General features: G+C 37.6%; 1 long non-coding RNA gene and 2 pseudogenes across 1 annotated transcript; all 3 read left to right on the plus strand.

Annotated features, from left to right (window-relative positions):
- The first annotated feature begins 11990 nt into the window (after nt 1-11990).
- LOC148210360 (uncharacterized) lies at nt 11991-14066 on the plus strand. Its single transcript, XR_015792361.1, has 3 exons — nt 11991-12547; nt 12633-12670; nt 13802-14066. It is a non-coding gene; the product is annotated as an uncharacterized LOC148210360 (long non-coding RNA).
- Nucleotides 14067-36364: 22298 nt separating this feature from the next.
- LOC148210361 (uncharacterized) lies at nt 36365-38237 on the plus strand (annotated as a pseudogene).
- A 25-nt stretch (nt 38238-38262) lies between these two features.
- On the plus strand, nt 38263-41176 carry LOC148210362 (uncharacterized; annotated as a pseudogene).
- Nucleotides 41177-68643: the final 27467 nt, after the last annotated feature.

The following is a 68643-nucleotide window of genomic DNA, read 5'->3' on the forward strand; positions in this document are numbered from 1 at the left end:
GGACAGCTCGTTCCACTCGGCGAGAGCTGGAGGACCTCACCTGTGTCGCGACCTTATGGATGTTGAGGCGGGAAAAGGCAAGCTTGAAGAGGAGTGGGAGCTCGTCGCGGTGCTACCGACCATGTTGAGACCTCTCCTCCGAATCAACCATTATGGATGTGGAGACTTGGAGTTGACTTCCTCGGAGGGAAGCGTCTCCCTCACCTGTTCTTCCGATGCAGAGGGGTAACTGACTTCTCACCCCCGACGACGGTCTACAGAGGCTGAGCCTGAAGAGGCTGAAGTTTGGCCAAGTTCGCCATCCAGGGGGCCGGGATGTCGGCACTGCTCGTACGATGGGGAGCCTGAGGAGTCGCTGGAGGAGCAGACGAGGCCGAAGCTCGCAGTCGCTTCGTGCTGCTGAGAGCGAGGAATTTAAAGGCCATCCCTACAAAGAAGACGAGGTTAGTTGAGAGATTTCCGATCAGTGAGCTAAGGTGCCGAGAAGAAGTTACCTTCAAGAGCTTTCCTCTTTTGCGAGCTGCGCTGACGAGGTTTGGGAAGTTTCTTGAGCTCGTCTGGTTGGTCGTGAGGACTGAGACCGCAAGAGAAGAGGTGGGAGTTCGAGACGAGAGCTTCACCCCACAGCGCGTACTTTAGACTTCTGCTCTGGGCACGCCTGATGATCTCCCAAGACTTGTTGTTGATCCTCGGGACGGGGGATCGCAAAGCTGCAAAACAGGGCTACGTCAGAAACGAAGACATGTAAGTTAAAACCAAAGAAAAAAAACCCTGACTCGCACCTAAGACACTCACCTATGTCTCCGAACTTGGGCCTGCCACGTGTCATGATCAAAGAGGTAAGCCGAATTGACGTGTGGATGAAATTAGAATTTTTCCTAAGGTTGTTTAGGTTGGCGGTCACGGACCGAGCTAAAAGAACGAGCTGACCTTAAACGGAGTCCGTAAACGTGTTTCTTCCGAACCCGACAACACGCCGTATTTTTAGGGTGTGTCAAAGTTTCTGTCGGCCCCAGTTTCTATAAATAGAACCAATTGCCTTAAATGCAAGGTACGCAATCCTAGATAGACTTGGCAAGTTAGCTCGGACTAGAACTGACTTGCTTGTCGGAGTGCTAACTTTGTTTTGCAGGTCTCAAGACGGTTCTGGGAAGGTGTTGGACCCTTGGCCATAGTTCATCCTGAACAGTCTGATCTAAGACTTATCCGAGCTTAGCGATTTCGAGCTCCAACAGGTTGCTTGTAAATACCAAAGATTTCAAGGATTTAACATCCATTTTGTCTCTGATGTTGCAGCACCTTGCCAACTACCACCTCCACTGCTTTCTCCGGCATCAGACAGTGGGAGCTTGAGCACCAATCAAAGTTTTCTATACATAAAATGATTGGTAACGAACAATTTTTTGTCTCTTTTGATCTCTACTCCTTTTGAAGCTGTTTATCCGAGTCATACGTCTTAATCTGCTACCTAAATAATAATATTTTATTAAGATAAAATAATATAAAAATTTTTCATATGTGATATTAAAAAGATTCTACCTCAAGCTCCTATAAATAGGATCTTTGGGGTAAACCAAAGGAACATACATTCTCACGAATTCTCTTAAAATTCTCTCTCGTTTTCTTTCAAGGAGGTTCCCACCAACTTTGGTCCATTTTTCGAGTCATAACGATGAAGATTTAGTGGAGTACCAAATTCAGGATTCTACCGGGGTAATTTTCTCAATTTGTGATTTATAATTTTATAATTAGTTCTAAATAAAAATTCAATGCTGATCCAAGATTTTTAAATTGTCTAGAAAATCAAAATTCCGTTGTAGAATGAATTGTTCTGGGGTCAATGAGAGTATTTATAGTCGTGGTCTACACTGATATTACAATTCCCATCTATGTGAGGTTTAATATGAGTATCTATAGTCGTGGTCGTCAATGATGTCATACTTCCATCTATGGTGTCAATATGAGTATGTATCGTCGTATGCACTGGTATCACACTTCCATTTGTCAATATGAGAATCTATAGTGAGCTGCACTTGTATTGCACTTCCATTTCTAGGGTTAATGTCAGTATTTATACAGGTCTGCACTGGTGTAGAACTCCTATCCCTACGAACAATGTTTGTATCTATAAAAGTAGTATCGACAATGATGCAACAATCGCTCCCTAACTCATTCAAGAGAACTGTTAGAACTCATGTCAGATCTCTATCTTCAGATAGCTTAATAATAACAAACTTGTTCACACAATTCCTGAACAATGATAGACGTGAAACTTTCTTTTCGTCAGTTAAAGAATGAGAGATAGACCACCTCGAGCAATATTGTCAATCAATTCAAATGATAATTTTAAAGGGGAAAGTTTGGAAGAATTGCATATGGATGACCTTGAGGGGAGGGGAGAGCTTGAGAGATGTTATACATATATATATATATATATATATATATATATAACGATTATATAAAATAATCTATAAAAGAGTCAAATATTTTAATGGGTGGAAATATATTTATAAATCTACCTTAAATGTTGGGAGAAAGAGCTAGTTCAAATCCCTTAAATATTTTATTTGGATCCAAATGAGATAAAAGACAAAAAAATATGGTTAAAGACAGTTGGAAACTCATCTATTTTTTAAGACTCCCAAAAATTAGTTTGATCATTTGTGCAATATGTTATACTGATATTTATTAAAATGGGTGTACAAATTCAACCACCTCTCTAAATTGTCGTTAGTTTCTTTATACCTTTGGTTAGAAATTTTCTTTTGGGCCTTGGGCCTAAATTGCAATAAATTGATTGGGAAATATAGGTGAGTGGCTAAATTTGGCCACAAACTTAACAAAATGTCCATTAGTTTATAATTTTGCAAAAATGGTTAAAGGGTATATTTGAATTTTTACATTTTAAAACTTTTTCCCCACAATGCCCTTCCTATATTTTACATGGAATTTAACAACTCTAACAAACTTACTGTTCAATTCAAAGTTTGGTTTCCTACCTTCAAGGGATTTTTTCTTAATTATTTTAATTATTTTATTAGTAATTTCATTTAATGTAAACGTTATCAGTGTTCCACTGTCTCCATCTCATCCTCTGCCATTCTACTGTCCCCATCTCATCTTGTCATTCTACTGTATCTTCTTCTTTTAGCTCATTCTTTCCTTCCAACAATGGTGAATGTAGTAATCACAATTCTATATGGTGGCACGTGGAATGAAAAAAATGGGTACAACAATTTCAACATCTCTCAGATGTTAATTCAGAAGGATTGTATGTTGTCGCAACTTATCAAAGGCATTATGAAGAATATTCATTTAACAGACGGGCAAAAAGTTTCATGTATATCGTTGTTAAAAAATAATAGTTACAAGTCTCTTATTATAAGACTAGCTGAGGATAGGGATGTCACATGGTTTTTAACTGTGTTGTTGAATGAGCTGGGAACAGAGTACTGCATTGTTGTTGATACTGTGGATACCCGTATTGACTCCATGGATGGAAGTGAGAAGCTATTTCGGACGAATGTAAATGTCAACATCTACCCTAGCTATAAGAGTTCTACACAAGTGCAGTCTACACTAGATAGCATTATTGTAAATACTCCCATTGACCCCACGAATGGAGGTGAGACATCAGTACAGACATCCCACCATAAATGCAAGGAACTCATACTAATGAATCCGATTCAAATTCATGGTTTCCCGTCCAACTTTGTTCTGAAAAAAGATTGTGCTTTTCTAAGCAAGGAAGAATTGAAGAAGGTAGTTTACTCTGTAGCCTTAGAGGGTAGTTTTCAGTTCAAAACAGTAAAATCCAACAAAAAACAGTTGGTATTAAAGTGCCTAGATGAATCATGCAATTGGTACCTCCGTTCTTCTCGTTACTTAGATGGCAAAATATGGGTTATTAGAAAATATATGGAGGAACATAGTTGTTCTATTGATGTTGTAAAGAATGATCATAGGCAAGGCAATCTCAATGATAGTTAGTCAGTGTGCGAAAACAATCATGGAAATTAAAAGTAGCTGTAGTCCTCGCGACATTATTAATTACACTCGAAAGAACCATGGTGTTAATATTAGTTATTACAAAACTTGGAGAGGAAAAGAAAAGGCATTGGAATCAATTATGGGGTTAGCCGAAGAGTCGTATGCGCTCATTCCGTCGTTTGCATCAAAGTTGATTGAGAAAAATCCAGGTAATGTATATATATTTATTGATATTGTAGATCTGTTGTGTAACGCCCCAGGATTTTCAACATTTCAAACGGGGACCGTTACTAAAAACCACCTAAAAAGTACCATTCGTCTAGAGAATTTGACCACGACAAATTCTCACCACGCTTCCGCTGCGCTACTCTGTTTAATAAGGCTTACAAGTTTTTAAACAAATAACCCACAACACTCAAGATTTAACAAAACTCAAATCCTTTAAGATAATCCATCTACTAATAACTTCACCTTATCCCAACTTCTCAAAGAAACCTTTACAACCATAAAACTATTCACTAAACGAATTCTAAGATCTCGAATGGCAACAAAGCGAAAGCAAATCGAATATCAACGCAACATGACCAAATGTATTAATAATTATTTTTAGTAGATCACAACCTCACAGTTCAGAAAGCTACACAAAACTAAGAGTCCCAAAGAGTACTGAACTGACAACTTAAAACATCCTCCAATCCATAAAACTAAACAGAACCAACCACTAACAACTAAACTACAAGATGATATAACTGCAACTATCCTAACTAAAATATATTAAATTCACGCAACACAGCTAATGGTCTTTCTGGTCAAGCCTCCTCCTCATCATCACCATTCGAGTCGTATCGACCACTGACATTTGTACCAAGGGCCTCGAGCCTTTTCAAACTTAAGTCGTGACAAATTCTCCAAGAAGATAGTTTGAAAGCTAAATACTTGTGTATCCGTTAGAGAGTTTGAAAGACTTGTAGAGTGATTCGTGAGCATTTTTTGTGTGAGTGAAAACTGTGAGAAATCATTGTAAAAGGCTGGTAAAATATTGGGACATTCTTATTGGCATTTTAGTAGAATCTGCAACAGTGGCAGAGAACTGGACGTGAACCACATTGGGTGAACCAGTATAAATCCGACGTTTAATTTTATTCTCCCTAATCTTTATTTATCGTTATTGTAACTTCGAAGTTTTAGATTATTTTATCTAATCTTTTAAGTTGTAAGTTCCAATTTGAAATTTGAATTGCCATTAGACAAGAAGTCGGATCACATGGAAGAAGCCAAATGGAAAAAGTTGAACAACAAAGGTGTTGGTTACAATTCGCCTAACATTAACAAAAAATGTGCAGAACAGTGTAGCTAAGGAAACTACCACAATAGGGCTAATCACTATACTGGCCAACATGTATGAGAAGCCTTCGATAAATAATAAGGTGTATCTCGCAACTAAACTTTTTAATTTGAAGAGGGCTGAAATACATCTGTGGCTACCCATATAAATGAGTTTGATGTGTTGGTTAACAAACTAGTTGCTGTTTATTTAAAATTCACTGATGAACTAAATGCTATCTTGTTGTTGAGATCCTTACATGACAGTTGGGAGCCTGTGAAGGCAACAATTTTAAATTTTTATGGAAAAGAGTAATTGAAATTCGAAGATGTTAGAGATGCAACTCTAGGAGAGGAGATTTGTAGAAAGGATTCTGGTATAGCGTCTACTTCTGGTACAACAATTAATGAAGACAGAGAAAGACATAATAAGAGAGACCATGGAAAACGTGGAAAGCCAATAATCAACAAAAGCAAGTCTAGAAACAACATATTAGAATGTTGGAATTGTGGCAAGACAATGCATCTGAGAAGTAATTGCAAATCCCCAAAGAAATCCGAAGGGAAAGAAGCTAGTGCAAATGTTGTTGTTGAGGAAATACACGATGCTCTAGTTCTTATAGTTGAGAGCACTCATAAACATGGGTGGTGGATCTAGGTGCGTCTTTTCAACAACGTGACATTCTAGAGAATTATGTTGTTGGAAATCATGAAAAGATGTATCTTGCTGATGGAGAGCTTTCGTACATCATTTGGATTGGTGACGTTAATTTAAAAATGGCTAACGTCTCAGTCTGGAAGACTCGTAAGATACGTCAAGTTCAGAATACGATGAAGAACTTGATTTTTGCGGGGCAGCTAGATAATGAATGATGTGAAATATCCTTCGGTAAAGGAAATTGGAAAGTTACAAAGGGTTCCATGGTGATGACTCATGGAAGAAAATTAAAGACTTTGTATGTCAGACAATGACAAAGACATGGTAGCTGTTGTAGACTATTCTAGTCAGTCCAAGTTATAACATAGGAGGCTATGACATATGGGTGAAAAGAGGTGTGTAAATTCTTTACTCTACAAGGAAGCTACATGGACTTAAGGCAGTTGAACACAAGTTATGTGAAGGGTGCATATTTGGGAAGCAGAGTAATGTCAGATTCTAAAAAATAGGATCAACGCCAAAGTCTACAAAATTGGAGTTGGTTCTCATCGATGTGTGGGGGCCTTCTGAAGTTTATTTTACTGGAGGATCTAGATACTACATAACTTTCATAGACGACTCAAGCCGAAATGTATGAACTTATTTTATCAAACATAAGTCTGATGTGTTTTTTGTTTGCAAAACATGGATGGTTATGGTACAAAATGAGACAGGCGTGAAAATCAAAAGCCGGAGGCCATAATGGTGGTGGGTACGCTGATAGGTAATTCAAGAAATTTTGTGCAGATAGTGGAACTATGATCGTAAAGACTATTTCAAGGACACCACAGCAGAATGGTGTTGTGGAGAGAATGAATAGGACACTGAATGAGCGTGTTAGGAGCATGAGAATACATGCAAAATTGCCTAAGATGTTATGGGCAGAGGCAATTAATTGTGTAACCTATCTGATCAATAGTAGTCCGACCCCATCACTAGACTTTCAAATTACCTGAAAAAGTCTAGACTGGTAAATAGGTAAACTTTTCCCAAGTTTTTGGCTGTGTATCTTACATTCACAAATTAGATGCCCAATCCAATAAATGTTTCTTTCTTGAGTATGGTGGAGCTAAGATAAGTTACAGATTTTGGGATAAACAAAACAAAAAGATTACCAGAAGTAAAAATGTGATATTCAATGAGGAAGGTTTGTACAAAGACAAAACTAAAGTTGATTCAAGAAAGACATAGTCAGATAAGAGTATATAATAGAGGACTCAGTATATAAGTCCTCTTGAGGTTGATACCAAAACAACTGAGATTGAAGATTAGAATACAATTACTCCTGAAGAAGCAGTTGTGGGATCTGATGAACAGGTTGTGGAATCTAAAGAACAAGTTGTGGAATCTGAAGAACAAGTTTTGGAAATTGATGAGGTTCAGAGAACCCCACAAACAGTAGTTAGAAGATATAGCAGAATGATTAGACCACAACAGAGATATTCCCCTACTTTGAACTATATTTCACCGACTGACAGTGGTGAACTTGAATGTTATGAAAATGCGGTTCAGTTGGAAGACTTTATTAAGTGGGAGTTAGTCATGAAAGATGAAATGAATTCTCTAATGACTAATCAGACATGACAACTCGCTCAGTTATGAAGAGGTAAGAAGCTTTGCAGAATAAATTGGTTTATAGAATCAAACAGGAGCCTGATGGCAGCAAAAGGTACAAGGTAAGACTTGTAGTCAAAGGCTTTCAACAAAGGTAAGGTATTGGCTTTAATGGGCTAGTCAAACTAATTACCATTAGGACTGTTCTATTGATAGTGGCAGATGAATATTTGAATCGGAACAAATGAATGTAGAAATGACTTTTTTTCATGGTGATTTGGAGGAAAAAAATGGTATGCGAATTTCAGAGAAACCTGTGTGGAATCAAACAGGCACCCAAAGAATGGTATAAGAAGTTTGACAGTTTTATGTGCAGCAGTGAATATCAGAGGTCTAAGACAGGTCATTGCTGTTACATAAGAACTTAAGGTAACTCATTCATCATTTTATTGCTATATGTTGATTACAGTTGATAGCAGGACCAAATAAAGAGGAAATTTTGAAGATAAATAAAGAGGAAATTTTGAAGATAATGGCTGAATTATCTAAAGTGTTTGACATGAAAGATTTGGGAGTTGCCAAACAAATCCTAGGGATGACGATCGAGAGAAAAAATGATATTTTAACATTGTCACAGAAAGAGTATGGGAATAAAGTGTTAAATAGATTTAACATGGGAAATGCAAAACCTGAAAGTACTCCTTTAGCTAGTCATTTTAAATTATCTAATGAGCACTCACTCAATACCGAGCAGCAAAGAAATCATATGGCCAGAGTGTCATATGCTTCAGCTATAGAAAGCCTGATGTATGTCATGGTTTGCACAAGACTAGATATTGTATATGTAGTGAGAGTTGTCAGCAGGTATATGAGTAACCCAAGAAAGTAGCATTAGGAGGCTGTGAATTGGATCATCAGATACTTGAGAAAGACGACTGATTATACTCTACACTTCAAAAAGTCATATTCTAAATTGCAGGGATATGTAGATGTAAATATGACAGAGGATATAGATGGTAGAAAGAGTACTATCAGGTATCTTTTTACTTCGGTAATACTGCAATTAGTTTGGTCTTTAGACTGCAGAAGATAGTAGCACTTTCTATTAGAGAAGCAGAGTACGTTGCAATTACTGAAGCAAGCAAAAAGATGATATGACTTTAGTCTTTCTCGGAAGAACTTGACTTAAGATTGGGAAAAGAAACTTGGCATTGTGACAGTCAGAGCTCTATTCATTTAGCAAAGAATCTAATGTTTCATTCAAGAACGAAACACATATAGATAAGATACCATTTTTATGAGATAAGCTTGGGAAGATGGAATATTGTTGCTTGAAAAGATTCCAAATTGTCAGAATCCAGTGGATATGTTTACCAAGATCGTCCCTGTTGATCAACTGAAGCTATCAACTTTAGTTTGACTTCACCATGAGTACAAAGGAGCCGCTACAGTGGCAGATGAGACATATTGCATGCTTTGTCTCAAGGTGGGAGATTGTTGGGATAATGGAGCCAAACCAAGGAGATAATCTTTTATTCATTTTCATATAGGAAAAGGTCATTTCAAATTTATCCTTGTCCTATTTAGTTTGGGCATTTTTTTTAATTTTCGCTCTCCTATTTAGTTTTTATCATGCCACCTATTATAAATAGAGATAGATGAGCCATTTGATTGATCAGCATAAATAGAGAGTCGTGAGAAATTTTCCAAGAAGAGAGAGTTTGAGAGCTAAATACTTGTGTATCCGTTAGAGAGTTTGGAAGATTTGTAGAGTGATTTGTGAAAGTTTTCTGTGTAAGGAAAAATTGAGAGAAATTATTTAAAGGGCTTGTAAACTCTTGGGAGATTCTTCTTGACATTTTAGTAGAACTTGCAACGGTAGTAGAGAACTGAACATAGCCAACATTGGGTGAACAAGTATAAATCTACCGTTTAATTTCCTTCTCTCTAATCTTTATTTATCGTTCCTGTTTCATAAAAGTTTCAGATCATTTCATCTAATATTTTAAGTTGTAAGTTCCAATTTGAAATTTTAATTCCTTATTAATTGGAACCAAAACCTGATTTGGGATTACCTAACAAATATTGTCTGCATTTGTGTTTGAGATAATTATTAGGTGGCTGCACACTGTAGCTCCCTCAAAAGTAAGAGAAAAAAGCGCGAAGCAAGTAAAACGTGTTGGGTGTGTTGCCCTAAACTCGTAGTTTGTATTTTCTGTAAAAACAAATGTGTATTCAAGAAAGTTTTATTCAATAAATTTGTTGTTGAATTCATAGCATTGCATTGTCCAAAATCCAATAAACTAAACATCCAAGGTTGTTTCATGTAATTGGGACAGTATATATACTGGGTATATATTTGATATACTAGGTATATAATTGATATACCCCTGATGTGTGAGGTATATGTTTGATATACCCCTGATATACAAGTGGATAATGTCCCGTGAATAACCTAAAGGGTCTATAGTATATCGATAAGGCTGGGTACCTTATCCTGGCAACACTATGGATACGACCCACTCTGTAAAGGTTACAGACGACTCGATCCAGGTCGTTCGTGTGGAGACATGCGAGTGGGGGTATCCTATAAAATGAGTTTGTATAAGACCGAACCACGAAATAGCCAATCTTTAGATGTAACGTATAAGACCGAACTACGAAATAGCCAATCTTTAGATGTAATACCGTTAACTAATAGATTGCTGTTTCTTAGGATGACCAGGCAACTCATTCTCAATCCTGAGTGAGTTATGGACTCTTGCCCGTGAGAGCTTGTCCTTTAATCTATATGGGTGAGAGTGGCCCAAGTTGCCGACTCAATATTCCTACCATTTTGGGGACGAGACTGAGTGGGGAGCTGGGAACATAATTTCACAAGATGGAATTCACTCTTTCTCGACTTTAGGGGAGTAGATGACTGTTCTCTTAAATGCTGACTCCGGGACTTGAACAAGGGGCCCCACCCTCTCATTGGCCCGAGAGGGACTTTCGGTTATTGGTCAGACCATAACCGGGTTGTTCATTAGAGGAGCAGTGATATTTAAGGAGTAAGATGTAACTCAGTTACAAGCACTCGTGAAGGATTGACTTGTCATTTATGGTCCTATATCCGTGGACACGAAAACATTCTGCAGTGAGAAGAGTTCAATTGCGAGTCTTTAGTGGAATGACCCGTAGTTAACGAATGTTGATTAACTCGGTCAATGAGTTTGATCCATTAATCTCGTATCGTTGGAGCTTCTGATCTGTAGGTCCATTAGGTCCCCTTGCTAGCTCATAACGGGTAAAACAAGGATCAAGTTTTTGGAAGAATTTGAATTGTTCAAATTTATTAAGGGATTATATGTATATTGATACATTATAATATATAGTTAATTCTAAATTAAAACCATATATTATTCAGAGAAATTATTTGAATGAGATTCAAATAAAATTAATAAGAATAAGATTCATATTAAAACTATAGGTTAAAAATAATGTGCAGAAGATGTACATTAAAACTATAGGTTATACGAGAGAAAATGTTATAGAATATCATTCTATTTTTATGATAAATAATTAAGTGTTAATTATATATATATATATACTCAATTGATTAATTAATTGTTAATTAGATTAATAAATAATATTAATTAATAAGATTAATTAATTAATTATATATATATATTTATTATTTATATTAATTTGATTAATATTAAATTAAATAAATCACTCCCCTGCTTAATTGCAGGGGAGTGGGGGGTTAGTGTTGACGTGGGGCAACTCCCCACGTCACACATCTGTTATGTTGAAACACAAGCAGAACATAATAGCCTTGGCATTTTTTTGGTCTCTCAATCAACACTGACTCTCTCTGATTTTTTCTCCCTATTCTTCAAACGAGTTGTCCCACAAGCACGATCCCGGTACCTAGAGGATAGCAAGGAAGATGCGGTGGTGGTGTTCAAAGGGAAATTGTTGAAGAACAGTTATTCAAAGGTAACGACTTTCCCCTGTATTTTCTTCTCAACAATTTGGATTTTGTTTCTCAAATCAAGAACGATGGTCCGCTTCCGCTCCGGGATTCACATCCCTTCAAATATTGTCTGCATTTGTGTTTGAGATAATTATTAGTTGGCTGCACACAATATGTAACGCCCTGCGTTACTCAGATTAGTTTATCTTGAATCCCCGGGCCTCTTTTCTTAGAAATTTCTTTTTATTTAATTTCATTGTTCATTTCATTTTATTTCAAGCTGCTGTGATAATTGTTATGAGTGTTAAAGTGTACTTACGTATCCAATTATTGTGTAACGAGGAAATTATTTTCTCTATAATTGTTCTGGTCCGTTGGGCCCAAATTAAGTATTTAAGTAAGTGGGCCTTTCTTGTTTTAAAACAAAAGGAAAGTAAGAGGAAACCCTAGCCCCCAACAACCCTTCCCCTTTCGTGAACCTCTTCTTCCCCTCCCTGTTTTAGTTTTCATTTTCTTTCTTCTACCGGCGCCTCAACCCTCCCCAAAACACTCGACGAACGGCAACCACCGACGATTTGACAGCAGCGGCAGCAGGCGACGGCGCGGCAGGTGGCGTGGCAGGCAACGGCGGCGGCGACTCCGGGCAGCGGCGGTGTGCGGCGTCGGGCAGCAGCGGGCAGGTGCGCGCGGGTGACGGCAGCAGCAGTTCGTGGGCAACGGACAGCAGCGGTGCGCGGCGTCGGCAGCAGCGTTGCGCGGGTGTCGGGCAGCGGCGGAGGTGCACGGCGCGTCGGGCAGCAGCAGTGGTACGCGGGTTCCGATAGCAGCGGGTCGTGGCGCGGGTTCTTGCTGCACACAGCGTTGTGGGCATCGTTTTGGTGAATTGTTACTGCTAAAATAGTCCGGACAGCAACAGTTTCTGATCCCGGCACCTACCCATAACCATTAGAGGCTCGATTTATGCAACCCACAACCATTCGAGTTAGGCCTGAGCTACCCGCACTTAGACGAAGTCGATTTTTGCGGTAATGGACATTGCAATATCTCTTAGAATGAATTTAGACGGCTGTAAATTTTGTATTAATGATTTCGTTGTCTATTGTTGTTTAGGTAGTGGGTTGACGCAAGATATAGGAGCATAACAGTGGGTAAGTAGCACCAGGGGGCGAGTGCGTGCGTTATTTAGTGTTAACGGAAAAGGTTTTGGTGCTGATTTTTAATTTAGAATAATTTGTTTCGTGCATTAGAAAATAGTTAGCCGTGGTTTGTGAACTCTCAGTGATTATCGTTGTGTTACGTGTTGTTGTTTCATTGCTAGACATTATGATTTTTTTTTGTAGTTGAAACTCTCAGTGACGAAATCCATGTGTTGATAGCCTGTCATATAGTTTTATATTATTTTGTTGGAAGCTGCTGAGTTAGTGTATTGTTGGTACGAAGGAAAGCATGCTGGTAAAATTGAGCTGTGAATTGAAATGTGGAAGACTTATTTATAGGTTGTCTTTGGAAGTTTAGTGGGAATTGTCACGAGCGATGGGACGGGTTAGTGGTTCGTTAACCTGTGCGGTGTCTGAGTTGAAAATGCATACTAGTCGCATGTTTATTCAAAGCTTTGAGTGAGTGCCTTGGGAATAAATGGCAAGGCCGAACATCAGGTTTCTATGGAGAAGTATTGGGGTCTTGGGAATAAATGTCAAGAACCAATACGCCGGGTAGTCATCGGTGCCTTGGGAATAAATGTCAAGGACTGGTGAACAGTTCTAGACCTTGGGAATAAATGGCAAGGTCGAACTTCAAGTTTCTGTAGAGAAGTGTTAGGGCCTTGGGAATAAATGTCAAGGGCCAAAACGATTAGAGGAGTTAACTACAGAGGACTAACGTGAAGGGGTGCTTAAGATGTAACAGTTCTAGACCTTTGGAATAAATGGCAGGGTCGAACACCAAGCATTGTAGAGGGAGGTCGGTATCTTGGGAATAAATGTCAAGAGCCGTTACGCCTCGAAAAGTTAGACTTGGAGTACTAACATAGAGTGGGAGTGAGTGTTAGTTCAAGTATGGACAAATGCTAGTGGGTAGTGTGGTTGGGGTTCCGGAAGTCTAGGTGTTGGGTTGCTTGTATGGAATTGTTAATCTATTATTATTATCCCGTGCTGCCTATCTGTTGTTCTACTATTGTTCTTTTGATGTGGTTGTGATTACGAGCGTGTTGCGGTGTTTAGTTAGGGTGGGCTACTTACGGAGTATTTATGTACTCACCCCCCTCTACCTTTTTGTTTCAGGTGTGAACCGGGACGACCGTGGTGATGACGTGGAGGAGGTCTGACTGAGGCGGGATCACTAGCTGTGTCGGTTAGGCTAGGGAATGATGTGGTGCAATGCAGACATCGTTAAAATCTTACTGCTATGAAATAAAAAAGGGGAATTAGACATTGGGTTAACTCCAAGGACACTTTCTTTTATTGCTTTATGGGTATTTTGTTTTTACTATTCGAACTACTAATGTATTTGGGATTACGAGACAAAATGATTATATTCTTGATTGGATTCCTGACCACTGAGGCGGGTATTATCTCCTGAATATTCTATTATTGTGTACCTTCATTTTGTATGATGCATTAGGAGAACATTACTTTTTCGTTACTTTAAATGGGAGGGTTCAGTAAGCATTATAGGGCCGTTACCTCGTTAAACGTGTCAGAAATCTGGGTCTTTACACAGTAGCTCCCTCAAAAGTAAGAGAAACAAAAGATGAAGCAAGTAGAAAGAACATTGATTTTTCGAGAAAGCCTTCTTGTAGACTGATAACTCTCCAAAACAGAGTTATTTGTACAAGATTTTCATATAAATTAGCTAACGATAGTGTCGCCAACACCCACTCTACACTTATTTTGTGCAAGTAATGTCATAACGTCACTATCATTCTTATCTTAGTAGATAATGTTGAGAGTTAGGAAGAATGACCTAATTTTGAATGTTTTGATGCAGCACTGTTGATGCTACAACATCATAATCAAAAGGTAGCAGAAAACGACAAAGCTGACAGTGACAGAACTTTACCTAGAGAGTTACCACAGTAACACGGGGAAGCACCTTAAAGTTAGAGCTCGGGCCCACTTTATCTGTTTTGTTGCCCTAAAGTTGATGAGGGTATATATACTAACATTTAAGGTAGCCTCACATTCCCCAACCATCACTTCATTCCCACTTCAAGAAAGCTCCCAAGGGTTTTAAAAGGACAAAAAGAAGAAGAGACTTGCAGAAGCTTCTGAAGATAAAGACCACATTCAATGTTGATATTCCTCAACTCCCTATTCTTTCATCTAGTTCTTATTCAGTATTGGACCAATTATTGTTTTCTTTCTTCTATTTTCTTATGGCCGTGTGTAGCTAAGTCTCTATTGTAAGGGGGAGGATTTTGTGAACTGATTCTTGGGCTGTAAACCTTGCTTTTGTTCTTAATGATGAGATATACTGAGTTGAAGTTATTTTTATTGATTGATTCTCAATGTGCTTGATCAACATATTGAGATACTTCTTTATTAACTCTTGAAAAATTGTAATAGGAAGTGTTTGGCTTCATCTCATACTAGATCTACTTGAGTTTAGAGTGTGGGTATTTAGGAATAAGACTAACCTAGTAAGGCTATAAACTGAACTGATATGCTATTAGTTTTTGTGTTAAAACTTGAATAGCAGAAAATTTGGGAAATCTGAGAAGATTCCATGTCAGTTTGGCTAGTATATTGACATCGTTAATGCTATAGCAATGTTTGCATGAGCCCAAAAAACGTCGCATAAACTCTTCCTCCTTAGCCTTTATACATCAATAGTTAATCCCTCTGATTTTGCTTACTATCTTTACTGGTTTTCTTTACTTAGTGAATCCCTTATGCACTATTTTGTTTAAGTTTCATTAGTCTTATTCAACATATTTTTGTTAAGTTGGTTGTTTTCTTAAGTAATTATTGAAGTGTTTAGCTACAAATCCCCGTGGATACGATCTTTTTATCACTTGCTACAACGGTTGTGTCCACTTGCATAAGGATTATAAACCGTTCAACAAGTTTTTGGCGCCGTTACTAGGGATTGATTTTACTTTACACTTTTTATTTTTGCTTAAGAAAATCTGTGCAAGATAGATTTCTTTTAATTGCTGTTTTGTGAATCCTGAAGGTGAATGCACAATCTACAAGGATTGGAATATCTAATTAACAACGAGATAGAATGCACTTTTCATTGAAGAAGAAGAGTACAACGTAGATAACAAGTAGAAGTGGGCCTAATAGACCAACTACCGAGAAATCCTAACCCTATGGTTCCCAATCCACAAATTGAAAGAAATAATGGGGAAGCGTTGGCTGTACCAGCAATAGTTCATCGTCTAAATGCCATTTTGTTTGCTGATGGTGGAGATAGGGCCATTAGAGCCTATGCTGCTTCTGCATTTCATGATTTTCATAGAGTTATAGTAGAACCAGAAATAGAGGCTGAAAGGTTTGAGTTAAAACCTGTCATGTTCCAATTGCTTCAAACTGTACGACAATTTCATGGACATGCAACTGAAGATCCCCATTTGCACTTAAGGTACTTTTTGGAGGTAAGTGACTCATTTAAAATGCAAGGGGTATCTAAGGAAGCATTGAGGTTGAAGCTCTTTTCCTTATTGAACTATCTACCGACGGAATCAATTACTTCATGGAATAACCTTGCTGAGAAAATTTTTATGAAGTATTTTCCCTAAAGTAAGAATGCAAAGTATAGGGGAGAAATCATTAACTTCCAATAGAGGCCAGGAGAATATGTTAGTGAATATTGGGAGAGGATTCAAAGAACTGCTAAGATGGTGCCCGTACACCATGGTCTGCCTAGGTGTATTCAAATCGAGACTCTTTACAACATATAAAATGAAGCAACACATTGGTAGTGGATGCATAAGTGAATGAGGCTTTTATTATCTAAGGCATATGTAGAAGCGGTGGTATTTTGGGACGGATTTCATCCAACAACCATCAGTGGTAAGATCTTAGAGCCTCAAATGAAAGAACTGGTCAAGGAGCTACTAATGATGATTCAATGGCTTCACTGAAGGCTACATCACCAACCTGACTAATATGGTTAAGAACATTAATACTGCTGCAGCATTGTCAACTAGCCAATGAGCCAACAATGAAATGGCGATCTCATGTTCGTACTGTGAGGGTGAACATCACTATGACTCTTGCCCTGGGAATCTAGCTTCTGTTTTCTATCTTGGAAATCCCAATAGGAACACCCCTATTCGAATACTTACAATCCAGGGTGGAGGCAATGAAAACTCTCCATAAGAGAGTGTTTTTGTGGTCTAATTTGGGTACTAATTATGTGAAAATGTGAGGATCTTTGTTAAATGACTATGGAAAATAGTAAAAATCATTTAGTTAGGTATCCGAGCTGTTAGAATTATCAATTTCCGCATTATGAATGAATTTTGCTTAATTATTGATGTTTTGTGTAGGAATTGTGGAATTTATTGACGACAAGCTAAGTGCTGCCAAAGCTATGATGGTGTTGCTGGAGTGTGACTAGAAGAGATTTTATGTTCGAGCTTAAAGCCGCTCAGATGCGATAGCACATGTGACCGCGTAGTAATTCTTCACATCTATTTTTTATCGCGTCTGTACAACTTCCAGTGGGTGCCATAAATTTTAAGGACCCAATATATATAGAAAGGATACCTTAGCCACAAAAAGGGGAACAAAACAAGAGATTTATTTTGGAGCATTGATTCCAGAGAACATTCCCCACCTTGTCACCATCTTTCATCAAAGAAGGAGTTGGGGAGAGTGGTCGTTTTCCTTGGAGTCAACATTCTGCTGCTGAGGAAGCTTCCACCTCTCTGTTGTCTACTTCACCAATAGAGACTGTTTCTTTTCTTCCACTATGAACTAAACCCCACATTCGGGAGGGGGGGGGGACGAGCTTGCTGTAGCCTTATTGTTTGCTGCGTTTTAGTAACCTTAAATACTGATTTAATAGAAGTGTTTTTACTCTTTCATCTCACTGAATACATTTGGCCAACTTATTTAGTGTGTTTGCTTGCTTGAGGCTCGGGAGAATCCTTGTTGAGTATGATTGCTTCTATTAGCTTTAGATTCCTCTATTTGAAGTAGGATGATGAGTACTCATGGACGAGGCTCACTCTATTGTGCCTATAGATTGATTTTATTGCTTGTTTGGTTACAACGGGAGTTGGATTATAGCATGTTTGGGTATCTCGGGAGATAACCACGACGATCTGAACATTCAGTATTTTTGGATTGCTAGAGCATGGTTAGCAAATAGGTGAAAACATATGAGCGAATCCCCCTCGATTTACATCTAAATCGTTTCTTCTTTGCAACTTGCGTGTTCCTGTATTGGATGCTCTAGCATCATACATAAAGATCTCTGTAGCTGGTCTATTTTACTTCTTTTATGTTTTTATTTTTAAACTAGTCACAATACCTCAATCAAACCATTTTTATTTTGCTTTTCAGTATTATGAATTATTGGATAAAATTCTAGCTTAAATCCTTGTGGAGACGACATTGTTTTTATACTACAGCGGACTATTTAGTGTATAATTGCATTATTTTTCTCCTAGTTGTGAGGAACCGAACAAGTTTCGGCGCCATTGTCGGAGATTTAAATTTTATATTTAGATTTTAGGATTTTGGAATACGATGCTTAAAGAGTCTCTCACTTTTCTTTTGGGTGATTTGTTTAGTGAATGAATGATTTTCCTACATTTGAATTCACGTTCAACCCCGAACTAAAGAAGGGGTGAACAGCGAATAGACTGTAGAGGAGGGGTTGCAATGAATCTGAATGGACCAAGTCGACCTAAACTGGAAGTAGAGAGGAAACCAGGGGTTGGAGCTAGCCAAGTCGTGCCAGTACCTCCTCTGAATGTTGTCCTATTCGTTGATGATAACGAGCTAGAAATTAGAGCTTATGCTGCCCCAACATCTTATGACTTCAATTTTGTGATTGCAGATCCTATCATTGAAGCCGATAGATTTGAGTCGAAGTCGACAATGTTTTAGATGCTTCATATTGTGGGACCATTCCATGGACTTGCATCAGAAGATCTTTATATACATTTACGGTATTTCATGCAAGTGGCAGATTAATTTAAGGTAGAAAGAGTGAGTAAGGAAGCTATGCGCCTGAAGTTATTCCCTTACTCTCCAAGGGATACTGTTGGAGCATGGTTGGATTCCTTACCTGTCGAGTCTATACTACCTATACTAACAAGGTGCATCTTCCTTTTCGGTAACTCAATTGTAAGAACTCTAAATTTAAGCGTTCTTGACTTGGAGCAATCTTCGGCTGGGTGACCTTCTACTTGTTTTACTAAAAAGCATGTGAGGGATGACAAAGCATGTTGGAAGGGCTCATGTTGGTCTGTAGCGATTGTCTACGCTCTTCTAAGTAGCTCATAACTAGATGGTGGCACAGTCGGGTCGCAGGGGACGCAGGGGAATGCCAGGGTGATTAGAGCTAAATCCGAATTCTGGATCTTGGTCCAAATCCTAGGCTTGTAGTGTTACAGTATGGTATCAGAGCGGAATCTCTCCCAATGCGATGTGGTTTGGGGACGAAACTAGTGGAAGCTGGTGGGCATGTAATGCCCGAGTCGAGAGAAGGGGTACATGAATGAACCAATACCACATCCGAATGACAGAGATTTTAAGATCATGCAAGAATAATCAAGAAAGATTTAAAAGAAATGATAGTCACTACCTATACTAACAAGGTGCACCTTCCTTTTCGGTAACTCAATTGTAAGAATTCCAAACCTAAGCATGGTTGACCCGGAACAATCTTCGGCTGGATTACCTCCTAGTTGCTTTACTAGGAAGCATGTGAGTGAGGACAAAGCATGCTGGAAGGACTCGTGTTGGTCTTTAGGGATAGTCTACGCTCTTCTAAGTAGCTCAGAACTAGACGATGGCGCAGCCGGGTCGCATGTGACGTAGGGGAATGCTGGGGCGATTAGGGCCGAATCCGGATTCTGAATCCTAGGCTTGGTGCATTATAGAATCGTATCAGAGTAAAACCTCTCAGAGTACGATGTGGTTTGGGGACGAACAAAAGCGGAAGCTGGTGGGCATATGATGCTCGAGTAGAAAGGAGGGGTACATGAATGAACCGATACCACATCCGAGTGAGAAGGATCCTGAGATCATGGAAGAATGGTAAACAAAGACTTAAAAGAAATGATAGTCACTACCTATACTAACAAGGTGCACCTTCCTTTTCGGTAATTCAATCATAAGGACTACAAAGTTAATTGTGCTTGACTTGGAGGAATCTTGAAGTTGGTGACCTGCTAGTTGCTTTACTAGGAAACATGTGAGTAAAGACAAAGCATGTTGGAAGGACTCGTGTTGATTTTTAGGGATAGTCTACGTTCTTCTATGTTCCTCATAATTGGACGATGGTGTAGTCAGGTTGTAGTCGCAGGGGATGCTGGGGCGATTAGGGCCAAATTCGAATTCCGAATCCTGGACCTGAGGCGTTACAGAATGAGTTAGCCCTGTACATTGTATCCTAAAGAAATGAGGAATGACAGTGATAGAGAATGCTAAGAATGAGCTCATTCCTACTAGAACAGTTATGAGTTGGAAGATATGCATAGATTATAGGAAACTTAACAAAGCTACAAAAAAGGACCATTTCCCCTTACCATTTATTGACCAAATGTTGGATAGGCTGGCTGGATAGGAGTATTATTGTTTTCTTGATGGATATAGTGGTTATAATCAAATCACTATTGTACCATAGGATCAGCACAAGACGACATTCACCTGCCTATATGGAACATTGCTATTAGAAGGATGCTGTTTAGACTGTGCAATGCTCCAGCAACATTCCAGTGCTGCATCATGGCCATTTTTTCAGATCTGGTCAAGTCAGTGGTAGAAGTTTTTATGGATGACTTCTCAGTGTTTGGAGCTAATTTTGCTGAATGTCTATCAAACCTCCAACGAGTGCTGCAGCGGTGTCAAGAAACCAATCTGGTAATCAATTGGTAAAAATACCATTTCATGGTCCAATAAGGTATTGTGCTAGGGCATTGGGTCTCAAAGAAAGGCTTGGAACTGGACAAGGCTAAAGTAAAAGTCATTGAGCAGCTGCCGCCACCCACCTATGTTAATGAATTTTGAAGCTTCATGGGCCATGTAGGATTTTACAGACGGTTTATAAAGGACTTTTATAAACTTGTAAAACCTTTATGTTCTTTATTAGAGAATGACCATGTATTTGATCTCTGCTGAATGTTTGCAGGCCTTTTCCACACTAAAGCATGCATTTACCCACACATTGATTATTCAAGCTCCGGATTGGAATATGCATTTTGAGCTGATGTGTGATGGAAGCGACTTTGATGTAGGGGCAGTCTTGGCTTAAAAGAAAGATAAAGTGCTGCATCTCATATACTATGCAAGCAAGACGTTGATAGAGGCTCAAATCAATTATACAACTACAAAGAAGGAGTTACTAGCGATAGTGTTCGCGTTTTAGAAGTTTAGAGCCTACCTAATGGGAGCCAAAGTGGTAGTCCACACTGATAACGTTGCGTTAAAATATTTGTTGACGAAGAAAGATAGCAAACCGATATTGATTAGATGGATTCTGCTGCTACAAGAGTTTGATGTTGAAATTAGAGATAAGAAGAGTTCTGAGAATTTGGTAGCTGACCATCTATCTAGAATTGCTGGAGTACAGAAAGGTCATGATGTTGTATCAATTCGAGATACTTTTACAAATGAGCAATTATTAGCCATTTCCCATAAGGAAGAAAAATCGGAAGAACCTTGGTTCGTTGATATTGTAAACTTCCTAGCTTGTGAGATACAGCTAGAGGAAATGACAAGGCAACAATTAAAGTGTTTCTTTCACGAATGTAAGTTCTATTACTAGGATGACCCCTTCATGTATAGGCTGAGGCCAGACAATATATTGCAGAAATGCGTATCAGATGCTAAAGCATTGCAATTTGTTGAAAAATGCCATGTTGCACCGTACGAAGGACAACAGACAGCAGTTAAAGTGTTGCAAAGTGGTTAGTTCTGGCCCTCTGTATTCAAAGTTGCTCATGAATTCGTCAAGTGCGGCAATGAATGTAAACGAGTAAGGAATATCTCTAAGAGGTTTGAGATGCCGTTGACCTATATCTTAGAAGTTGAGTTATTTTATGTATGAGGCATGAACTTTATGGGTCTCTTTCCCCCATCCAATGGTCATCTCTTTATCCTTGTGGTGATGGACTATGTGTCCAAATGGGTTAAGGCAATTCCTTGCCCCACAAGTGATACCAAAGTGGTAACCAAATTCCTACTGAAAAATATTTTTACCCGATTTGGCACACCAAGGGCAATAATCAGTGATGAGGGATCCCATTTATTGAATATAGCAGTGGTTGGTTTGTTGGCTGAGTACAATGTCAAACATAGGGTTGCTACAACATACCACCCACAAACTAGTGGACAAGCAGAAATCTCAAATTTAGAACAAGAGCATCCTAGAGAAGGTGGTCGATACAAGCAGGAAGGATTGGGCTCTAAAGTTAGATGAGGCACTATGGGCCTACAGGACAACATTTAAAGCGCCATTAGGAACATCCTCATACAAACTGGTTGATCGAAAATCCTGCCATCTACCGTTGGAGCTGGAGTACAAAGCCTTTTGGGCTATGAAGAAGTTGAACTTTAATTATGCTGCAGCGGGGGATGTTCGAAAGCTACAACTACGGGATCTAGAAGAATTCAGAAGGGATGCGTACGAGAACGTAAAAATCAATAAAGAGAATACAAAGAAATGGCACGATGCTTATGTACAACCTAGAAACTTCGAAGTTGGGCAACAAGTTCTTCTCTATAATTCTAGACCCAAATCATTCCGTGGAAGTTGAAATCAAACTGGTCCAGACCTTTCCAAGTTGTGCATGTTTATCCCCACGAAGCTGTAACAGTAAAGGAGTTCAAATCTAAAAGAGAATTCACTGTTAATGGGTAGAGACTAAAGCATTATTGGGGAGTGTTGGATTGGTATAGCAACAATAGGACGAGGTGAATAGTGTTGAAGATCAATTTACTAAATTTTTTCGATTTTAAGCATAAATCAAATAACCAAGTAAACTTTTTAAACAAAAATAATTTATGCATAATTTATACTAACTCAAAATATCATGAAACAAATAATCAAGATAAACACAATAATATATTTGCAATAAAAGAAAAAAAAATATTTTTGCAATAAATGAAAAGTAAGGGATAGAGAAAACGTCATGCAAGAGATTTATAGTTGTTTGGCAAACTTCGGCCTACTCCACTCCATGGGCACCTCTGATATGCGACAACCCAAACGTATTGGGCTACTCGAGCCACAAGCCACATAAATCCAATCGTATAGATGGTTTAACCTAAAAGGCTAAGAGTTAGACATATTATCTTTGCAGTTGATTACATTGAGCAGACAAAATACTCACTATGATGAAAGCCGAAAACACTCCACGAGTTTGGTGACCAACCGACCAAGCATGCTCCGAGAGTAAAAATATGGATTCCTAAGTTCAACCACATAAAAGAAAAGGATATTTTGGGGGGGGGGGGGGGGTTACGCATGGTAAGGGTGAGATAACACTCAATTTCTATTCAAATGATCATTCCAAGGTGTCCCAAATCAAATGGGTTACATGCCTATATATAGGCTAAAGCCCATGGTTTTACAAAGAATGTGTAAAATTAAAATAAAATCTAAAAATAAAATAAAACAAATAATTGAAGATATTTCCCTTAAATTGCTAACTTGATAATCAAGTAAGGCAATCTTTTCATAAAATTAATTTTGATAAAAATCATATAAATCAAAGGAAGATCAAATAAAAGATCATACCTAAAATCCACCAACTTGCTAACCAAGCAAGATAAATTATTCCTTAAATGTATTTTATTAAAATAAGACCAAGGAAAAGAGGAAGGAAATTATTTCCTTATTTGTGGAAAGTGGTGGCAAGCAACACGGTTTTGGGGCCAAGGGGGATGTGCGGCGACCTCAGGTTGGCGCCTGTGAGGCTGGCGGTGTGGCACGCGCAAGGGGGTAAGTTTCTTGGCATAAGCGCGTGTGGGTGTAGTCAGTGGTGTGTGAGGGGTGTGCGTGTGAGGCGCGCTGGGAGGGGTGCTGGCATGGTGGGGCACGCGCGAGCGAGGGGCGTTGGCATGGTGAGGCGACAGGGGGCACGCGTGGCCATACAGCTAGGATCGCGCGCAGAGGCGCTGGCGACAGGCAGGGGCTAGCTGTAACGCCCTAGGATTTTCAACATCCCAACGGGGACCGTTACTTAAAGCCACCTAAAAAGTTCCACTCGTACTAAAGAATTAAACCACTAGAAATAAAATTTATGACAAATTATCACCACGCTTCCGCTGTGCTACTATGATTAATAACACTTACACAAGTTTGCACTAAACAAACCAAACAACACTAAAGTTCTAACAAAACTCAAATTCTTCTCAGTTAATAATTTAATAACAATCCAACCTTATAGAAATTTTTCACTGAAATCTTCACTAATTATAAACTATCAACTACAGAAAACTAACTTTCTCGAATAACAGCGAAGCAAAGACTAACTCAAGTTACAAATAAACATCGTCACTCACATGCTTCCTAGTAAAGCAACTAGGAGGTCACCCAACCTAAGATTGCTCCAAACCAAACACGCTTAACTTTGGAGTTCTTACGATTGAACCACCGAAAATGAAGGTGCACCTTGTTGATATGTGTAGTGACTATCAATTGTTTTAATCCTTTCTTACCATTATTCAATGATCTCAGGATCCCTCTCATTCGGATGTAGTATCAGTTCATTCATGTACCTCTCATCTCGGGCGTCACATGAAAATTCATTTTGAGGTACACATAAAGAGTTGAACTTGTAACATGGGTGTCAATACCCCTGAGATCATTGTTGAAAGTCTTTTCCGTATCTTGGGCCTGGGGCGTTACAAGACCAGCATGATCCAACAGCTCCGTCATGCATGGTACACAGAAGAGGCATAACTAACAACTTAACCAAAATATAATCAACAGATACCCAACATACATCAAATACAACTGATTTCTCATAAATATTCAATATGCTTTCAAAACAACAAATTACAGTACCAGTATACAATTGTCATCATGCAACCCAATTAGAACATAACAACAATTGAAACATAGGCATCCAATATTACATGGTTACAATATATTCAAACAACCACATAACTTTTCCTAGATATATCTATAGTTTTATCAACAATGATGTTTACTAAATGATAACCACGACAAGCAATCATACAAATATCACACATAGGCACACGAGCAAATAACCATATCATATCAGCACACAACAGTCAATCCCTAATGTAAGAAACTACTTACACTCCTAAAAGCTCATAATCGTTGTGTTGGTTCAAAACCTAGGCACATAAGGAAAACCAAACATGTTACAAGTCAATTTCAGCTACTAAAATTGAATCTAAAAGGGTGTTCAAGGAGGTCGTTACCCACTGAACCTTGCTGAAAGGATAGTGCAAATGTTGAGGCTCGTAGATCTAACACCGATAAGGTGTGGGTATCCCAGAATCTGACGTCCTATGGCCTCGGGCATGTTAGCCCGACATCAGAAGGGGGTGGGAACACTGATCTAACTCCAAACACAAGTGGGTAAACACCGAATGTCACCATGAAGCATAAAATGCCACAAAAACGCTGTTGTCCGTGAAATTGAAGACAAAGCGCTGCTGGTCACTGCCTTTATTACGTTCGGGTGCAAAGCGTTGGGATCCAATCAGCTGCCACAGATATGGATCGACGTAGCTGTCAGGGGAGCACCAAATCTAATAGCAGAAACATGAAGCCATCAATGCTGTAGGACCGCACATGATCTGGTGTTGGCCGACAGACCTCGCCACGAGAAGGTCGTTACTGTCCCATCGAGCCGTTTGAAATCGCCACGAACTGCCGCTGCTGTTGCGCGCCAACCGTCGCCACCGCTGCTACCAATCGACGTCGAAAATAACTACTCCACCATGTGCTGTCGGAATCACTGCAACCACCAGTGGAGAACAGATTGCGCAGTCCTGGAATGTCGCCGAAAGATGTCAGGTCGGTCAAGAACACGAAGCCGCCACTGCTTCACACGTTTCGTGGCCATGGGTCTCAATCGAATGCACTGCAGATGACGTCGGAGAATCGATTGCACCACCACAAGGAAGCTGCAGGGGGTCACCACGAGTCGTGGGTTGTTCGTTGATGACGAACTCGCGCCGTCGTTGGATTTCGCCAGAAACCGGTTGCCGCCGCTGTTGGTTCAAAACAAGCCAGATCTATTGCTTCTTTGAGACTGCATGTGGTGGTGTTACTATTATGGACCGTTGCCGGAAGGTGGCTGTAGAAGAAGGAATTTCGGGGGGTGGGGGGGTGGCGGCTACAAGAGAAGGGAAGGGAAAGGAAGAGACCAAGGGTTACTTTTTTGTTATTTTCTTGTTTTTTTTTTTTAAATTTTTTTAACAAACATCTTTTTCATTTATTCAGTTTTGAAAAATTAGAAAGCCAATAACCCATTAAAAGAAGTCCCAAAATTAAACTTTAGTAACCCAACTAAAACTCACGACAACTGATTACGCTTGTTTACATGCGTAAAAAGAAGGTTTTAGATGCTGTTTTTACTATGTTTTAACTTTGTTTCGGACTTTTTCTCGGTCGTTTGAGTTCCAATTCATGCAAAATTTATATATGATGGTTTATGGTTGGCTTATATTGTATTTATGACATTTTAGAACCATTTGGGAGTGCAAATTAATCAAAAGAAGCAAAAAGACGGAAAAACCTTCATTGGAGGCGCCAGGCGCCTGGTAGGCTGTAGAAATCCTGGTTTTCTTCCAACTTTGCCCTTAATGAAACGCCTCTTCCAATGCGTTTTGGTGGTTCCAACCGATGCATACGTGTAGAAGAAGTGTTCCACTATCAGTTTGAGCACGATTTAGTCAGTCAAAGGAGTTGGAAATGGGTGATCCACCAGCATTTTAGGACCTACCTAACCAATTCTGCACAGCAATAAATTCCAGGAGCTTCTTCACCAAAATCATCAAGCCTTGCTTCCTTCTCTTGATCATTCTTAGTGTTTCTTTGTTGCTTCCTAAGTACTTTTGAGTTGCTTTTCATTAGTTGCTTTTAGTTTTTAAATCCCGAGCACTTTACATTCCTTTATTGAGCTTTGTTTTGTTTTCGTTGTTACTTAGTTATTTTCTACCTATTCAAATTTATAAAAATCCAGCACTTAGCTTATCTTTACTTTGCCTTTACTTTATTTTTAGTTAAGAGAATTGTGTTTTTTTTGGAGGAAAGAGCACGTGACACTCCCCCTTGCTTGAAAGAAGAAGGGCGAAGCTCTCAATCCCGAGCAAAACTCTCCGTTAGTTAACTTTTGTTTTTCACACATGCATTTCAATTTCAACCTTTTTACTTGCTGTATTTTCTTCAATATGTCTTTCTAAATTCCCGTCTCTAGCCCGGTTATGGATAGTTAGCCTTTTATTTCTAAAAAGGGTTGCTAAGAAGTAGTGTTTTTGCTTTCCATTCATTGCTCAACATGTTTTCCCAAAAAGTTAGGATTTAGAGAAGGCCACTATAAGTCTTAACAAGTCAATACTGAAAAGGTTGCTTATTTGCATTGTTGAGTGGTTAAACCGAGGAGAGGAGCGCCTTAGACATAAGGGTTCCGGTTAAGTAGCCTAGACATAGGACTTTAACCCGAGGTTGCGACTATTTCCATCCTAAAACTAAGATATCTCTCATAATAGACATATTAGGGAATGTCTTAGGACTTTGAACTTGCTTAGACATAAGTCAAGTGAAAAGCGTAGTCGTTGGTTCCTTAAGTAAAATGCATATCGTCTTAGCGTATCCTTGATTCTTTGTTGGCTAACTTGAAGTAATTTGGGGTAGGTTTTACCATTATAAGACCAAATCCCAAATCCAAAACCATTATTTGTGACCACTTCCCATTTTACAAGAATCACTCATCTCAACGTTCACTATTCATTAAAACATTAGAGTTTAGAAATTATTTAGAAGTCCTTGAGGATCGATACTTGGATACTCCATCCATTTTATATTACTCTGACAGGTGTGCGCTTGCATCTATAGAATTTTTACCACGCTTAGTGCGTGCGTTCAGCATAACCATCAGTCAACAACCCAACAAAATAATTAACTTAACCTCTCAAACCCAAGAGTTAAATCGAAAAAGTAAAAATTAAATTTCCAAAAATCTTGGATTCAAGATTTAATTAAAAATCTAATCAAAAGTCCGAAAGCTTAATTTATCTTAATCCAAAGAAATTAAACATAAATCTAATTTAATCAAAATTAGAACTCCAAATAAAAAGAAAATAAAAGAATTAAATTATCAGCTTAGGGGGAAAAATCCAAAGGGACAAATGAAGTTTTAAAGTAAATTAGCTAAAGAAGGCGGGGCGTTACACTGTCGCACGGGTGGGGCACTGTGATGTTAGTGCTGTAGGTGGCCAGCCACGCGGGTGGAACGCGCATGCGCTGTGGCGTGTGCTGGTTGAGCGAGGCAAGCATGGTAGGACATGCGCGGCAATGGCGATGGCGCGTGCGGTGTGGGTGCTGCAGCTGGAGGCTCGCATGGCAAGGCTATGCGCACAAGGTGATCGCACAAGCCTCGTAGACGTGGGGTAGAGTGGGGGCATGCGCATGGAGGGCACTGTCGTGAGCGCATGGGGTGTGTCTATGCAAGGTTAGCGTGCACTTGATGGCGTTGAGTGTCCGGTGGTGCCTTCCTCTTCTTGTGATGTGGTTCCAAGGACTTGAGGTCAATTACGATAATATCATCTCCTCTTTCTTGAAAAGGATTCATCCTCGAATCAAGTTTTTCACCTACACGTTAAGAAAGCAAGTTAGTAACTTCGAAATGTACATTATATTTACCTTGTAGAGCTTTCTTGAAGTCTTTTGGTAATGATGCGCTCGTATGTCTTCCCTTGAATTTCCTTTTAAAACTTCTTCGTTCTTTCCAACAATCTTTCCAAACCCAATCACTTGGTTTGTTGACATTATGCCTCGATTTCCTTGTCCTACATTTGATGCTTGGCATTTGAATTCTCCAACATAGTAATTGGTGTTCTCGGTCATGGTGTTGTTTAGAGGACTTTTTGAACAAGTATTTCTCCACAATTCATGGCCATATTTCTACTTGTTCATGATCACCTACACAAAACCGAAACAAGTCAGTACCTTCAAAATTAAAACTTGTCATATACGTACCTTGTAAGGTGATCTTGAGATCGTGAATAATTGGCAGGACAAGTCCATGAATCTTCATCTTTATACCATCATGCAAAAATCTTAGAATGATACAATCATTTGGATAAAACAAGTGATTTTGAAGGTAAGGATCCTTCTCCAATAGTCTCTTAAGATTTGGCTTGTGAGGCACAATAGTGTGGACCATTCTCTTTTCCTCCTCTCATACTTTCCAACTCACATTTAACTTGTGAATCTTCATGAATTGGTGGAACAAGCATAGGTACTTTATAACCACAATAAGTTTCAGTAGCTAAAGGATTAGGAATCTGGTTCATAGAATGACAAGGTACCTTCTTAGTACTCTCCTCCTCGGTAAGTGGCAAAACTTCATGCATTTCATTGTTATCAATTGGAATAGTAATGTCATGCATGGTCTTACAACTTTCAAGTTCACTACTTTCCTTTTCAACCATAGGCATAAAATCATGTAAGTCATTGCAATCAAATAAAATATGATTAACATGCATATCATCGCAAGACAATTTATAGTCAACCTCATTTGAACTTACCTTGAGGTTCTCGGACTTCTCACCTCGGTTGGGGGTACTTACCTTTTCCACTTATATGTTGGTAGCCTCCTTGATTGCAACCTATTTCATTCTGTCCACGAACTTGGTAGCCTCCTTGGTTGTAAACTCATTTCTTCTTTCCTCAAACTTTCTTTGGTCAATTTTCACTTCTTTTGGATGTAAGAGAAGTAATGTGGTTTTCTTGCCATTGTTTTCAAATGAGTACTTGTTATGAAAACCACCATACTTTATCTTTTTGTCATATTGGCACGGTCTTCCAAATAAAAGGTCACAAGCATGCATAGGTATGACATCACAAATAATCTCATCTTTATACCTACCTATTGCAAAAGAAACTCTAACTTGACTTTGGACCTTTATTTCATCACTTTTAGTGAAACCTTGCAAATTATATGGACATCCATGTGGTGTGCTGGCTAAGTTCAATCTATCCTCTATATAGGTGCTAATTACATTAGTGAAACTACCACTATCAATACGAACACTACAAGGTGTGGTATTTATTATGTATCTAGTGTAAAAAAGATTACCTCTATGTTCCTTTAAGGAATCTTCCTTAGATTGTGCATTGAGAGATCTCATAGCATCTAATGACTACTTACAATGTGGACTTACTCCTTCTCGGGATTTGGAGGTGGCTTCTTGTGGAATCTTCCTTCTTGGCTTCATAAGTACACAAGAAATGTTAGAAATAGTAAAGAAAATTCTCACTCACTCCCTTACTTGACCTCTCGACTTCCTCTCCTTTGGTAGGGTGGATGTCGGTATGGGTACCGTTTTGGAGATGCTCACTTGATTGAGCGTGGCGAATCGACCTTTGACCAAGCAAGCACAAGCCTATAAGCAACTTATACAAAAATAATATCTTCTTTTTTTTTTTTACTAGGGGTCAGTGGTATAGATGATACCAAACACAAGAATCAAATGGTAGCAAACAAATACCAAATGATATAACATGAAGAATTGAGACAAAGATATAAACAAGGAAAGATAAGATGCAAACCTTGAGCCTAATGCTATGGGTACTAAGGACTCGACAACAATATACAAATCGAAGACAAAGCTCAATAAAGAAAGAACTATGCAATAAAAATTAGTGAAAACAAAAATAACTTTAAAAGATGTACAAAATCCTACTCGTAGAGCAATCACACACAAAAGATTTTCTTACCAACAAAACAGTAACCTTTACGGCAAGAGGGGTGACTTTGAGTGAGGGGTGCGTGCTGTGTACGGCTTGGATTGGGCTCAAACTAGTGGCAAATTAAAGTACAACAAGTGTAATGAATATATATGGGCTGCCAAAAGGTTTGGAAATCGTCGGAGGGGGCTGCTCTCTCAAAGAAATTCTGGGGTTGCACAAAACAGGCTCTCTCTAGTGGCCCAGTGGACTAGGCAGCTGTCCTCTTTCTTTTGGGCTGTCAAAAGTTGACAAAATAATTCAAAATATTTTTAGATCAAAGAATAAACAATATTAGGATTACTTGTAAAAAAAAATCAATTTGGACAAGATTTGATGGCCCAAAGATTTTCTCTAGAATTGTCCAGCTTCAAATTTGGAAAGTTTTCTGCCTGGACATCTTCTCTTCTAACGCCAATAACTTTTGCTGTAATCTTTATATCCCTACAAATCTCTTTCAAAGACCTTCAATTTGGCAACTGATTTGACTATAAAGAACGAAATGGTCAGAGAGATATAAATCATCGAACTTCGGACTATATTCTTTCAGCGACTGCAGGATTTTCTAGAAAATAGTATTCATGAAAAACTCGATAACTTCTAAACAACAGATTGTAAATTATTGATTCTAGGCACTCTAAAAGATAACTTAGAAATCTTTTGAATGACACTAATTTCACTTAATTTGGACTTTAGAACAAAAAGTTATGGATTTTTGAAGTTCGGTCTCGATTTGTGCTCATGAGATCCATTAAGATTTTTTCTAAAATCTCTAAACATTTATGCTCCATTTTAGAAAGTGATAGAGTATTTGACTTTTCTCACGACTGTTTGCAGGCATTTTACACTCTTAAAGAATCACTCATCAAGGTCTCTATCATAACAACGTCATACTAGATTGAGACATTCGGAGTCATCTGTGATGCCAGTGATTATGTCGTAGGTGCTATATTGGGGCAAAGGAAAGACAAGCTCATTCATCCTGATTATTATGTCAGCAAGACCTTGGTGGAAGCTCAACTGAATTACACAACCACTGAAATAGCTCTTGGTCGTAGTTTTTGCGTTTGAGAAATTTAGAGCTAATTTGGTTGGAACCAAGGTAGTGGTATACACAGATCATGCTGTCATCTAGTATTTTTTATCCAAAAAGGATGCTAAGCCAAGATTGATAAGATGGGTACTATGCTAAGCCAAGATTGATAAGATGGGTACTACTCTAAAAAGATTTTGATATATAAATCATAGATAAAAATGGCTAAGAAAATCAGGTTGCTGATCACCTGTTAAGAGTAGAACTAAAGGGAGAAGTGGATGACCCAATTCACATTAAAGACGCATGTTCTAATGAGCAGATGGTGGATGTGATATGGCAAAAAGGGATCCAGAACCGTGGTTTGTAGAATAAGCTAATTATGTAGCTAGTGGAATCCTACCATCAGACGTGAAGAAGCAGAAGTTAGTTGAAAAAGTTCCTCCATGACAACAAATCATATTATTGGGATGACCCATACTTGTATAGGTTGTGTAAGGATCAGATTATGCGAAGATGTGTGGATAGTATTGAAGCATCAATAGTTGCTGAAGCATTGTCTTTTTACTCCTTATGGTGCCATTTTGGAGGGCAGAGAAGAACAAAAGAGATATTTCAAAGTGGTTACTATTGGCCCTCAATTTTTCAAGATGCTCATGCCTATGTGAAATGATGGGATGTGAATCCCAGAGCAGAAGCGGATCATCGTTCATGATTTTTTGAGAAAACAAAAACAAACGTTCAAAGATAAAAATACAGGGGAAAAATGTTTTTGCCTTTGAATAACTCTTCTTCAAGTTAATTTCCACCCGAACACCACCATAGAATCTTCCGAGCTATCCTCTTGGGTTTCGAGAACACGCATGTGGGAGAGTTTCATTGGAACGAGAGGGAGAATTGAGAGAGCTTGAGATCGAGAGAGTGTGCTGGGTTTTTCTTGTACAGAAAGAAGAACTCACTACAACAAATCTTAGTTTTAATGCCGGACAAAAAAAATGTGTAGGAAACGATGTCGGACAAGAAAAACATGGAGGCAACCATGTCGGACACGCTAAAAAACAAGTCGAATTTTAATTTTAATCTTTTTTAAGTATCCATGTCGGGCCTAGCCCGCCATTGTATCTTTAGTTTTTAATGGCGGGTCAGGCCCGTCATGAAAAGTGCCCAATTTTATCCCGAAATTAAAAATTTCACCCAAAATTTTTACACACGAAATTTTTTTGCCTCCCCAGCTCTCTTTGCCGCGCGAACCCTCTCTACCTTCTCGTGAAACCGACACGAACCTTGCTCCATTGTCGGGGGAAGGGGAGCAAACAACCACTTACAAGAGGCGCGAGCGAGACCCAATGGTGAGGAGTAAGTTCCGGCGGCAAAGAGCAACATCAGCACCGGTGAGCTTCGATTCGGTGGCAGGGAGCGAATCATCTCAGATCACATATAAATCTCTCCTCCCGCGCCTAAGCTCCGCATCTCAAATCATCTCTCTCTCGACTCTGTGCTTTTTACTAGACGCCCACTGGCGTTGCATTTTCCGGAGGAAAATTTCTTGGAAGGTGAGCACTACCAATCTCTCTGCGTCTTCATTAATCTTTGTTTATTGAACTCTGGAGGTTATTAGATAGATACGTTTCCTGGTCGAAATCGGTGTAGATGGAGGTTGTAGAGTTACAATCAAGTTCATCTCTCTTTGTGGAATGTGGCATATACTAATAATTATTTTTTATTGCCATACTCCTAACATTATTTAAGCATTCCTCTGAACTAGAAAATTGAGAGGCGAGAGAGATGATTGAGAAAAAAGGAGAGTAGGGAGAAGATGAATTTGATATTGACTTAATTGGTATTAACTTAGATTGTGTGTACATTGAATATTTTCGGTAGACAATGCTAGCAATAACTGACAGTTGTAAAGAGAAATTAAACATATAAATTTATGATAGTTTATATTTGACATTGTCTATATGGTCAAGATATTTGGGTTCGTTTTTGAGCTGTTTGGGGTGTCTTGGATTCGTAATAGGGACCGGCAGGCTTTGATGAAAGAGGTTTTGTTGTTCCCTCCTTCTCGAGATAAGGAAATATTTATGTGTGGGCTTGTTTCTTTACCATTTTGTGGGGGATCTGGATTGAGAGGAATAATAGAATCTTCAGGGGATGAAAGATCCTATGGAGGATCAATTTATGAGTTCTTTTGTAACTATCAGCTACGTGTTATCCTTCTGGATTGGAGCTCCTTTTTTAAGTGTACCTCCATTTGTAGAGCTGATTTTTTTTGCATTTTTCTCAATTAAAGCTCCGTTTCTCATTAGAGAAAATAGTTGATTTATTTATTGATTTTGATTTAGAAAAAGGAAGAGTATTGAAACAGGGGTCAATATCAAATATCAAAGAAGGGGGAGAGAGGGACAAGATCCTAGAAGGCAACAGTATAGGAAATATGAATACTGAAAACAGCACAAAGTAGAGAGGAGAGGGTAACTCATCTCCATCAAAGTCCACATCAATTTTGATGTCTTTTACAAATCAAAGTTTATGATTTTACAAATTAGCTTGGGTTCATTTTACGTTTTAAGTTTTTATTTTGGTCTGTCGTTTCAAATTTATTATGTCGGAGGGTAATCGGGAAGGTAACTGGGAGGGACGAGTCTTTCCCGTGGTAGAAAGTGCCAGTGGTGGAGAGTTGATGAGCTACCTAGCTTGGGAATAGACCATCACTAGTTAAAATTTGTTCTATTAGAGGATAATTCAATGTCTAAATATGGAATTTAGTGGAAATGTTTGTAATGGAAAACAAATACACAAGTAAAGTAATGTAACATAGAATTTCTTTTTGAGTGTTCTGTTTGTTTCTTTAGGCTTTTTAAATCATAGGCTTTCTGATTTTACTGGTTGAAATTGTAATCTAAAGGTAATTTATTGTCTTGTTAAATTCGTGACTGTTTGATTATATGGTAAAAATTTGGACATCCAAGTGAGTTATTTCAAGGTCGATCTTGCTTAGTTATTTAGCAGGTTGTGATTTTTTTTTCAAATATCTTTTAATTTGACTAGATTATTATTTGCTAGGAATCATCTTCAACTCTGCCACTCGAAGGTATTCATTAACAGAGAATATAAAATATATTGATTATTCTCTTTAACTCTGCGGACTCACAGGTTTACAATTTTTTTAAAGCAAATTGATGGAGAATATTTAAGGTCTCTGTGGAGATTTAATTAGTGATAAGTCGTGGATGACAAAAAATAGAATGTCAACCGAGTATAGTTTAGGGGTTGAGATGTTCATTGAAAATGGATTATGACATTCAAAAAGATCAAATGTCATTTGTTGCCCATGTTTAAAGTATGTCTACTAGTGCACAAGAAGAAGTTGAGGATGACGATTTTGATGACACAATAGGGATGTTTGAGGATGCATATGGTTACTTTGACGATAATCCACAAAATTTCGAGGAGCTACTAAGTGATGCGAAGAAACCATTATATCCAAATTGTAAGAACTTTACCAAAATATCTGCATTATTGAAGTTATATAATTTGAAAGTGAAATTTGGATGGAGCGATAGAAGTTTTACTGAGTTGCTGGCATTAGTTCGTGATATGTTACCAAGTCGTAATGAAATTCCAAATTCTATGTATCAAGCAAAAAAAAATTTGTGTGCTCTTTGGATGAAGTATGAGAAGATTCATGCTTGCCGCAAGGATTGTTGCTTGTTTAGAAAAGAACTCTCAGATGCAGATGAATGCCCCATTTGCGAAACATCAAGATGGAAGCTTCGAAAAGATTCAAAGGAAGCAATGAAAAATGTTCCAACCAAAGTCATGTGATACTTCTCTCCAATTCCAAGATTTGAACGAATGTTTCGAAGCAAAGAAATATCGAGTTTGTTGACTTGGCATGCCAAAAAAAGAGTAAGTGATGGATATATACGACATCCAGCAGACTCAATTTCGTGGAAAGAAGTAGACAAATTGTGGCCAGAGTTTGGTCTAGAGCCTAGAAACCTTCGTCTTGCTCTTTCGACAGATGGGGTCAATCCACATGGTGAACAAAATAGTAAATATAGTTGTTGGCCAGTTATGTTGGTGACGTACAATCTACCCCTGTGGTTGTGCATGAAGCGAAAATTTCTGATGTTGACTGCATTAATATCTGGTCCCAAACAACCAGGTAATGACATAGATGATTATTTAGCTCCATTAGTTGATGATTTGAATAAGCTTTGGAATGGTGGAGTTGAATGTTTTGATGCATATCAAGAACGGTGTTTTACACTCAAAGCTATTTTACTGTGGACTATTAATGATTTTCCTGCTTATGGGAATGTGTGTGGTTCTGTGATAAAAGGATATCACGCATGTCCAATTTGTGGGGAGAAAACTTCATCCATTTATTTGCCAAAAGGGAGGAAGATGGCGTATCTCGGGCATCGTAAGTTTTTACCTCGTAATCATCCATATAGGAAGCAGAATAAAGCTTTAATGGTAAACAAGAATTGGGATTCGCTCCTGAACAATTAAGTGGAGTAGAAATTCTTGCAAAAACAAGTGGACTCCAGTATTCATTTGGTAAGAAAGGAAAAAATGAAGGAAAAAAGGAAAAAAATGATGGAGATCTTTCAAATAGTTATTCGAAGAAGAAGTCTATTTTTTATTTTTTTAGTTGGAGTACTGGAAGCATTTTCATGTGCGGCATTGTTTAAATGTGATGCATATTGAAGAGAATGTGTGCTCAAATCTTATTTGCACATTACTTGATATTCCAGGAAAATCAAAGGATGGATTACAAGCTCGTCTAGATTTGGTCGAATTGAATATTAGATCAGAGCTAGTCCCTCAAGTGGGAGAGAAAAGGATATTCTTACCTCCAGCATATTATACATTATCACGGGTGGAGAAATTGAATTTGTATAAGACACTATCAGAAACTAAAGTACCTGAAGGTTATTCATCTAACATACAGTCTCTAGTGTCGCTAGAATAATTGAAACTTAATAACCTCAAGTCACATGACCATCACATTCTTATGCAACAATTGTTACCGGTGGCCATTCGTGGTATTTTACTGAAATGTGTTAGATATGCCATTATTCGACTATGCTTATTCTTCAATGCTATATGTAGCAAAACAATTGATTCGTCCAAGTTAAAAGGCTTGCAAGAAGACATAGTTGTCACTTTATGTTTGTTAGAAAAGTATTTTCCACCGGGATTCTTCAAAATAATGGTACACTTTATGGTGCATCTCGTAAGAGAGGTGGAATTTTTTGGATTTGTGTATTTGAGGTGGATGTATCCTTTTGAACGATATATGAAAGTAATGAAAAGTTATGTAAGAAATAGAACTCGACCGGAGGGATGCATTGGAGAAAGTTATATTGTCGAGGAGGTATAGAGTTTTGTTCTGAATATCTATCTGGAATTGATTCAATTGGGTTAAGGTCATCGATGAGGAAAGAGAATTCGGATATTGATAGACCATTGTCTATTGCTTCTTACAGCAGACCGAGTAAGGATCAACTAGATCAAGCTCACCTTTATGTCCTTCAAAATGTAAATGATGTGCTTCCATACGTAGCGTATGCAAATTTCATTCTCTTTCATAACTTTCTAATTAAGTGATCATCTAGATCATAACTTTGTCATTGACATATGTTATATTTGCAATAGGCAACACATGGATGTTTTGTCTAAGCTTAATCCAAGTAGGTCTAAAAACAAGAAATGGCTTCAAGATGAGCATAATCGCACATTTAGTAGTTGGTTGTGAGAACGGGTAATCTTAATCTCTAACCATACAATTTAAGGTATACTTAAATGTCAGCTACTTATTTGAAATTGAATCGTAGGTTGCACTTGCTCTTGCAGTGACGAATAACTCCATAACACCTTCTTTAAGATGGATTGCTCATGGGCCTCGTCTAGATGTAGCCACTTATTGTGGTTACGTGGTTAATGGTTGTCATTATCACACAAAAAGACGTGATGATAGAAGAAAGGTTTAAAATAGTAGAGTTAGTATAACGGCTAATACAATGCAAGTTTCTAGTGCTAAAGACAAGAGTCCTATCATTTCAGATATGACATTTTATGGTGCAGTACAAGAAATCTGGGAGCTTGACTATCATCATTTGACAGTTATCTTATTCAAATGTGATTGGGTTGAGAATAAGAATGGACTTAAAATAGATGAACTTGGTTTTACTACCGTGGACCTAAATCGTATTGGACATAAATTAGACTCATTTATCTTAGCCTCTCAAGCAAAGCAAGTGTTCTTTGTGACAGATCCTGTTAATCCTCGTTGGTCGGTAGTTTTAACATCTCCTCAACGAATAGTTGAAGATGATTTCTACGAAGATGAATTAGGAGATAATGTTGAAGATTGTGGTTATGGAGTTTTACCTAGTATGCCAAATATCGAGACATTTCATGAAAGCGATGAAACGTCATCTACGAATGTTAGAAATGATTGTGAGGGTACATGGATTAATAATAGTACATTAAACATTGATATGTCATTTAGTGATTTATTTTTACTATGTTTTTATGAGATAATATATTAACTGTATGTTTTGTGTTTTGGTTGAAATGGGTGATTCTAATAGTAGTGGTGACAATGAAGTTGAGGTCAGAAAAGTTGTTCGTCGAGGCCCAACAACCATGCGTGAATTGGCTAACGTAAGAAATTCTGAGGGTTCGTTGTTTACAATTCAATATAATGACATAGGTCAACCAGTTGGTGATAATGCATAAAAAATGCAAAGCTTTATTGGAGTTTGTGTTCGACAACAGATTCCAATAATTTACAATAATTGGAAAGAAGTTCCCCAAGAACTCAAAGATAAAATTTTCGATTGTGTAGAGGTAAGAAGTTTAGAATTTTTATTAAAGTAATAAACTTTTCTAGTTTATAATTTAATTTGCAATTATTTTGTGATTTTCATTACACAGTTGTCATTTGTGGTGGACCCTATGTCCAAACACAATATTCTTCAATCCGCATCGAAGAAGTTTCGAACCTTCAAGTCAACGTTAACTAAAGAATACATTCACCCGTTCAAAGACGACCCATCTTACTTGGAGACTCCTCCTGAAAAATATTCCCATATTGATAAAGAACATTGGGCTTCATTTGTTCATACAAGACTAAGTGAAGAGTGGGAGGTAACTACATTCTGTCATTATATTTTTAAATAGCGTAAATATTTTAGTGCTTGAATCAAATATCTTCTATTTTCCAGACACTTAGTACTGCTCAGAGAGAAAGGGGGCGAAATGCATGTATAATCATCACATATCTCGCAAGGGATATGCAAATCTTGCAAAAGAATTAGTAAGTTACTATTTAGATTAAGTGTCTTACGATAATTAATGTGTGTGCTAGTTAATAATATATATGACCATATAGGAATTATCAGATGGTCCTTATAATCGTGCAACTTTATGGAAAGAAGCACGAAAAGGAAAAAATAACGAATACTTTAATGTTGCCACAAAAGAATGTGCTGCCCGAATTGTAAGTTTCTATGTTTTATTTTTCTATTTCAATGAGATTTAGAAAGTGTGATATTTTGTGGTTAATATGATGATAAATATTTGTGACAGGATGACTTGGCTACAATACACAAGGGTGAAGATGTTTTAACTGAAGCATTAGGCACCCCCGAACATAGAGGTAGTGTGAGGGGATTGGGTGAGTTTGTTTCACCATCTCTATATTTTAATGTTGCCAAAAGGAAGTCGAAAATGGGATTGCAGCCTCAAGACCAAGTCAAATTGAGGACTCAAAGCTCACAACCAAATAAATCATCAACAAAAGTCAGTAATGTCTCAAAGAAAAAGGAGAAAGGGAAGGAAGTTGTCAATGCACCGACTAAAGTTTTTATCCTGGATGAAGAACCAACAGTGGTAACTAATCTGTTTTAGTTTTGGCACTTACTTGTTTTTGAAACGACACTTAGTTTTTTTGCGCATGACACTTAGCATTTTTCTTTTAAATTTTCTAAGCGAAAACCGTGTCACCTAGCTATTGAATCAATAGAGAACATTGTTGCAGTAGGCACAGTATTTGATGACGACGTTCAATGTCCAACAATTCATGGAGTGCCATTAGGTGTGGACAATGTGAGAGTCATGGTAGACATTGTCACTGGTGAAGATGCTATACTACCAATTGCTGTGAAGGGTGAGATGGAGACATTAAATCAAACCATTGGTAGCTTCGTGGCATGGCCTCGTAGACTAGTAATTTTAGATGAGGAGAAAAAGGTATGTCTTGTTCTAACTGGAGTGAGGTTTTAATTATTCATTTGTTAAATGTTTGTAATTTTGTTTGTTAAAGGTTCCTTCTCCTCGAACATCGAAGCCAATAACACAATCATCTAAACATATTGATGTCCATATGACTATTAAACTCCTAAATCAAAATCCCATGCGTACGATGAACCACAAGGATGTAATTGGATTCAATATTGGTGATTACATATTTGGAAGAGAGAAGATCATTAGTTTAACACGTGACGACATCATGCAATACTACGAGATGATTGAAATAGGCTATATGTGTGTGCTCACATACATCACGTAAGTATATTAAATCTATTTCATATCTTAGATTCGTTAACTAAGAAGTTTAATGTTTTACAATTATATTTTTATGTATCTTTGGAATGAATGTGAGGAGGAGACACGTAAGAAGTTCTTGATGGTTGACCCAGACAACATTGTACCATAAATAATGTCTCAAGAAACTTGTTCCAGACATCTAGCCAACAGGTTAGACATGGGTAACTTAGAAGAAGTAGTACTCATCCCACATAACAGCGGGTAAGCTAGCAATTTGACTTCATTTTACTTATTTATAGTTTCTTTTATCCATGCATGAATGATAATATTATCATGTTGGTTATTAATAGTTTTCACTGGAAGTTGTTTGTTATTCATCTCCGAGACAATTGTGTTTATGTATTGGACTCTCTAAGAAGTAAGATTGAAGAAAATTATAAGGGAATCCTAAACACGTAAGTGCCTTGAACTCTTATAGTTGAAATTTTTACAATTATGTTATTCTAATGTTTCAAATTATTTAGATGATTGAAAATGTGGCAAGCCAAACATTCTACTCAACAATCTCGCAGTACTACAATTTGGAAACTTGTGAAGGTAAATTTGCATAACTCATAACAATGTCGCAGTAAATCCTTTGTATAACTCATAATTTTGTTATTTTTCAAATTTTCTATATGTACTGTCCTCGACAACCAGGTTCTATCGAGTGTGGGTACTATTTGAAAAAGTATATACGAGAAATAGTGCGGAACCCTCATACTCCTATAACTGAACTTGTACGTATTATCATATACCTTTATGTGTTTATATATGATTTGTCATTATATTAGTATTATCTTTTTTTTTGTAGTTTAATACAAAAAGTGCGTATCAACAAGAAGAAATCGACGAAGTTCGAATATAATGGGCATCTTTTGTTGGACGATTTGTGTAGTACCTTATGGATTCATTAGTTGTGTTTATTTGATGTAAGTATTTGGTTCAGACTACTTTCTCTGTAGCAGTTGGTAGATTACAAATACTTTGTCTTGTTTATAATATGTAGAAGTTTGAAGTTTGAAGTTTAAAAGGTACTGCATAACATATTAGTTTTGAATTATTATAGAAGTATTTGACTGGATGATGCTGAATATGTTGGATTGTTTTGTTTATAATATATAGAAGTCTGGATTCTTATGTTGAATGTAGTTTTGTTCGAGGGATGGGCGGTCCCATTTGTTCTTGTATGGAAGGGTGTTAATATAGAAGTGTTTTTTTTGTTTATAACCATGCTAGTTTTGAGTTATTCTAAAAGTGGAGAGGTTATGTTGAAATTTGTACTTTTAATTATTTGTGTTTTGAGTTTAAGGTTAGTTCTTGAGTTAAGTTTTAGAATATCATGATATTAAAATTAGTTTTACTTGCATATTAGTTTTTGAGTTTCAATAATATTGAGAATTATTTTGTGAGAATAGGTTGGAAGGAGATATATTAGTTGGATAGTTTGGAGTTATATTCTAAAGTGGGCAGGTCATGATGAAATTTGTACTTACTCTTGATTGTTTGTGTTTTTGTTAAGCTTTTATAGAATAGGTTGGAAGGGAGAGATATGTTGTTGGCTAGTTTTGAGTTAATCTTAAAGTGGAGAGGTTATGTTGAAATTTGTACTTTTGATTATTTGTGTTTTGAGTCTAAGGTTAGTTTTTGAGTTAAGTTTTAGAATAGATATTGTTTTATAATGGATGAATGTGTTAAAAATTTTAGTTGCATATTGAGATATTATCATAGGTTTGAACGAAATATATATAATTCGTTAGAACGTCTGTGCAACCAACTATTTTTTTAATTAATTTATTCACAAAATAATGACGGTCAATATCTGTCACGAAATATAGTCATTCCATGATGCACATGTTGGGTGTGTTGCCCTAAACTCGTAGTTTGTATTTTGTAGAAACAAATGTCTATTTAAAAAAGTTTTATTCAATAAATTTGTTGTTGAATCATAGCTTTGCATTGTCCAAAATCCAATAAACTAAACATCTAATGTTATTTTTGATGTAATCGGGACTGTATATATACTGGGTATATAGTTGATATATGGGGTATATATTTGATATACCCCTGATATATGAATGGATAATGTCCCGTGAATAACCTAAAAGGTCTATAGTATATGGATAAGGCTGGGTACCTTATCCTGGCAACATTATGGATACGGCCCGCTCTGTAAAGGTTACAGACGACTCGATCAAGGTCGTTCGTGTGGAGACATGCGAGTGGGGGTATCATTTACAATGAGTTTGTATAAGACCGGACCGCAAAATAGGCAATCTTTAGATGTAACACCGTTAACTATAGATTACCATTTCTTACAGGCAACTCATTCTCAATCCTGAGTGAGTTATGGATTCCTGCCCGTGAGGGCTCGTTCTTTGATCTGTATGGGTGAGAGTGGCCCGAGTCGCCGACTCAACATTCCTACCATTTTGGGGACGAGACCGAGTGGGGAGCTGGGAACATAACTTCACAAGATGGAATTCACTCCTCCCCGACTTTAGGGGAGTAGATGAGTGTTCCCTTAAATGCTGACTCCGGGACTTGAACAAGGGGCCCCGCCCTGTTAGTGACCGAGAGGGACTTCCTGTTATTGGTTGGACCATAACCGGGTTGTTCATTAGAGGAGCAGTGGTGTTTAAGGAGTAAGATGTAACTCAGGGGTAAAACGGTAATTCGACCCAACTTGAGTTACAAACACTCGTGAAAGATTGACTCGTTATTCTTGGTCGTATATTCATGGACACGAAAACATTCTGCAGTGAGAAGAGTGCAACTGCGGTTCTTTATTGGAATGACCCGTAGTTAACGAAACTAGATTAACTCGGTCAATGAGTTTGACCGATTAATCTTGCATCGTTGGAGTTTCTGATCTGTAGGTCCATTACGTCCCCTTGCTAGCTCATAACGGGTAAAACGAGGATCAAATTTTTGGAAGAATTTGAATTGTTCAAATTACTTAAGGGATTATATGTATATTGATACATTATAATATATAGTTAATTGTAAATTAAAACTATATATTATGAGAGATATTATTTGAATGAGATTCAAATAAAATTAATATGAATAAGATTCGTATTAAAACTATAGGTTAAAAATAATGTGCATAAGATGTACATTAAAACTATAGGTTATACGAGAGAAATGTTTTAGAATATGATTCTAATTTTATAAATAATTAAGTGTTAATTATTTATGTATATATATATTTATTAATTATTAATTGGATTAATAATTAATTTGATTAATTAATTATATATATATATTAATTATTATATATATTTTTTAATTATTATTATATATATTATATATATATTATTATTATTATTATTAATATTAATATTAACTCCCCTGCAAAATTGCAGGGGAGTGGGAGGTTTTGTGACGTGGGGAGTTACCCCACGTCATCCCTCTTCTTCTTCAAGAGTGTTGGAGAAGAGAAGAATGTTTCTACAGAACAGAACCAAGGAAGAAAAACCCACGAATTCTCTAAAAATTCTCTCAATTTCTCCCTCTCTTCAATCAAGGTGCTACCACAAGCACGATCCCGAGACCCAAGAGGATAGCGAGGAAGATCCGGTGGTGGTGTTCGAGGGGAATTCACTGAAGAAACGTTCTTCAAAGGTTTGGAATTTCCCCTGTATTTTCTTCTTTAAAACTAGATTTTGTATCCGAAAATCAGTAACGCAAATCCCCTTCCGCTCCGGGATTCACATCTCTTCAGCACATATCGATGTAGATAGAATTACGTACAAACAATGTCACACGAAAGATGACGAACAAACAATGGCGTACAAACAATGACGCACATACAATCACGGTCACAAAACAAAGACAATCATAAAAATGTCGGTTCTCACCCGACATGGTTATCCTTTCATGACGGGCATGTCCGTCATGGAAAACGCTATACATGACGGGCACTGCCTGACCTTAAAAGGGTCGTTTCATGACGGCCATGTCCGAATGGAAAGAGAATATACATGACGGGCAATGCCCGACCTTAAAACTGTCCGACATGAAAGAGAAACAAGGACACTCGTATAGATGTCGGTCAGTGACCGACATGGTTATTGTTTAATGACGGGCAATGCCCGTTATTAAATAGTAGATTTGATGTAGTCACTGTACAGAACTTCCCATTCCCTTGCAATTTTGCAGGGGAGTTTTAAATTAATAATTAATAAATTAATAAAATAAAATAAATTTTTAATTATTAATCTAATTAATAATTAATTAATTAAATCTAATATTAATTAAATAAATAATTAACAATTAATTATTTAAAACTTAATTAAATACCACATATTTAATTAAACTCATATATTTGAATCTTATTCAAATGCATCTCTCTCATATAACCTATAGTCATAATGTACATCTTATGCACATTATTTTTAACCTATAGTTTTAATACGAATCTTATTCATATTAATTTTATTTGAATCTCATTCAAATAATTTCTCTCATAATATATAATTTTAATTTAGAATTAACTATATATTATAATGTATCAATATACATATATTCCCTTGAGCAATTTGAACAGTTCAAATTCTTCCAAAAACTCGATCCTCGTTTTACCCGTTATGAGTTAGCATGGGGACCAAATGGACCTACAGATCAGAAGCTCCAACGATACGAGATTAATCGGTCAAACTCATTGACCGAGTTAATCAACATTCGTTAACTTCGGGTCACTCCACTAAAGACCCGCAGTTGCACTCTTCTCACTACAGAATGTTTTCATGTTCACAGATATACGGCCATTAATGACAAGTGAATCATTCACGAGTGCCCGTAACTCAAGTTGGGTCAAATTACCGTTTTACCTCTGAGTTACATCTTACTCTTTAAATACCACTGCTCCTCTAATGAACAACCTGGTTATGGTCCGACCAATAACCGGAAGTCCTTTTAGGGCCAATAAGAGGGTGAGGCCCCTTGTTCAAGTCCTGGAGTCAGCATTTAAGAGAACAATCATCTACTCCCCTAAAGTCGGGAGGAGTGAATTTCATCTTCTGAAGTTATGTTCCCAGCTCCCCACTCGGTCGTGTACCCAAAATAGTATGAATATTGAGTCGGCAACTCAGGCCACTCTCACGTATACAGATCAAAAGACGAGCCCTTACAGACAGGAGTCCATAACTCACTCTGGATTGAGAATGAGTTGTTTGGTCATCCTATGAAATAGCAATCTGTTAGTCAACGGCGTTACATCTAAAGATTGTCTATTTCGCATTCCAGTCTTATACAAACTCATTGTATAGGATACCCCCACTCACATGTCTCCACACGAAAGACTTGGATCGAGTCATCTGTAACATTTACAGAGTGGGCCATATCCATAGTGTTGCTAGGATAAGGTACAAAGCCTTATCCATATACAATAGACCCTTTAGGTTATTCACGGGACATTATCCACTCAGATATCAGGGGTATATCAAATATATATCTAGTATATCAAATATATACCCAGTATATAAACTGTCCCGGTTACATGAAAATAACCTTGGATGTTTAGTTTATTGGATTTTTGACAATGCAATGCTGTAAATTCAACAACAAATTTATTGAATAAAACTTTATTGAATATACATTTGTTTTTACATAAATACAAAGTACGAGTTTAGGGCAACACACCCAACAAACTCCCACTTGAACTAAACTCGAGTGGGGTGTACATTATCATAAGACAAAAGAGAAAATACAATAAACTAGGGCATACACTATACCCATTACATTTCTCCCACTTGTCCTAGACTAATTGTACAAAGCTCGTAGACCTAGACTTTCTAGATGGCCCTCAAACACTTTAGGTGTGAGTGCCTTCGTAAAAGGATCAGCAATGTTGTGCTCCGAAGTGATCTTTGTGACGATCACATCTCCTCGTTGCACTATCTCCCGTATAAGGTGGTACTTCCTTTCGATGTGTTTGCCTCTCTTGTGACTTCGAGATTCTTTAGAATTTGCCACAGCACCACTATTATCACAATAAAGTGTGATGAGCAAGTTCATGTTTGGAACGACTTCCAAATTTGTCAAGAACTTTCTAAGTCAAACCCCATCTTTTGCTGCTTCACAAGCTACAACGTACTCAACCTCCATGGTGGAGTCAACGATGCGTCCTTGTTTGATGTTTCGCCAAACTACCGTTCCTCCGTTAACAGTGAATACTGACCTCTAATAGCAGAAAATCTGGGTTTTTTGGAAAAGCATATTGTCTGTTTGACCATTGCTTCACTTCATTAATGTTGCAGCATCGTTAAAGTAGTTGAGAAAGAGTCACGTTCTCTCTCCCTTATGCCCCCAGTTTAGAAGAAGTTAGTCGTTTGTTGTTCATGTTTGGTAGTTTTAGCGAGTATCAACTGTGTTTATAAATATATCTAAAACTCCTGCATCGATGTTTATTTTCACGTGTGTAGCAAAAGAAAATTAGTTAGGTTAATGCACTGATTTTTTTAGGTAATTATTGAGTGTTTGGTACTTAGTCTCTGTGGATTCGAACTTTTTATTACTTGCTGCGACGATTGTGTATACTTGCACGTATAAGAATTGGTAACATAAACCGTAACAACACTTACAGTTTGTCAGAAAAAATGGGGGGCAATAGCTTTCCAATTTTAACCCAGCTGCAATTTCACTCCCATTTTTTATAAAATAAAAAGAAACCTTTTAAGGAAGAAGACAAAAAGGGGGAATTTTTTAATTTCATAATTCTAAAAAAAAGGGGAAACGTGGCTAAATGAGGTAGTCGGAAGGAAAGCAGGCCATTAATGAAAAAGGTAACCAATGAGTTTATTTAAAAGAGAGAAATCCAAATTGTTTTCAATTTTAATTTGCAGACCCTATTCTCTGTCTCTTTCCCATCGTCTTCCCTAAATTTTCCCTAGCCCTCATTCTCATTGCCCAAACACTCCTGCAGCAACACCATACCTACAGCACCAGTAATCAGCCATGCTGATTACGCTTGTTTACATGCGTAAAAAGAAGGTTTTAGATGCTGTTTTTACTATGTTTTAACTTTGTTTCGGACTTTTTCTCGGTCGTTTGAGTTCCAATTCATGCAAAATTTATATATGATGGTTTATGGTTGGCTTATATTGTACTTATGACATTTTAGGACCATTTGGGAGTGCAAATTAATCAAAAGAAGCAAAAAGACGGAAAAACCTTCATTGGAGGCGCCAGGCGCCTGGTAGGCTGTAGAAATCCTGGTTTTCTTCCAACTTTGCCCTTAATGAAACGCCTCTTCCAATGCGTTTTGGTGGTTCCAACCGATGCATACGTGTAGAAGAAGTGTTCCATTCTTAAACTGGTTTATTAAGAAATTTGTTAACTTCAAAACCATTATTGCGCTTGCACGAGTCTTTAATATTTTTAAAATTAGAGCAAGTCCCAACAATTATGTATGCTGAATCCAAACTTTTGCCTTGATGACTTGTCTTTAGACAAAATTTTGAAATTCTATTCTTGAGATAGCTAGGTAGGTTGAAGTTTGTTCTTGCCCTCTTTCTAAGGTGACTCTAGGTAGCAAAAGTTACCTTCAATCTGCTAGTATCCCCTGTCTGGCCCTAGAAATTTGACCCTAACTGATTTTCAAGGGCTGAATATCCATTTCCATCTTACTAGCAAACTAATGGCCTAAGAAAAATTAGCAAGCATTCACTCCTCTATAAATAATTACGATAGGCAGTACACGATGTACCAACCAGCTAGTCTATCCTTACCTTAAAGTTTGGGAGCCTTATCCTATTGTCTACAATATCATTCATTAAACATTGAGGACAATGCTTCATTTTAAGATTCGGGGTGAGGGATTCTCAATTTAATGTAATATTCATTTTTGTAATCCCATTTATAGTTACAATCTTTTGTAAAGTTATGAACAAATTTTGGCCTTGTAATTGAGCTCTGAAAAAGAAAGAGAGAGAAGTTTCAAAAGAGCTGTAGGGTTCGGAATGGCTAGTAGCTCAACTATCACTACAAGATATTTGAGTTTTCCGGATGCACAAAATCGTCGCTGAAGCTCAATAATTGGTTTGATAGACTTTTGTCAACAAATTTCAATTTTCGTTGACAAAAGTACCTATGGTGACGAAATGTTGTTGGTCTAACAAAATTTGAAATTCGTCACCATAAATACCAGATCTATCAATTTTCTGCAAACATTATATATTTTTTTTTCTTGTAACCTATATATTTCTTCAAATTTTAAAAAAAATCATATAAACTTCGATTTATATTAAAAAAAATGATTTTTACAATCCATGGAATATAGAAAGTTAAATACAACAAAAGCTAAATTTCGACTACAACATAAATATAAACATAATCTTGAAAGCTCTATCTCTTTGGCTTCATGAAATCTCCTCTAGTTTCCAAAGCTTCCCAAGATGAAAAATCAAAAGAGCCAGAAAAATAAATGAAAAATAAACCTATATGAACAAAGAGTGATGGTAAAGTGTTAATTACTTAACCTAACTCATTCCACTATAGTTAAGATGAATTTCAAGAACGAGACAAAAAGATTTAACTTCACGCAATCAAAGTGACAATTGAAAGGCAAAAAAACAAAAAAAAAAAAACGTTCCTACCCTAAATTCACTAAACATCTCTCACTCGTCAAACACACCTGCAAATCCTACAAACTTATCCAAACACACTCAAAATATCAAACAAGCTACTTAAAAAATGTTAAAAACATGTCTAACTCACTCTAGATCCCATAAATTCACCAAAAACCATGAAAATGAAATGTGTCTAACTCGTGTAACATAACTCACTATTATTTAGTATGACTACCATAACTTCAAGATAGCCATACAATTCCAAGCAAACTATGGCACTAAATCAAGGACGAACTAATAAATGCTAAAGAGGTATACAAGCTAATAATTAAACGTAAAATACGATACAAACATGTCTGGTTTAAGTTCGAAATTATAGATAAAAGCAATTCTAATTAAAAAACATAGGCAAAATATTTGCAATTATTGATAAAAAAAAATTTATGAAAACTTTAATGCAAGGGCATAGTTTAAGTTCATAATCATTACCCTAGAACTTGTTCTACTACTCCTAAATAATCTCAAGCAAGTCAACATGTCCAAAACTCATTCTAAAAAAAATTAAGTCAACATCTCACATTTACCAAACATGCTTCCAATCCAACAAACTCATCTAAACACACTTCAAATTTCAAACACTGACTCAAACGACTTAAAAATCTTAGAAACATGCTTAACTATGCTTTACTTACTCCACAATGCTTAACTATGCTTAACTTACTCCACAGTTCACATCCCATAAATTCACCAAACTAAATTCTCAAAAGCCACAACAAACATGTCCATAGCTCATCAAAACTCACTTCATATCCCACAAACTCTATCAAACTAACCCTTAAAATTAAAAGTGTCAAACTCATCTAGTCTCATCACTTCAAATCCCACGAACTCATTCCAAATCTCACAAAAACTTAGCTAAAATAGTTCCTAAAGTATGAAAATGAACCAAATACCACGTAACCGACCCTAATTGAACTCAAATAAGGTAAAATGGTGTTTTAGTAATTTAAAACCAGAAAATTTACTAGCATGAGTCCCATAGAAAAGAGGATAAGATCCAAACACATTGATCTCAACACGAAACAAAGGTAACAATTCTAAAAAACTTCACAATCATATACATATATGAATCATTAAATATAAATGAGAATATAATAGAACACATAGAGGCTTTACCTTCCAACAAACAGCGATGAGGCACTTCACTTACGTGATATGTCAATTGCCTGCAAAGAATAGAGAAGTCTTCCATTCTCGAAAATTTCTTCAATTCGAAATGTAGAAGAATGTGGAATATTTCTAGGTTTCAAATGAAGAAGAGGGAAGAAACTAAAAATATAGCTCGAGATGTTCATATATATTACTTAAAAAATATAAAATAAGAAAAGTAAGGTTTATACCTCATGAGAAATTGAAAAGCGGCAATGAACAATGGCGTTAACGGACGAGCACGACGAAGAGAAGAAACCCCACGTTTGGAAAGACGAAAGAAGATGGATGGAGGGGGGGGGATGGGAAGGAAATGAGTGATGGATGGAGGGAGGGAGAATGAGGGAAGAGGTAGGAACAGGGAGGAGGAAAAAAATACATAAATGAAAGGGAAAGGAAGAGAGTTAGGTTAAATTGTAACCTATATCGACAATTATAATTCGTCGAGAAAACCTCTAGTTTCGTCGCCTTAAATTTCGCCGAAAAATTGGGCCGTGAAATTCCCACTCTTTTATGAAACTTTTGGCAACAAAACTTAAATTTTGTCGCCAAAATTACCTTATGGCGACGAATTTACGATGTGCCACCATAAGTTCTAAATGAGATATCTCAAATTAGTCACAATTTTTGGCAAAAAAATTGCAATTTCATCACCATAGGGTACTTTTGGGGACGAAATTGCAATTCATTGCCAAAAGTTGTGACTAAAAATTTAATGTTAGTCAAAACTTAATTCATCGCCAAAAATAAAATTTCTTGTAGTGTATTGAGGAGGGTAGTAGCAAGCTAGCATTTTAGAAGAGAGGAAATCAGATTGGGAAAATAAGTTGGAGAAAGTTTTGAAGGTTGCCAAGGGAAAGGGTGGAATAATGAAGTGATCTTTTGTGAGTAGAGCACCTTAGTCTTAGTGCAAATGATGGGTTGATTCTAGCTAGCTTGAGACTTGACTATATTATAAAGCTTTTGTCTGCCGTAATGGAACATAGGCATTTGAGGGAGATTTTGGCATGCATTATTTTTTTTCCATTCTATGAAAGTCTAGAGGTAGAGTTAGCGTTGCTTGTGGATAAGCAATGGTTCAAGTTTAGGGATGTGATAAATCTCCAAAAGAGAGCTATTTATGCAATATTGTCATATAAATTAGCTAAGGATAGTGTAACACCCCATAATTTTCACCATCCAAGAACGGGGACCGTTACTAAAACAATCTAAAAAGTTCCACTTATAGTGAAGAGTTAAACCACTAGCTACTCAAACTAAGCAAAATTCAACCATTTTTAATTGCTCGACTTGCACTTGTGAATTTCTTACCTAAAAAACAATAACAAAACAACTTGGCCTTCGTAGACAAGTGACCCATTTCTCTTCTACTAGAGTTAAAGCTAAACGAATCGAGTCAAAATCAACAACATAACGGCCTATTCGACAATAACGTAACAACGCAAAATAGAAACAATCGACTAAACGCCTAGATCCATCAGACTTCCGCTGCGCTACTCTGATTAACAACAATTATAATAGCTTAAGTAAAGACAACCAACTAAAGAATGATCCAAACTTTTAAAGTTAACAAATTTCTTAATAAACCAGTTTAAGAAAATTTTAATGGAAACAACTCAATAACGAAACAAGATGAAGCTTTTGTTAACCGCTGCGACTTTGCACAACCAGGGTCCTCATAGAGTACATATGAAACAATTTAACTCTGAACAACCTATCTTATACCCAAAGAAACTACACAAAAACTAGCCATTGTCTTTCTTCTCGAGTCTCCTCCACACCATCACCATGAACATAACCTGGATCCTCACCTGAAAACAATAATTGCAGATGAGGGGTGAGTACAAAATACTTCGTAAATAACCCTTTCTAACTACGCACAAACAACATGTTCAGCACAAACACTCGTTACAGAATATTAAACTGGCATTCATGCATAAAAAAAATCACATCGCTCATTAGCACACACGTGCAAACAACGTAATCGCAACAACATGCATCAATAACAAAACAACATGCTCGAAATTGCAATAGTCATCACAATACGGTAACAAGTAAACATGCATCGATGGATCGTAATGGTTTATTAACACACACATACACACACACACAAGCATCCAAGATATCACGACTCACGTAACTTCAACCACAAGACCCACTGGTCCCTAACTCCTTCAAGCTGATTCTAAACCACCACCCTATGTTAGTCCTCCAAGTCTAACTATTTGAATCGTATTGGCCTATGGAATTTATCCTCATGGCCCCGACACTCATCTACAGAAATTTGGCGTTCGACCTTGCAATTTATCCCCAAGGCCTTGAATTCTGAATTCTAACTCATCACACCATGTTAGTCCTCCAAGTCTAACTCTTCGAATTGTATCGGCCCTTGACATTTATCCCCAAAGCCCTGACACTCCTCTACAGAAGCTTGGCGTTCGACCTTGCAATTTATCCTAAAAGCCTTGAACTGTGCATCAACCATTGGCATTTATCCCTAAGGTCTCGACTACTACTCAGCGTATTGGTCCTTGACCGGCACCACGACAAGACCCAATACTCATCACCAAATAGACTATCATGTCGACCCCTGACCTTTTGTACCTGGAGCTTCGACGCTCATCTCTACCAAGATTGACCTACCGACCCCCGGCCTTTGGCTCTCAGAGCTTCGACACGTAGTAATGACGTAACTGCCTCAACCATTGCCCAAGAGGCCATGAAACTTGTCTATGCACTTTTCATTACACAATAGACCACACATTCGAATCATAGTCCTCTGCTAGGATTCTATCACATAATTCCCAAGTCACCGACAGTAAGGGCTCTGAATAACCAAACAACTAGTCTACATTTCACTTCACACAAATCACATAATAACAAACTACTAGTCTGTTCCACCACTCCAGACAACTCCAACTAATCCCTCGAAGGCATCTACAAGTCATTCACACTTCTAAACACAACACAGTTTTCCAGCATGCTTTCCATCGTACAGAGCAAAAGTAATAAACCAACATCTTCAAACTAAACAAACATAAAACTAAATAATATAAAACTAACTCATGCATTTCATCTCAAACATGCTTTCAAACGTCGAAGATTAATCACTTCCAACCATACTAATAAAAACTTTCCAATCATATCCAACAATCAAAAGCAATACGTTTCATAATGTATATCAAAAAGAACAACAACATGCAACCCAACAATATTCACTAGTAATTCACAAACCACGTCTAACGATTTCTAAATACATGAGATACATTAACATAATAAACTTCACCACGAAACCATTCCAATCACTCAATAACGCACGCACCTGACCCTTGGTGCTACTTACCCACTGCTACGCTCCTAAACTTTGCATTGATTCAACACCTAGGCATCAAGATATAAAAGACAGCAAGTCAATACAAATTTTCAACCATGGAAAATGATTCTAAGGGGGTTTCAAAGACGTGAATCAGGCTTCGAACAGACGTGGGTAAGCACCAAACACCACGAAACTACTGCTATTCACGTTTTGCATTAGAGGAATGTGCCGAAACTGCTTCCAACAACATTGTTTTGCTGCTTGTTACCACCAAACGACTTCGTTTGAGCGTGGGTAACTCAAATCTAACTCGTGCAAGGGTGGGTAACATAAATCGGGCTTCGTACAATTGTGGATAATCGTCGAACACCCCGTAAATGATGTTGTTTACGTTATACAGTAGCAGGGCACACTGAAACCATAAAAAAGCTGCTGTTTGTTGCAAGAGGGTGCGGGTCACCCAACCTTAGCTACTATGGGTCGTGGGCTGTCACCAAACCACTGAGACACCGCCAACACACTGCAAAACCACTGCACACCACCCCAAAACACCACAAATCAAAGCACAACGTCGCCAGCCACCTGAAGTTCTTGCTACGCTGCCATTCGACGTAATGGGTTGTCGAGAGAAGGTGTTGTTGTTCGTCGGAGCTCGTCAGAGGTGGTTGGCGGCTGGCTAAGAAAATAGGAAGAAGAAGAAGGTTGGGAGAGAGAGGTTCTCACATGAAAGGAGGGAAAGAGAAGAGGGAAATAAAACAATTTTGTCTTTAAGGTTTTTATTTTTTTGGTTTCTCCACTCTTTTGTTTTGTTCCCTTTACTTTTGATTTAAAATCCAGAGAGCCTAATACCCAATTTAAAAAGAGCCCAATGTGTAAGATTCTAGTTTGCTTTAAAACTAATTATCTTTAAAAGAAAAGCCCAAGTGGAAAGAGCAAAGCAATTAGAATTAAAATCCACAACTACCCCACGTTAACCCATAATAAAATTAAAATAAAACAAAACAAAATAATTTAAAATAAATTCGAAATAAATTCTATTCCTTTCTGTTAAAAGAAATCCCGTTCTCAACATGATTTAAGGAAAATAATTAATTTTCAAAACCCAACAATAAAATTCATAAGGGAGTAAATCAAATTTCCAAAACTTTGACTTAAGATTTAAATAAAATCTCTTTCCAAAATTATAAAACTTAATTTATCGAAATCCAACGAAAATAAACTTGATTATAACTTACCCTATATTAAAACTCCAAAATAAGTTCCAAGAACTTCACTTAATGGAAAAAGGAGAAATCCAAAGGCACAAATTAAATCTTAAAATAAAACAAACCCAAGAACGCGGGCATTACAAACTACCCACCTTAAAAAAACCTTTCGTCCTCGAAAGTTCGCTGGCCACACTACGCTAAAAGTCGGGATGTTATAGTCATGTGACGCCCAACTAAAGAGGAGGGGTACATGAATGAAATAATACCATATCCGAATGAGAGGGATCCTGAGAACATGGAAGCATGGTTAAGAAAAGGCTTAAAAGAATTGTTAGTTACTACCTATACCAACAAGGTGCACCTTCCTTTTCAGTGGCTCAATCATAAGAACTCCAAAGTTAATCGTGGCTTGGAGTAATCTTCGGTTGGGTGCCCTCCTAGTTGATTTACTAGGAAGCTTGTTTCAGCAGCTCTTCTAGTGTAGCTTAGAATTTGACGGTGGCGCAACCAGGTCGTAAGGGATGCAGGGGAATGCCGGGACAAATAGGTGCCGAATCTGGATTCCGAATGTGGTTCAAAGACAAACCAAGGGGGAAGCTGGAGAGCATGTGACGCCCGACTAGAGAGGAGGGGTACATGATGTACCAATACCACATCCGAATGAGAGGAGTCTTGAGACTATGGAAGCATGGTTAAGAAAAGGCTTAAAAGAATTGATAGTTACCACCTATACCAACAAGGTGCACCTTCCTTTTCGGTTGCTAAATCATAAGAACTCCAAAGTTAAGCGTTCTTGGCTTGGAGTAATCTTCGGTTGGGATAGTCTACGCTCTTCTACACTGTTGGTCTAAAGGGATAGTCTACGCTCTTCTAGTATAGCCCAGAATTTGACGGTGGTGCAACTAGGTCATAGGGGATGCAGGGTAATGCCGCGGCAAAGAAGTGCCGAATCCGGATTCCGAATTTTGGTCTGAATCTTGGGCCTAGGGCATTACAACGCACTCTACATTTGTGCAAATAAGGTTATAATTTCACTACCATCCTTACCTTAGTAGATAATGTTGACAGTTAGGAAGAATGACCAGGTTTTTAAGGTTTTGATGTAGCATTGTTGATTCTACAACATCTAAATGAAAAGGGAGCAGAAAACGACAAAGCTGATAGTGATATAACTTTACCTAGGGAGTTACCACATTAAGACGGAGAAGCACCTGAAAGTTAGAGATGGGACTCACTTTATTTGTTTTGTTACCCTAAAATTGATGAAGGTATATATACTTACATTTATGGTAGCCTCCACACATTCCCCAACCATCACTTCACTCTCACTTCAAGAAAACTCTCAAGGGTTTGAAGAGGACAAGAAGAAGAAGAGGCCTGCAGAAGCTTCTGAAGACAGAGACAACATTTGGAGCTGATATTCCTCAACTCCTTCTTACTTCCTCTAGTTTTTATTCAATATTGAACCCGTTATTGTTTTCTTTCTTCCATTTTCTTATGGTCGTGGGTAGCTAAATCACTATTGTAAGGAGGGGGATGTTGTGAACTGATTCTTGGGCTGCAAAACCTTGGTTTTTTTTTTTCCCTTAAAGATGAGTTATATTGAGTTGAAGTTGTTTTTATTGATTGATTTTCAATGTGCTTGATCAACATATTGAGATACCTCTTTATTAATTCTTGGAAAATTGTAATAGGGAGTATTTGATTTCATCTCATATGAGATCTACTTGAGTTTAGAGTATTGGTACTTAGGAAGAAGGCTCCCCCCTAGTAAGGCTATAAACTGAGGTGATATGCTGTTGCTTTTTGCATTAAACTTGAATAGCAGAAAATCTAGGAAGTCTGGAAAGATTTCGTTTCTGTTTGGCCAATATATTAACATCGTTAATGTTATAGCATTATGTGTGAGCCTATAAAACGTCACATAAACTTTTCCCCCTTACCCTTTATACATCGATAGTTAATCCCTCTGTTTAGCTCACTTATATATGTTTGACAAGAGTCAATAAGAGAAAACTCGAATTAATGGACTTGTATTTCTATTTATGTATGCAAGTGTTACAGTCCCTAATGTATGATTCTCTGATTAATTCTTTTGAAGGTTTGTGAGCTTGTTCTCGAATTAATGAGTTTGTCCCTTCAACTTCTAGCATATTGAAGAATCTTTAAAGTCTTGCTTGATGCTTGGCGAAGTTTGTGGCTCGATGAAGTCTTCGACTTTACAGCTTGTGAAGGACTTCGGCTTTGCAGCTTGTGAATTGCTTCGACTATGCAACTTGTGGAGTGTTTTGGCTTTGCAGCTTGTGAAGTACTTCGACTTTGCAGCTTGTGGAAATTCTTCGGTTAATTTCATGAGGACTTTGCAGTTTGATGGAATATTCAAGTATTGTTGCTTGGCGAAGAAAAGATTCAGAATTCTTGAAGTCTCGTAGTCTTCAAGTCTTCCGTTCTTCGAGTCTTCAGTTCATCCTTGTTTAATTTGGACAAATATTATGCCACAATTTCTTCCACAATTTGGGGTTAAATTTCGAATAGTATTTTATAACTAGGGAGTCATTTGATTTATTATTTTGTTTTATTCACTCTTCTTATTTGATTTGAGGAAAAAATTTACAAAAATGAATAACTATTTGGCCAAAAAAGAATCTAATTTGAATGGAAAATAAATTCTCCAACATTTTATTTCAAACAAAATTTGTGATTCAAATTTTGCTTGAATTTTGGGATTTGCCCAATTTTTTTATTTTTTATTTTTAAAAAGACAACCCGGTAGCCCTGACCATCTCAAACAGATTTGCCTAATCTACCGTCAATTTTCCAACATCACGCCGGCCTTGATACATTTATGTTGCTTCCTCCATTTAGTTTTGTATAATTAAACAAGAGAAATATTATTACTCCTTTGGAAGCACCAGGTTTGCAATACTTTTTTTTTTCTTTTCTTCTTCTTCTTTTTAATGCTCGTGATGTATTTTTCTTCTTTATGCAGTATTTCTTATCATTGTTGAGGCCATAGTCTTCATTTATTCGTCTTCATTTGCATTATCGGTGAGAATATATGAGACTCTTTTTTTTTTACAAAAAAAAATCTCCAACTTTGCTCATGTCGCTTTATTCTCCATGCAGTCCTTTGTGTTATTGTTGTGGTCGTACTCTTCCTTTGCTTGTGACTCCCGCTGTTGGTAAGAAATCCAACTCGTTACCTTTTTCTTCTTCTTGTTCTCTTTTTTGGTAATCTTCGATTTTGCTCATGTTACCTTCTTCTCCATGTAGTTCCTTGTATTATCGTTGTGGTCATACTCTTCCTTTGCTTGCCACTCTCGCAGTCGGTAAGAAATCCTTTTTTTTTTATTATTATTCTAACTTTTTGTTTTGCATGTGAGAGTGAGTGGATTTTTTTTCTCTTTGAATGGATATTTTTTTCTCTCTTTCAATGGATATTTTTTGTTCTTTAAACATACTGTACAAATCTTTTTCTTTATTATTATTATTTTCTCTTTACAAGAAACAAAAATTTGCAGCGGTGCCACATGACATGCAGCCTCATATTTAGGGTGCCGCATGGGTTGAATCGTGGAGCTTTATTTATTATTATTATTATTTTTTTTTTTTACTTTTTCAAAGCCGCTTCTTTTCATTTCTTTTTATTTTTTTGTTTCTTTGGAATGTTTTTTTTACCAGTGCTGCGTATGACTTATAAGATAGCATAATGATTTTTTTCCTTATTTTTATTATTATTTTTCTAACTATTTGATTTCATGTTATGGTTTTTTTTTTTCCCTGTTTTATGTTTTATTTATTTAATACTATTTTTTTATCTGAATTATTATTATTATTACTATTATTATCTTTTACTTTAGGAATTGAGATTAGAAAATTTATGTACAACTGCTCCACTGTAATATCCAACTTTGTGAGCTTCTTGAGATGTAAATTATGTCATCAAACCCTTCTATCCATGGCTTATTTTATGCATCTTGTTGCTTTATATGCGCATATATATATTCTCTGATTCATAGGTATGTCCCCCCCCTCCAGTGATCACATTTGCCCTGCAGTGATTTCATTACTGAGTAGGTTAACGTCTCTTCTGCTGGTTCAAGGTTCCTAGGTCAGCGGTGATCACCTCCTATCTGCCTTGTAGTGATTTCATTGCTAAGTAGGTTAACGCCTTTTCCGCTGGTTGAGGTGTTCCTAAGTCAGCGGTGGTCACCTCCGGTCAGTGATTTCATTGCTGAGTAGGTTAACACGTCTTCCGTTGGTTGAGGTGTTTCTAGGTCAGTGGTGGTCACCTCCTGTACCTTGCAGTGATTTCATTGTTCGAAGAGAAATTCCGTAAGAGAAAACTCGAATTAATGAACTTGTATTTGTATTTATGTATGCGAGTGTTCCAATCTCTAATGTATGATCCTCTGATTAATTCTCTCAGATGTGAACTTTAATTCGAGGGCTTGTGAGCTTATTCTCGAATTAATGTGTTTGTGCCTTCAACTTCTAGCGTTTCGAAGAATCTTTAGATTCTTAAGCTGTGAAGTTTGATGCTTGTTTTCCTATACATTATGTTCATCGCTGGCTCGCTCATTATTTCAACACATATTTCAAAACTACTGTGCCAGTGTGCGGTCCCATGATGGTTGATTATTCTTGGGAAGGTGGAGCTAAGTACTTCAGCAATGTCAAAGCTCGTGATATGATGCACAGGGGAAGATATATATCATGGCATGAAACTCTTCAATCTAGGAATAAAGATGAGGATTTGAAAGGTAACGGGCGACTTTCATTTCTTAATTTGTCACTCTTCTCAAGCTTGTGGTCATGCTTCTTATCATCACGAAGCTCAGCTTCGATAGTCATTGAGGCTTATAGTCCTTATCGGTTTGGTCGACAGTTCGGGTTTTATCAAAAAATACTGAAGGATTTGAGGGAAGAGGTTCTTCCAACCAGCTTGGATAGTGTGTTGCATCATTGGCGAATTTGTATTTTGACTCGGATATCATCTCAAGTATATCTCCCTGCATGTTCACTAGATCCACATAACCAGGTCACTCCCTGTTATAAAAAATGGTGGTTAATAAAACGTGGAGATTATCTTGAAGAGGGGATACAAAATTTGAAGATCAGTGCCGCTCTTCCCTCTCACAAACCAAAACCTGAAAAGAGAGTTGGTGATGGCAATAGGGAGAAAATAATTCATCTTTTTAGATGTTGAGCAGCTTGTTGTTGAAGATAATAAAGAGAGTCATAGCAGCAACAGTGATCATCATTTGAAGAGATCAAAGAAATAGAAGCTGGTAGCAGTTTGTGACAACAAATTCTTCGATAGTGTTGCGAGTGCTTCAGAATGTCCTGCTCTTCCTACTACACATTTGGTAAGTAATTCCTTTTTACTTTCTTGTCTTCTATGATTATTACTACTTTTCTTAACAATCCTCTTATTTTATTCAACTTATAGTCACCTTTGGATGATTTATTCATGAAGATATGGGGAAAGTAATCTTTTATCTTTGATGAGTCTCGATGTCCCTAATCTTGCTGCTGTTTGTGTTGGAGGTTTTAAGGCGCTAACTGACGGGGTTGTAGCTCTCACCCTTCGCATGCAATTGTTGAGGATCGTGCACCAGCCCAAAAGGTGCTACATGTTGATGTGCCTGAAGTCTCAAATATATGTGTTGATGTTGTAATTTCTAACGTTTAGCGGCAAGTTGCTTCAATTATGTGTGAGACTCTACATAAGAGTATTATACGCACTTCAATTGATAAGGCTTCGTCTCTTGAACCAGAGGCGTGCAAAAATTTTTATTTTCTTTCAAGAACGAATGTAGTTAACCTTGCTTCTCTCCAAGATTTTTTAGGTGACTATTTTGAGAAGGCGGCAACTTACAACAACCTGCAATCATTGGTTTGTTCTCAGCTGACTTAATATACAAGTCATAACATAGTTCATTTACAATATACTTTTTTATTTATGGCCATTCACCTTTTAAACTCATGTGGGCTAGGAGTCTCGTGCAGTTTAAGCTCTTGCGATAAGGAGCATGACATTTCAAGCATAGTATTTCTTCAGGAATTTGCCATTTATTGGGCCAATTTTTAACCTGTCTTTGTTCACGATCTTGTATGCTCCGTTTATGTAGACTTCTTTTACAACGTAAGGTCCGTTCCATGTATGTCAAGTTGTAATAATCAGTCAATGAACTACAAGTGCAAGCTCACCAACTTGAAATGATCGAGGTCGCACCTTTTTGTTGAAGGCTTTAGACATTCGTGCTCAGTAGCATTCTAAAGCTTGCTGAGCATCCAATCTTCTTTCATCCAATGCTTCTAACTCTTAAAGATGTAGTTGGGCATTATCTTCCACTGTTAGCCCTTCTTGCATCGCCATTCGAGATGGAATTTCTCATTCTATGGGGAGCATAGTTTCTACTCCTTAGATAAGAGAGTAAGGTGTAGCATCGGTCGGGGTGCGATACGTACTTTGATACTCTTAGAATGCTTCACCGATCCTTTCTTGCCAATCTCAGAAACCTATGCAGTGCTTCGTCGTAGGCTCCAAGTGTGGCTCTTTGAAGTTCCTCGTCACATATTTTTTTAATACGAAATTCTGAATGACTGACTTTTTTCAGTAAAATGAATGACTTGCTTCTTCCATTTTCTTGCCAATTTGGAGACTACTTTCTTCAATAAGTTGCATAGCATATTATTAAATGCTTCTGCCAACCCATTTCCTGCAGCGTTGTACATCGACGAATTATATTGCTTGAAACTAAACTTTTCACACAATTGTCTATTATGCTATTTGAAAATTGTCTCCTATTATCTGTCACAATGCAATGCGGGATGTCATACTAATAGTGAGGTGAATGCGAATAAATTCAGCTACATTTTCTTTCTTAGCTTCTTTTAGTGCAACAGCCTCGACCCATATTCAGAAATAATTCATTCCTACGAGAATGTAAGAATGTCCCGCTAATGTATGAAATTAACATGAAACTAACAAGCTTCACATCTCTTTGCATATTGCATCGAGTCTTGAACCATTGTAGACCAATAGTAGCCCATTCTTTTAAGTTGAAAGTGGAGCTTTGGTCCGGATTAATGAGCCTGCACACGCCTAAATGAGCTTCCGATAGTGCTTTTATTGATTCTTCATTTCCCAAGCATCAAAGAAATAGACCTTCACACGAACAACGATAGAGAGTTTCTTTGTAATAGATGAAACGAGTTGTTGTCCTTAATACTTCAGTTCTATGTCGATTATCTACAGGGAGCTTCCCATGTTGTAGATAGTCTATAATTGGTTGTCGCCAATCTTCTTCTTCAATCACAAAGACGGATATTACATTTGTTTCTTCGCTCTCACTTTGAGTTGGTGGTATGATCCATCTTTGACAAAGTGGGATATTCAAAACTTCATCCTCCGAAATTGTCAGAGCTGTGGCCAAATTTGCCAACGCATATGCCCTCTTGTTTTTCGCTCTTGGAACGTGCTCCATAGTTACAGTTTCAAAATTTTCCAACAATTATCTGGCATAATTGAAGTAAGGTATCAGGTTTTCATGCTTTACCTTATACTCAAGCAGTAGTTGATTGATTATTAATTTCAAGTCTCCATAGATTTTCATATATGTCACACCGATTTCTAGGGCTATCTGAAGACCAATAATGAGTGCTTGATATTTAGCAACATTATTCGAACATAACTCGCTAAACGTGAAGCTATATGGCAACATGTGTTTCTCGGGTGAGATGAAGACTACACCTGTCCCCGCGTCGTTCCTTCAAGCTTCACCATCAAAATACATTGTCCAGGCTCAGTGATTTTAATATAGAAAATCTCCTCGACAGGCAAGCTTTCAGATCATTTCCAATTCGACAGGATTGGATGGTTTGCTAGAAAATCTGCGATGGTTTGTCCCTTCACTGCCTTTTGCAGAACATGGACAATTTCGTATTGTTGCAATAAGATTGCCCATTTAGCCAATCACCCTAAGATAATTGGTTTGGATAAGACATATTTGATTGGATCTTCTTTTTTTCACCAAGTGTACTATGAAGACTTGCATGTAATGCCTCAATTTGTCGATGCCAAAGAAGAGCGAAAGACACATTTTCTCAATAGGTGAATAGTTTAGCTCAGCCCCGGTTAGAGTTCTACTTAGATAATAGAGGGCGTACTCTTTCCCTTTCTCTCTTTCTTGCACGAGTAATACTCCAAGTGACGTCTCTTGTGCAGTAATATACAACACTAAAGGTCTTCCTGCTATAGGGGCACTCAAGACGGGTGGATTCAGCAAATATTTTTTATGCTATCGAAAGCATTTTGACATGCTAATCCCACTCAAAGGTTACATCTTTTCTCATCAGTCGTTGAAAAGGTTGACATCGACCAGCGAGATTTGAGATGAATCTTCTTATGTAAGCAAAACGTCATTGGGGGCTCCTCAATTCGTGCAAGTTTCGTGGTGCCGGCATTTTATGAATGGCATCAATTTTAGACTGGTCAATCTAAATTTCACGATACCTTACTACAAAACCAAGAAGCTTTCCCGGTGACATGCTGAAAGCACATTTGAGCGGATTCATTTTCAATTAATACTTCTTTAAACGCTCGAAGATTATTCTCAAATCTTGCAAATAATCTTCTTGCTTCCTTGACTTTACTACGAGATCATCGTCATAACAATCAACATGTTTATGGAGCATATCATCAAAGATCTTTTGCGTAGTGTGTTGGTAGGTTGCTCCAACATTCTTTAATCCAAAAGGCATCACTTTGTAACAATATATCTCTTTTAAAGTTCGAAACGCAGTCATTTCTTCATCTTTAATAGCCATCCGAATTTGATTCTATCCTGACGACCCGTCCATGAAAGATAAGGCTTCATGTCCCATTGTAGCATAAACCATAATTTCAGTCATGGGTAATGCAAAATCATCTTTGGGGTATGCATTGTTCAAGCCGCAGAAGTCGACACACACACGAAGTTGACAATTCTTCTTTTTAACCGAAACAATGTTGGCTATCCATGTTGGATACTTCACTTTATGGATGAAACCTGCCTCTATTAATTTGTTCACTTCGATTTCAATTTGATGAATAAGTTTTGGTCGAAATCGTTGTTTTGTACTTGTTTTACTGGTTGATATCCTTACTTAATAGCAAGTAGATGGACAACTATCTTTGGGTCGAGTCCTGACATCTCTTTGTAAGACCAATCGAATATACTCTATATGTAGTGAATAGACTCATGTATTCGTTTTTTTCATCACAACTACGCGAAGCACTTATGAACGTCGGACGCGGTTCTTCTGCTGTGCCGAGGTTCACCTCCTTAAGTTCGTCAACAATCGATTGACTGCCATCTTCTAGTGATAATGGCACTTCTTCGATATCTTCTTCTGACATTTCATCATCTGATCTTTTAACAAAAAAGATCTGACAACAACTAACATCATTTTTGCCATGTCCTTAGTCTTCCTCAGTATGATTAGTTAAAATGATTAACTGTCACTTTACTTTCAACGAACCCTCTATGTTTACGAGCACATAAAGTTTCTGTTCATTCGTGAGGAGACAGAGCTGTGAAGTCCATTATCCTCTTTTATCTCACCAAGTTGGCTCATTTCCAAAGACTTTAACTGGACTTCAGGTTGACCGCATATTTTTCTGAGGCGATCAAAGACAGATCTTGACGGTTAATTTATCACCTTTGATGTTGAAACACTTACTATTTGAAAAGCTAAAAGGCATGTAGGAGTATGTCTCGAATGTTGGTTTTCCATTTTTGTTGGCCCCGTGTTCAACCTTTGGTGCACTGAGATACGAACAGTCGAAACTTGCATTCGATTGAAAACCGAAATTCTTTTACTATTATGATTTTTCTTTTCCTCTGAGTCATCAATTTCTTCAACTGTGATATGATTGGTGTTTTAAACTTTCTCTTTTCCCTTTTTAGCTATATACACTGGTTCTGATGGTTTATAACCAAGTCCAGCCCTTGATGCATGTATGTTATAACCCTCTTCCAAAAGCTTTTTCTGCGTTGCGGAATGTTCCCGTTGGTAATAAAAAATTCTTAGGCTTTTGATCTCAATGTGAGTTGTGAAGTCATAGCCTACTTTCGCTAGAAGCTTGTATGCTTTAGGATCAAAGCCATCATTTGTTCGTCTCTCAAGAAGAATTTGTTTCATGTGGAAATTTTCAGACTTCTTAATCTTAATAAGAGGCAAAGTGAAATTTCTCTTCAAAATTTCCACCTCGCTGGATTTTAGATCCTTCATGTACTCAACGAATAGTGATTCACAATTCTTCCATCGGGACAAAGGAACATACCACAAGAAGGTAGAGCTTTGCAAGACTACTTTATTAAAAGCTCCTGTTTTCGAAGAACTGATAGATGTTTGATTTGGAAGGGCTTCGAAAGTATTAACTTATTTTGTCGTTTTTCTATCTTCTGTGTTGGTTATATTGAGCTAGAGGTGTCCATGTTCTCAATTAGAGAAATTTTTGTGGGCATAGTTTCTTCTACTTCATCATTCTTCGAATAGAATTTGGCATCTGCGAAATGAGATTCCGCCTCCGAGAATGGATTATTATCAACTTCAACTTTTTTAACTTCATCTTGATAAAACTTGAAGCATTGATGCAACGTGGACGTTATCACCCCGTTTTAATGAAACCAAAGACGTCCTAGCAATAATTTGTAACTAGTCTTGGAGTCTGTGATATGGAAGATGGTAGTAGCCTTAAGGTCCGTGATGATCAACTCTAGTCGAATCATGTCAATCGCTCGTTGCCCACATTGATTGAAGCCTTGGATGACCAATATGCTTTTCATAAGCTCTTCCATATAAAAGGAAGGCTCTCCCCTTTCGTTTTGGTCTACGGTTCCCGAGAAAATCTCTCTCGCTCTCTCAATTTCCCTTCCAGTTACAAGACGGTTCCCACAAATCGAGTTCTTAACGTCTAGAAGATAGTGATGAAGACTTTGTGGTGGCTGCTACAGGCTCTACATTGAAGAGGTGTCTTCAAAGGTATGTATCACAAACTTCTTGTTATTCATGCTTATGTGTCTTTTCTTTGTTGCAATTCTAAAACAAGATCAAAGTACATGCGTTCGCGCGCTTCCGCTTCACGATCTGATCCCTTCAATGTGTTCATTTCAAAGGCTAGAGATTTTGAAATCCTATAATCTTTCAGCGCTTTGACAAGAGTATCTTTAGCTGCTTGAGGGAGTGCTAGCAAGTCATTCATGAAGTCAGTTGGAAGATTCTTTTGTTCCATTACTTTTCATATGCATTTAGTACGAAGTCGTCGTATTCTACAACATGTGTAGTATAACACCTAACAATTTCATGAACTTCTTGTTTGTCATGAGGAAGTTTTTCGGGCAGAATTCCTCTAGTGTCATGTGCTGGCAAGGTTAGAGAAGATCTTCATTCTCTTCCACGACAGGCCTTCGTTTTCTCGCACTTTTCTTTACCTTTTTCTTTTGAGGTATATTATTTCTTTTGTAGTTTTAGAGCAGAGACTCTTTCTGAACGAAACATTGTTTCTGGTTCTTTCGGCGAGTCACAAGGGTCCATTCTTCTTCTTCATCAACCGTGAGCATAGTCTCATCTCGAGAAGCTCTTCCCACCATTTCATGTTGCCACCAAACTGCTACAGGGTCTAGAGTCCCAAATTGGATTAAACTCACCTTTTGATTGTGAGTCGTATGATCGTTGGAGTTTAATGCAACATGGTTTGACTGAACTACTTCATCAAGATCATGCTCAATCTTTCTCTCTTGAGCTAATTTCAGAATTAATTCTTTCAGGACAAAGCATTTCTCCACTGGATAGCTACTGACCTGATGGTACTTGCAGTAGTTGGGATCATTCGTCTTCCCATTTCTTCCGGGCATTTGCATTCGGGAAGTTCAATTAGTCGTTTCTTAAGTAATTGCTTTAATATTTCTGGAATATCATAATCGAGAAAAGGGTAGACCTTTTCTTGTCTCTCCTTTAGAGTTGGGGGTCGTTTCTCGTTTCCAGCCATTTGTCTTTCATCTTTCTTATTCTTGAAGTTTCTTCCTTTTACAGAGAACTTGAATGGGGTCGTGTTGACGACCATGGACTCTTTCTTGGAACCCTTAGAACCTTTATCAGGGTTATTTACTTCTTTCTTTTTCTTCTTAAGGTATGGGACTAAATAATCACTATTTCCTCTACTAGCAATACTTAATTCCATATCATGAGCGCGAGTTGCTCATTCTTCAAAGCTTCGGGGTTTTATACCTTGGAGAATGTAAATAAGTCCCCAATGCATGCCCTGGGTGCAGTTTTCTACTGCAGATACTTCAGTCAATCGGTCTTTGCAGTCGAGACTTAAAGCTTTCCACCTGTTAATATAGTCAACAACAGGCTCACCTTGTCTTTGCTTGGTGCTAGTGAGTTTTATCATGCTAATAGTTCGCCTCGTGCTGTGAAATTGATTCAGGAACTCTGTTTCCAATTGCTCCCAGTTGTTGATGGATTCAGACTCTAGATCTGTGTACCAGTCAAAAGCATTGCCCTTCAATGTCAACGTTTTCGCATGTTTCGATGAAATGGGCAATGTGTTGCTTAGGATTACCCTTTCCATCAAACTGTTGGAACTTCGAAGGCTAGTATCCCGTTGGCATTCTCAAATTATCAATCCTCTTGGTGTATGGCTTTGAGTACGTGAGAAAATTTTAAGAAGGTCCACCATACTGAACTCAGATCGAATTTGTGATCCTATCTTGGAGTTGTTTGATACAGCCAAGCAGTGGAAATAGAATGTGCATGCTGTTCTTCTTGCATGATGTTCTCTCTTTTGTCACTAACTTTTGCAGCGAAATTTTGGCTTGACTCAGCAACATCCACATCATCTTGAATTTCGATCTTATTCATAAGGGTGAGCAATCTTATAGTCTCTGTCATTGACCATTTTCGTCTGCATGTGGAGTTTCTTTTCTATATCTGCCATTTTTTCTCTTATGATGGATGCATCAACCATCATGATGAAGCACATGACGTTCAAATTAGATGTTCCTTTGTGATGGGCAAAGGAAGGAGGGAATTCACTCTCCGAACTATAAGTAAACAGGGCCTCCATAATTTCATTGGCGCGATTGTAAGCATTGGACCCAAGTAAGAGTCGTTTGAGGCAGCAATCTTCGATGAAGTTTCCTTGAATGCCATTACTCCTTTTTTTTCGTTTAGAGAAAGAGATGAGAGGTAGAGAGGTCCCACTGGATGTGCCAATTGGTTCAACGAGAAATTCAATAAGAGAAAACTCGAATTAATGAACTTGTTTTTGTATATATGTATGTGAGTGTTAGAATCTCTAATGTATGATCCTTTGATTAATTCTCTCATATGTGAACTTGTTCTCGAATTAATAAGTTTGGGTCTTTAACTTCTAGTGTATTGATGAATCTTTAGAGTCTTCGTTGTGAAGCTTGATGCTTGGCAGAGTTTGTGGCTTGATGCAGTCTTCGGCTTTACAGCTTCTGAAGAGCTTTAGCTTTGCAGCTTCTGAAGTTCTTCGGCTTTGCAGCATGTGGAGTGGTTTGGCTTTGCAACTTGTGAAGTGCTTCGACTTTGCAGCTTGTGGAAATTCTTCGGTCAATCTGATGAAGACTTTGCAGCTTGATGGAGTCTTCAAATATTATTGTTTGGCGAAGAAAAGATTCAGAATTCTTGAAGTCTCATAATCTTTAAGTCTTTCGTTCTTCGAGTCTTCAATTCTTCGCATCTTGTTGGTTTTGGATGCTTCACACTTTGAACTTTTGTAGATGACTCTGAATGCTCAAGATGATCTAAATCTCCAATGCCTCTGGATCTTTTCCGAATCCCCCAAATGATTGACGACCCCTTCTATTACATAGGCCATGGGCTTAATGAGCCACGAGCTTGGGCCCAGTCTCTTTATGGATTTTGATCCAATTAGTTGATTTCATCGGACGACCATAAAAGAGACACGTGGCACAATTTGATTTATCGATTTAAAATTAATTTAGGACACGTGTAATCTTATGATTGGTCCAAAAAT

This window comes from Momordica charantia, assembly GCF_013281855.1.
Source record: "Momordica charantia cultivar OHB3-1 chromosome 7 unlocalized genomic scaffold, Mcharantia_2.0 BLBB01000007.1, whole genome shotgun sequence".
NCBI lineage: Eukaryota > Viridiplantae > Streptophyta > Magnoliopsida > Cucurbitales > Cucurbitaceae > Momordica > Momordica charantia.